The sequence below is a fragment of the Entelurus aequoreus genome, linkage group LG20 (assembly GCF_033978785.1).
Source record: "Entelurus aequoreus isolate RoL-2023_Sb linkage group LG20, RoL_Eaeq_v1.1, whole genome shotgun sequence".
Lineage (NCBI taxonomy): Eukaryota > Metazoa > Chordata > Actinopteri > Syngnathiformes > Syngnathidae > Entelurus > Entelurus aequoreus.
Window position 1 is genome coordinate 22160422 of NC_084750.1, and position 72089 is coordinate 22232510.

General features: G+C 40.2%; 2 protein-coding genes across 3 annotated transcripts in view; both read left to right on the plus strand.

Annotated features, from left to right (window-relative positions):
• The first annotated feature begins 8864 nt into the window (after window positions 1-8864).
• Window positions 8865-42638, plus strand: adar (adenosine deaminase RNA specific). Of its 2 annotated transcripts, none has more exons than XM_062029633.1 (16): window positions 8865-9007; window positions 16268-17827; window positions 19297-19601; window positions 19693-19891; window positions 19992-20194; window positions 20529-20664; window positions 20777-21009; window positions 21102-21258; window positions 30112-30280; window positions 30364-30457; window positions 30521-30637; window positions 30747-30874; window positions 33256-33438; window positions 36049-36161; window positions 38439-38566; window positions 41010-42638. In XM_062029633.1, exons 2-16 carry the CDS (start codon window positions 16379-16381, stop codon window positions 41320-41322), a joined length of 3927 nt encoding a protein of 1308 aa, XP_061885617.1. In that variant the 5' UTR covers window positions 8865-9007; window positions 16268-16378; the 3' UTR covers window positions 41323-42638. The 2 variants fall into 2 exon arrangements, with proteins under 2 accessions (XP_061885617.1, XP_061885618.1); XM_062029634.1 differs by lacking the exon at window positions 8865-9007 and adding an exon at window positions 9782-10133.
• Window positions 42639-71312: 28674 nt separating this feature from the next.
• The window catches only part of kcnn3 (potassium intermediate/small conductance calcium-activated channel, subfamily N, member 3), a 267632-nt gene continuing 266855 nt past the window's right edge, over window positions 71313-72089 (plus strand). Inside the window, 2 exon segments of the mRNA XM_062029641.1 lie at window positions 71313-71416; window positions 71418-72089. The exon segment at window positions 71418-72089 is cut by the window's right edge and continues 283 nt beyond it. Coding sequence (XP_061885625.1) covers window positions 71313-71416; window positions 71418-72089 — 776 coding nt within the window.

Sequence of the window (72089 nt, forward strand, 5' to 3'; positions counted from 1 at the left end):
TGCCAGCAACACGTGACAAAGAAGTTGGGAAAGGTGGCAATAAATACTGATACAGTTGAGGAATGCTCATCAAACACTTATTTGGAACATCCCACAGGTGAACAGGCAAATTGGGAACAGGTGGGTGCCATGATTGGGTATAAAAGTAGATTCCATGAAATGCTCAGTCATTCACAAACAAGGATGGGGCGAGGGTCACCACTTTGTCAACAAATGCGTGAGCAAATGGTTGAACAGTTTAAGAAAAACCTTTCTCAACCAGCTATTGCAAGGAATTTAGGGATTTCACCATCTGCGGTCCGTAATATCATCAAAGGGTTCATAGAATCTGGAAAAATCACTGCACGTAAGCAGCTTCGATCCCTCAGGCTGTACTGCATCAACAAGCGACATTAGTGTGTAAAGGATATCACCACATGGGCTCAGGAACACTTCAGAAACCCACTGTCAGTAACTACAGTTGGTCGCTACGTCTGTAAGTGCAAGTTAAAACTCTTCTATGCAAGGCGAAAACCGTTTATCAACAACACCCAGAAACGCCGTCGGCTTCGCTGGGCCTGAGCTCATCTAAGATAGACTGATACAAAGTGGAAAATTGTTCTGTGGTCTGACGAGTCCACATTTCAAATTGTTTTTGGAAACTGTGGACGTCGTGTCCTCCGGACCAAAGAGGAAAATAACCATCCGGATTGTTCTAGGCGCAAAGTTGAAAAGCCAGCATCTGTGATGGTATGGGGGTGTATTAGTGCCCAAGACATGGGTAACTTACACATCTGTGAAGGCACCATTAATGCTGAAAGGTACATACAGGTTTTGGAGCAACATATGTTGCCATCCAAGCAACGTTATCATGGACGCCCCTGCTTATTACAGAAAGACAATGCCAAGCCACGTGTTACAACAGCGTGGCTTTGTAGTAAAAGAGTACGGGTACTAGACTGGCCTGCCTGTAGTCCAGACCTGTCTCCCATTGAAAATGTGTGGCGCATTATGAAGCTTAAAATACCACAACGGAGACCCCGGACTGTTGAACAACTTAAGCTGTACATCAAGCAAGAATGGGAAAGAATTCCACCTGAAAAGCCTCAAAAATGTGTCTCCTCAGTTCCCAAACGTTTACTGAGTGTTGTTAAAAGGAAAGGCCATGTAACACAGTGGTGAACATGCCCTTTCCCAACTACTTTGGCACGTGTTGCAGCCATGAAATTCTAAGTTAATTATTATTTGCAAAAAAAAAAAAAAAGTTTATGAGTTTGAACATCAAATATATTGTCTTTGTAGTGCATTCAATTGAATATGGGTTGAAAAGGATTTGCAAATCATTGTATTCCGTTTATATTTACATCTAAAACTATTTCCCAACTCATATGGAAACGGGGTTTGTATATATATATATACATACCAAAGTGCAAGGCCATAGGCTCACACAAGTTCAGTAAATAATTTAAATTTGGAACACAGCATCATCGTTTTCACAGCTTTTTGGTTGTTAGAGGTAGAGAGTGTTTTAACATAGACTTCTAATTCTTTTTTAAAAGCACAAAAAACAGGTCCGCTTCATTCTAACTTTCTTCCTCCATCCGTGCTCGTTAACGTCATTACCGGAAATGCTTTTATTTCACTGCCGAAAAGCTTTTAAACTGAAATGTATATGGTGCTAAAAAGGAAACAAAAAGTGTACACAGTGTCGTTTTTTTTAAGGGTTAGATTGATTGAAACTTTTATTAGTAGATTGCACAGTACAGTACTTATTCCGTACAATTGACCAATAAATGGTAACACCCCAATAAGTTTTTCAACTTGTTTAAGTCGGGCGGGGTCCACAACAATTCGCATTAAGTCTATTTGAGTCTTTTTGTTGTTGTTTTTTTCTATGGCAAGGCATCTGTCGCTTCATCCTGGACAATATTCATGACAAATGTGTGCTTTGTTTTAAAAAGATGTGCTATTTGGATTTACACTGACAAGCGGAGAAAAATGGATGGATGGATGGATGAAAAAAAATGTTTAAAGGAATTTTACCTTTGCAACCTCTTTATAATATTGGCTAAGTTGTATATTCATAAATGTAAGTTTCTCAATACCCGACCAGTTTTCTGTGCCTTTAAAAAAGAATTAGAACTCTATGTTAAAACCTTCTCTACCTCTAACAATCACAAAGCTGTGAAAACGATGATGCTGTGTTCCAAATTTAAATTATTTACTGAACTTGTGTGAGCCTATGGCTTTGCACTTTGTTGTATATATATATATATATATATATTTTTTTTTTTTTTATAATATTTTTTTTATATATATATATATATATATATTACACCTCTACCTCAAAGAACTACTCACCCCCAAATCCTCCACACGACACCTCCGCTCCCGACAGGCTAGCCTCCTCCAACCTCCAAGGACAAAGCTACGAAAAATGGGAGACCGGGCTTTCTGCTCCGCCGCTCCTAGTCTGTAGAACACTCTCCCTGACCACCTGAGGGCACCACAGACTGTGGATGCTTTTAAAAAAGGCTTAAAAACCCTTCTTTTTTAAAAAGCCTTCTTTTTTTTTAGATATATGCATACTAGTTTTAGCTATTTGGCTGTTCTAGTTTTTATTTTTGTATTTTATTTTATTTTATTTTATTTTTTTAATACACTAGCACTTTGAAGTTGTTTACTCAATGTAAAGTGCTTTTTACAAATAAAATATATTATTATTACTATATATATAAATATATATGTATATATATATATATATATATATATATATATATATATATATATATATATATATATATATATATATATATATATATATATATATAGCATTCTATTTTAGTTACTTTGAGTTTACAACCCCCTGGCGCTGTACTTATTTTGATTATTATTAATTCTCGATTGTTTGTAAATGTTGCAATTTATAAATAAAGGTTTATAAAATTTAAAAAAAAAAAGTTTTTGTTTTTTTTAGCCTCTGCGGTCTTCTTCTTTAGTGCAGTCATAGAGTAATGTCGACACCTACTGGATGTAATGTGAAGTGTTACACATTAGTACAAAGGTGTCAAACTCAGTTTTATTCAGGGACACATTGCAACTATGGCTGCCCGAAGAGGTCCACATACACTATATTGCCAAAAGTATTTGGCCACCCATCCAAATGATCAGAATCAGGTGTCCTAATCACTTGGCCCCTAAAAGGCGTACCCCATGGAGACTGTTTCTACAAACATTTGTGAAAGAATGGGCCGCTCTCAGTGATTTCCAGCGTGGAACTGTCATAGGATGCCACCTGTGCAACAAATCCAGTCGTGAAATGTCCTCGCTCCTAAATATTCCAAAGTCAACAGTCGGCTTTATTATAAGACAATGGAAGAGTTTGGGAACAACAGCAACTCAGCCTCCAAATGTAGGCCACGTAAACTGACAGAGAGGGGTCAGCGGAGAACGGTGCATTGTGCCGAGTGTGAAATTTGGTGGAGGAGGAATTATGGTGTGGGGTTGTTTTTCAAAAGTTGGGCTTGGCCCCTTAGTTCCAGTGAAATAAACTTTGAATGCTCCAGGATACCAAAACATTTTGGACAATTCCATGCTCCCAACCTTGTGGGAACAGTTTGGAGCGGGCCCCTTCCTCTTCCAACATGACTGTGGACCAGTGCACAAAGCAAGGTCCATAAAGACATGGATGACAGAGTCTGGTGTGGATGAACTTGACTGGCCTGCACAGAGTCCTGACCTGAACCCGATAGAACACCTTTTGGGATTAATTAGAACGGAGACTGAGAGCCAGGCCTTCTCGACCAACATCAGTGTGTGACCTCACCAATGCACTTTTGGAAGAATGTTGGAAAATTCCTATAAACACACTCCGCAACCTTGTGGACAGCCTTCCCAGAAGAGTTGAGGCTGTAATAGCTGCAAAAGGTGGACCCACATCATATTGAACCCTATGGGTTAGGAATGGGATGGCACTTCAAGTTCATATGTGAGCCAAGGCAGGTGGCCAAATACTTTTGGCAATATAGTGTATAACATATTTATATGAGTATAAACACATAATAGCCTTGTTGCGCAATTTGCAAATGCAGCAGATTTGGATTTTTATATTTTTGTACAGATTGATGGACAACTTTCCATGAGATCGTAAGTCAAGATAACAAGCAGATTGGGAAGACTATGTCTCCCGGCTGACCTGGGAACGCCTCGGGATCCCCCGGGAGGAGCTGGACAAAATGGCTGTTGAGAGGGAAGTCTGGGCTTCCCTGCTTACGCTGCTGCCCCTTGACCCGACCTCGGATAAGCGGAAGAAGATGGTTGGATGGAATTTTATAAACCTTTATTTATAAATTGCAACATTTACAAACAATTGAGAAATAATAATAATAATCAAAATAAGTACAAAAACAGTACAAAACAGCGCCAGGGGGTTGTAAACTCAATAAAGTAACTAAAATAGAATGCAATATATATATATATATATATATATATATATATATATATATATATATATATATATATATATATATAACAAAGTGCAAAGCCATAGGCTCACACAAGTTCAGTAAATAATTTAAATTTGGAACACAGCGTCATTGTTTTCACAGCTTTTTGATTGCTAGAGGTAGAGAGTGTTTTAACATAAAACTTAGCCAATAGTATAATGAGGTTGCAAAGGTAAAATTGAGAGATTTCCTTTTGATTTTTTTCAAAACCTTTATTATAACATTCAACACTTAGATACAATTTAAAAAAAATAAAAACAAGTCTTCCAAGCCTTACAAGATTGCTTTGAGACTACAGACTGGGAAATACTCTGTAAGCCTCACGGGACAGATATTGACAACATCACAGACTGCATCACTGACTACATCAATTTCTGTGAGGACTCCATCATCCCTACAAAAACTGTCCACTGTTACCCAAATAACAAGCCCTGGATCACCAGCCAGCTAAAGGTGCTGCTGAATAAAAAGAAGCTAGCCTTCAGATCCGGTGATCGGGACGAGTTGAAGAGGATTCAGTGGCAGCTTAAAGGCCTACTGAAAGCCACTACTACCGACCACACAGTCTGATAGTTTATTTATCAATGATGAAATCTTAACATTGCAACACATGCCAATACAGCCGGGTTAGATTAGTAAAGTGCAATTTTAAATTTCCCGCGAAATATCCTGCTGAAAACGTCTCGGTATGATGACGCCTGCGTGTGACGTCATGGATTGTAAAGGACATTTTGGGACAGCATTGTGGCCAGCTATTAAGTCGTCTGTTTTCATCGCAAAATTCCACAGTATTCTGGACATCTGTGTTGGTGAATCTTTTGCAATTGGTTTAATGAACAATGAAGACAGCAAAGAAGAAAGCTGTAGGTGGGAAGCAGTGTATTAGCGGCTGGCTGCAGTAACACAACCAGGAGGACTTTGAGTTGGATAGCAGACGCGCTACCGTGAGTACGCAGCTTTGGCTTCCAAACATTTGATCGCTTGCCCGTACGTGCGTGCCGCTATGTGCATGTCACGTACATAACTTTGGGGAAATATATGTGCTGTATGAACTTTACGGAGGTGAACGGTACTTTGGGCTGTGGGATTAAGTGTGTTGTGCGGGTGTTTGAGTTGTATTGGTGGGTTATATGGACGGGAGGGGGGAGGTGTTTGTTATGCGGAATTAATTTGTGGCATATCTCTCTCTCTCTCTCTCTCTCTCTCTCTCTATGTCCACTACTTGATGTCCATATCCTACCCCCACCCCCACCCCTCCACACCCCTGATTGTAAATAATGTAAATAATTCAATGTGATTATCTTGTGTGATGACTGTATTATGATGATAGTGTATATGATAGTATATATCTGTATCATGAATCAATTTAAGTGGACCCCGACTTAAACAAGTTGAAAAACTTATTCGGGTGTTACCATTTAGTGGTCAATTGTACGGAATATGTACTTCACTGTGCAACCTACTAATGAAAGTCTCAATCAATCAATCAATCAATATTAAATATAAGCCTGGTTGTGTTGTGGCTAATAGAGTATATATATGTCTTGTGTTTATTTACTGTTTTAGTCATTCCCAGCTGAATATCAGGTCCCACCCGCCTCTCACAGCATCTTCCCTATCTGAATCGCTTCCACTGCCCTCTAGTCCTTCACTCTCACTTTCCTCATCCACGAATCTTTCATCCTCGCTCAAACTAATGGGGTAATCGTCGCTTTCTTGGTCTGAATCGCTCTCGCTGCTGGTGGGAATGATTGTAAACAATGTGCAGATGTGAGGAGCTCCACAACCGGCGACGTCACGCTACTTCCGGTACAGGCAAGGCTTTTTTATCAGCGACCAAAAGTTGCGAACTTTATCGTCTATGTTCTCTACTAAATCCTTTCAGCAAAAAAATGGCAATATCGCGAAATGATCAAGTATGACACATAGAATGGACCTGCTATCCCCGTTTAAATAAGAAAATTTCATTTCAGTAGGCCTTTAATGTAGAGTTCTAAATCTTTTTTAAAGGCACAAAAAACAGGTCGGGTATTGAGAAACTTACATTTATGAATATAAAACTTAGCCAATAGTATAACGAGGATGCAAAGGTAAAAAAAATTTTTTTTCATATAGTGTAAATCCAAATATCACATCTTTAAAACAAAGCACAAATTTGTCATGAATATTGTCCAGGATGAAGGAGATTGTTTAGTTTTTTTTTTTTTTTTTAAGTTTTATTTATACATTTCAACATTTAAACAATCAAATAAGTACAAAAGTAGTACAAAACAGTACAAAAAGAATACAAAGCAGTGCCAGGGGGTTATAAATTCAAAGTAACTAAAATAGAATGCAAAAAAACATATATAATATAAACAAAGTGCAAAGCCATAGGCTCACTCAATTTCAGTAAACAACTCAAATTTGGAACACAGCATAATCGTCTTCACAGCTTTCTGGTTGCTAGAGGTAGAGAGTGTCTTAATGTAGAGTTCTAACTCTTTTTTAAAGGCACAAAAGACAGGTCGGGTATTGAAAAACTTACATTTATGAATATAAAACTTAGCCAGTAGTATAATGAGGTTGCAAAGGTAAAATTCCTTTTCAAATTTGTTTTCATATAGTGTAAAACCAAATATCACATCTTTAAAACAAAGCACAAATTTGTCATGAATATTGTCCAGGATGAAGCGACAGATGCCCTGCCATAGTGATCGAGTGCTTTCACAAGTCCAAAACAGGTGGTAAACAGTCTTTGGATGCATGTTACATAAGGTGCAGGTAACATCAATGTCCTTCTTGTATCTAACCATCACAGTCTTTACAGGGTAATAACGATGAATGATTTTAAAAGATATCTCTTTGACTTTGTTGGTAAGTAAATACCTGTTAGGAAGGGACCATGTTTTGACCCAGCAGATGTCATTCACAATATTATTCCAGAGCGCAATTACATAGGAGACAGACACACAATCATTTTGGAATAAGCTGCGGATTTTTCTGTTATTTTTCTGATCAAAGCAAAGTTTCCCCACAGGAGTGTCAAGTGGATCATTCACAATTTTTACAGCAGAAAGAGGAGATGAGTAAGCCCTGTACAACATAACAACACCCGTTGGAATGGCATCAAATACAATGGCAAATTGTTTGGGAGTTACAGGGACCTTAAAGTGGTTGAGAAATTCTTGGTAATTAAAAAGTTGACCTTCCTTATTGAAAAGCTGACTCACTAAAATAATATCATTGTTGAACCAATTGTTGAGGAAAAGAGATTTCCTTTTGTAACATATATCTTTATTGTTCCAAATGAAGTATTTGGTAGGTGAGAAATGGTGCTTGTATATAAGAGACCATGCCAGAAGGGCTTGTTTGTGGAAGTTTGAAAGAGCAACAGGAATCCTATCAATGCTGTAGTTACACAATAGCAAAAATGTTAGGCCTCCAAGGTTAGAAAATACATGATGAGAAATTAAGTTCCAAATTGAGGTAGGGTCTTTCAAATAGTGTCTTATCCAATTAATCTTGAAGGTGTTGTTTAGTGTAGTGAAATCCAGAAAGTTTAGACCACCCTGATTATAATTGTTCATTATGACAGATTTCTTAATATAATGAATTTTGTTTTTCCAAACAAAGTCAACAAGTATTTTGTCAATAGTTTTACATATTTTTTGGTTAACATCTAAAGAAATAGCAGCATACGTAAGCCTGGAGATACCTTCTGCTTTGGAAAGCAAGGTTTTGCCTTTTAAGGATAAATCTCTCTGTAGCCATTGGTTAAATCTTTTCTTAGTTTTTTCTACAATTGGATTAAAGTTCAAGACCGATCTAGAACTCTGATTTTTAGTGATAAGTATTCCTAGGTAATTAATACTATCCTTAACTGGAATTTGACATATAGACATCATTTCACATCTCTTCACAGCCATTAGTTCACACTTATTCACATTCAGACGGAGACCAGAAGCCAAGGAAAAAACATGAATCACATCCAAGGCAAGAGGAATTTGAGAAGAGTCCTTCAAAAAGAGTGTTGTGTCATCAGCCAGTTGGCTGATAGTTATTTCTCTGTCTAATATAGAGATCCCCTTTAAACAGCTAGATTTTATATGAACCGATAGCAATTGGGTGGCTAACAAAAATAAATATGGAGAAATGGGACAATCTTGCCGTATCCCACGTTTTAATTCGAATCTTGGGGATGTACCAGATTTTAGCTTTATTGAACTATTGCCATTGCAGTACAAAGTCTTGATTGTTTTGCGGAAAAAATTGCCGAAGCCAAATTTGTCAAGTGTCCGGAAGATAAATTCATGTTCGATCGAGTCAAAAGCTTTGTAGAAGTCCAGGAAAAGCAGGAAGCGGAGATTGTTTACTTTTAAACGGCGCCAAGTAGTTTCTGTCGTCATCAACATGCGACACGCTACCACTTCAAATCGCAGGGTGATCGCGTCACATTTCACTTCCTTTTGGAGATTGTTTCCCTTCTCCGCAATACGTTGTTCCCGTTGGTCCCGCGCAGACAATAACCACCGCGAGCCAAGGTGAGTGATTAAACCGCTTAACGTCTTTTTTAATCATTAAAGGGAGTGTTTTTAAGTATAATTTGTGTAATGTAGTCAATTATTGGGTTGTGTGCTAGTGGGAAATGGTGCAGTGGCGGTGCGGTCTTCGACCACCCGGAAAAAAAAAGATGCTAGCAATGCTAGCTAACGTTAGCTGCAAAGATGAACTATGAACGTTTCGCACTTTTATTTTGCTTTTTAAAAACTTCAAACCCGCTATATTACTCATTGGGTGTAAGTGCGTTTTCTTAACAGTAATATAAATCCTCGTTTTGGTGATTTAAGACGGTAACGCTGTGCCCCTTTGTTTCTCATTCAAAAGTGGACGTCGAATAAAGAACACTATTTGGTCGGACCATTTTTTGGTGCTATATCAAATTTGTTCAGTTTATATCATGTTTTTGAATACATATACAGTAAATAAAAGCAGCATATGAAACAATAGCATGAGATCGCGTCGGCTGTCTTGAGTTAGCATAGTTAGCATTTTTAGGACTCAAGTGTGCTTTTTTTTAATTGCGTGGTGAATGTTGAGAGCGTTCAACTTTCCAGACCTCAATGGACTTAGTTTTACATTAACTCATTACAACTCGAAAAATGCCTAATGTTTTTATTGGCGTCATTTTAGCGTTAGTAAATGAACAATCTAAATAACAGCGGCTGGTGTTTCCGCAGGGATTATTTGCAGCCCGTCTTCCGGTCACGTGACACAGAACCGAAACCTAACTTCTTGAAACAAAATCGAAACTTTCCCTATCTCGAGGACATTTTGGGTTACGTCGTTCCTTTTGAATGTGTGTGTTTCTCCTCAGCAAAAGCATTTTTTTCCCAGTTCGATTGTCGAAAGTGCGGCTCTTTATCGCTCGTGTTTGTGTTCGATTGTCGAAAGTGCGGCGCTTTATCGCTTTTTGTGCTTGGTGGAACATGATGTTGACTCAACGCTGTTAAAGCAAGGAAAAAGCAGCTTTGCGTTAGCGATTTAAAAAAACAAAAAAACAAGTTCTATTGTCTGCGAGGATATTTATCTGTCATTTTCCACTCAACGACTTCAATCTGCACTCTTTTAAGCCGTTTAAATCTCCATCACAGCCTTCTTCAACATAAGGTGAGGTACACACTCTTCCTGATCAAAAATAATGTGCAAAACAAATGGGTTTGAAGCTAAACTTAGGGGCGTTTTGATTGCAAGTAAACAAAAAATACAATATTGTAAATAGTTTACTGTGTACGTAACTATTTTAGATGACTGTTTCTTTTATTAGGAAAAGGACATTTATGTCACACCAGAGTCAAAGGCCTTGTTTACACTGAAGGCTAGTTAAATCTGATTTTTTTCACTATTATGTTAGATCCTCTATGGACTGAACATTAACAATATTATGCTAGACCAGGGGTCGGCAACCCAAAACGTTGAAAGAGCCATATTGGACCAAAAATACAAAAACAAATCTGTCTGGAGCCACAAAAAATTAAAAGCCATATTACATACAGATAGTGTGTCATGAGATATCAATTGAATTAAGAAGACTTAAAGGAAACTAAATGGCCTCAAATATACTTACAAATGAGGCATAATGATGCAATATGTACATATAGCTAACCTAAATAGCATTTTAGCATCAATTAGCTTTCAGTTACCAAATATGTCTGATTAGCACTCCACACAAGTCAATAACATTAACAAAACTTACCTTTGTGCGTTCATGCACAACGTTAAAAGTTTGGTGGACAAAATGAGACAGAAAAAGAAGTGGCATAAAACACGTCGGAGAAAGTTATACATGTAAACAAACTACGGTGAGTTAAGGACTGCCAAAATTAGTAGGACAAAACGTTGCTCGCCAAATACTCGAATCAGTGAAGCATGTTTAATATAAACAGTGTGCTTTATAACAATTAGGGAGGTTTGTGTCATGTTTGTCCTCCAACAGAAACCAAATTAACACAAAAAATGTATTTTTTTCCCTTCATCTTTTTCCATTTTTCATACATTTTTGAAAAAGCCCCAGAGAGCCACTAGGGCGGCGCTAAAGAGCCGCGGGTTGCCGACCCCCGTGCTAGACCCACTCAATGTCCGTTGCACCGGTCTCCCCTAGAAGGGGGGGGGGGGGATCACCCACATATGCGGTCCCCTCCAAGGTTTCTCATTGTCATCCCACTGGGTTGAGTTTTTCCTTGCCCTGATGTGGGCTCTGAACCGAGGATGTCGTTGTGGCATGTGCAGCCCTTTGAGACACTTGTGATTTAGGGCTATATAAATAAACGATTGATTGATTGATGTCATCGAAAACAATACAATTTAGAATCTTTTTGAAATCCGGCCCGGGGCTTATTTGTATGTGGATATTAGGGCTGGGCGATATGTAAGAAAAACTATATCTCAATATATTTTTACTTAAATTCCATATATATCTCAATATATTTTTTGGTGAAAGTATACATATAAAGATATTAATTTTTGAGCGATATTTAATAAAATTCAAGTGAATGACCACTGTTCTGTAAACAGTCAGTGGCACTGTTATAAACCCAGTTAAATAAGATGGGTATTAACAGCACAGAAAATAAACTGTTTAAATAGTACATAATTGCATAAATAAAATAGAAAAATCTTCTTTCTACGTAAAATAAATAACATAGCTGTGCAAATAATACAAAATGTATCAAACTCAGATGAAAAAAATACATTTGCAGACAGGCACTGTGTGATTTCCCTTCCTGGTTCGATGACCTGCCCTATCTTGCCTCTGATTGGCCTGTCCCTAACCAATCGTAACTCAGAAAATAAACTGTTTAAATAGTACATAATTGCATAAATAAAATAGAAAAATCTTCTTTCTACGTAAAATAAATAACATAGCTGTGCAAATAATACAAAATGTATCAAACTCAGATGAAAAAAATACATTTGCAGACAGGCACTGTGTGATTTCCCTTCCTGGTTCGATGACCTGCCCTATCTTGCCTCTGATTGGCCTGTCCCTAACCAATCGTAACTCATCATAGTAAACAACCAACCAATCATGGATGTTCTTATATGTGCAAGCACGTCTTGGAAGGAGGAATGGGAGGGGTTTATTAGCCCGTGGAGGAGGAGCGGGGGAGAACAAGGAACACAACAAATAAGCGGCGTTTGGTCATCCATCCATCCATTTTCTACCGTTTGTCCCTTTCGGGGTCGCGGGGAGTGCTGGAGCCTATCTCAGCTGCATTCGTCAGTGTTCCACCACTCATGTCTCCGACTGCTCGCCCACACGCTCTTCGGCGCAGACGCCGAAGCAAAAGTCTCACAAACTGCGAGAGTCAAAATGCTTGCCCTCATCATTGTTAATCTTCTATGTGCGATAATTTGGTTCAGAAAATTATGACTTTAATTGCACTACATCCTTGAAATTTCCACAAATGCGCCAGGACCGAGACCTACCCTTAATTCCCGACTGTAAACTGCTACTTTTTTCCTCCGCTTTGAACCGTGCGGCTTTTAAAACGGTGTAGATATTTAATGGAATTTTCTTTGCCAGCGGCCATAATGTTTTGTGTTGAACAGTTTTTATTAAACCTAAGCAGAGACACAAAAAAGGTGTTTTATCGTTTGTGTTATGGTGCCATATTTTGAACGAGTTCAGGTTGTAAATGTACTTCCTTTTTTAATGACTTGAACTGGAAATAAAACCATCCCAGCGCTTCTGCTCAAAATTAATCTTCATTCATCACTCCAAGCAATGTTTGTAAGTTTTACAATATAACTAAAGCAGTTTATACTTACTAAACCGTCCTGTGTGTGATGTTTGTAGTAGTATTTTCATGCATATTTGTACGTGCTAGCGCCGTTAGCATTAACTAATATGCTAACACATTTATGATTGTTTGTGTAAGTATTATTAACTTAAAATGGCATTTTTTTTGCTTTGTTTCAGTTTCACAAATTCCTCAGTAAGTTCACTAAAATGTCACCATGGAGTTACTGAGTCTGTTAAGCTGATTGGAGATTGAGCTTCCGTGGCGATGACTTCTGTTTTGTTTGATAAGCCGTTTTACTGTCGTGTTTGGAAACAGTTAGGGTATGAAAATAAACATTTACGAACTCTTTCTGTGTAAATAACTCAACATACAGTATATATATCTGCGGCTTATAGTACGATGTGGCTAATAAAGGGAAAACTGTATTTTTAAATTTAGTGGGTGGGGCTTATATACTGGTGCGCTCTATAGTCTGGAAAATACAGTACTGGAATTGAAGCTATGTTTACTTCTGTAAGCACTGCAGCACGGGTGACATCATGGCGTCCAAAAAAAAATCCGAATTGTACAGTCTATCCTGCAACGTGAACATAGCCAAATTTGCACGCAAACACGTTTCTCGTCACTTCAATGCTAATCACCAGTCAGCCAAACTATTTGTGTACTTGTGTGGGGAATTAAGTTATTTGTTTGATGTTTTTAGATTAAAATAAAAAGGGAACAGCCCATAACATTTCACAGTGGCACAAAAGTCATTGTCTGATTCAACAAGCTGCACCTGTCACCCACAAATCAAAACATGTGTTGTATTCATTTTATGGATTTAATAGGAGTTTTGTACATTCGCATATCACAATAGCATTAGTTTACTTTAACATCTGCCTAATGAGGCTGATAGCGTTTTTTTCACATTGTGGTCAAGACATGCTCACATCTTTTTTTAATATGATAGGACTTCATGATACGTATCACACCACAGTAGATTTTTTTTTTTTTTCATTACAGCACATCCCCTAAACGCTAAAATACAATCGACATACATGAGCACAGCATCGAGCTGTAGAAACCCTGGACTTATTTATTATGATGTTTGTATCTTTTTAATTGTTGAAACTAAATCCTGAAGAAAGACTGACTTGTTGATTTGGTAGCAGCTTAATTAGCATGTTGTGATACTGTGTACAGGTGATAATGTCTGCGCTGAGTTGATGGTTAGAGGGTTGAAACAAAATGTCTGGGGCCGTACTTATCAAGCTTCTCAGAATTACTCCTAAGAAGTCTGCTAAGAGTTGACTTAAGAGTAAATAAATTATTCGCTGAAAGCTGCACTTAAAAGTTAGTTATCACGCGTCTTACTCACACTTTCAGCGAAGTGTAGGACTGAATCTTAAGTGTCACACTCAGAGCTGAATTACGACATTACTATGTGCCGTAAATGGAATTTTAGGTGACGTCATTTCTGTGTCCATAGAAATGACCAATCACGAAAGGGAATCCGTTGTCTAAGAATAAAGAAATATCTTGGAAATATTTAAGTGGACAATGGGAGTGTATATTTTGACAATAAACAACAAAATAATACAAAACAAACTAGTCCCCGCCGGCACTCAGGCTACCACTCCCTCTCTTCTGTCGCCCACACACTCACTGACGTCACTCACCTCACGGCCACACACATACGCTACTGTCATAACATTTTCTTTCCAATTCATTAATTAGGCAACTAATTTGAAACTGGTGTGGGTGGCTCTATATATACTAGCCCACTGCAGCCACATGCAGAAATCAACATTGAATCGAAAAGTATTAAATCTGTGACAAAAATAATACCCGCTCTGTCTAAACGATACCGTTTGATCTGCTCGTCATCAAACAAATCCAGAACATCGTTCCGCTCCCTGAATGTTCGCGCACGTCTCTCTCGCCTCAGTGCCATCCCCTGCTGGCAACTCCTAACCACTTAAGACACCTCTGAAGGTCTCTTAAATATCGTGGAGAGTAGGAGTGATTCTTAGACTTAAGAACGTTGATAAAAAGCTTTTATTCTTAAGTTTGAGAGTAGGACTAAATTTCGCACATTCTCAGGACTTAAGTGTAAAATGGCACTCTAAGAAGCTTGATAAGTACGGCCCCTGGTCTGCTGACAGCAATATACAAGGGCTGCAACTAAGGACTATTTTGATTGTCGGCTTGTCATTGACTTTCTTAACGATTAATCCATTATGAAGTATACGCCCATTCAGTGGCTCTTAATTTAGCCATCAACTTTTAACTTCAGCTTGAGATATTTTTAGGCATGTGCTAACAACAAAGTAAAACAACATGCACATTAGGCTGTTACAAAAATAACTATAAATCCTTGTCCATTTTAAAGCAAGGGCAGGCAAAGTGCTGATAAAAACAAAGAGTTCTTTTCATGTAAACAAGTACAGTCAAAATAGCAGCAACTGACGTCTCGGCTATTATCGACATATTCATGTGACAAATTTGTATAATTTTTCATGGGGAAATGGGGAGAGTGGGTGTACTGCGTCCTTTCAGATCGTAATGCTTAACCCTTGTGTAATGTTCATATTGTTGTTACTCAGCCAGCGTTTGTGGGTCTGATGGACCCGTTGCATTTTGTGGCTTTTAATGTCTCACAAAGAAACACTTTTATGTTAAAATACTGAACAGATGTTTACCATATCCCAATAAACATCTGTTCAGTATTTTAACATAAAAGTGTGCTTGTCAGTCCCTAAAGTTACACCAAATTCCCTGCTAATTTGGCTTTAAGACGTTTTTGTAAAACATTAAACTGACTTATGGAGTCAAACTTTGGGGTTTAGAACCAGCGCCACCACCCGGTGTATTTGTTAAGGGAAAAAAGCACATGTATCATGTAAAAGTTGCTTGCGTTGACAACTGTTTTACCTTTTTGTGTGTGCAGAGGTTCAGGAGTGGAATAGAATATTTACAGTCATGACTGAATATTTACAGTCATGACTGAACTTGTGCTGCATGTGAAGTTGTCCAAATGCCACTGGCATTGGTTTTTTTAAGCCTTTTCATAGACCAGTGTCCTTTTTTGTCTGCAACGCCATCTCATTTTACTGCGTCAGATTCACATCCATCAAAAAAAAATGTAAGGCTCAAAATAAAACGGAATAGTCACTATAAGATCCTAAATTATTCATCAGTGTCCTTTTACCCTGGGATTCAGTTTCAGTGCGACTCAGACTGGAGACAGTATGTCACCTTGCAATATACGTGTTGAATGACACGACAATAATTCTAAAGAAAGTTTCCTTGATGTTGTTTCATCTTTACCCCTATTGTCCTGATAGAAGTTTATAGATAACAGGGTAGGAATTTGTGTTTGTAAAGGAACGCTCTATGAAGTCATATTGATGTTATATTCAGTTCATGAGACACTTGATCATTTCATGTTACTTGTACATATTTTTTTTAACAGTTGTGTCTAATGATCTACTGCTATATTTCTTTGTATTCCAGGTGCTCTGTCCTTGTCTGACCTGATATCAGGCTTTGCTGTTGGTGGGCCCAGGTTCAGAAAGAAGCTGCATAACCAGCTGTCCGAAACCCTTCTTTCTCAGCCCCTGCGCTATGAGCAGAGGTAGAGAAGGGTCTTACAAAGAACGATACCACCCGCACCCACCACTCCTCCAGCAAAGAGAGTATTACGAACGGCCTGGCCCGTCCGCCGGCATTCCGAGAAGTGACCCTCATCCCCAGGAGTCATTTTCAAATCACTACAGTGGACCTGTCCGTGCTGTAGCCTCCACTCCACCGTCGGCTCCTCTTATCCCCTCTGTTCTGCCCATACCAAGTCCCACAAAAAAGTTTCCTGCTACCTTAACTTCACATCCTTCGGGGTATGATCCCCATCCAGTGTCCAGTTCTTTTCGCGACCTGCAGGTCCAGTTTCTGAGAGGACAGAGAGTTGAGGCGCCGCGATTCAAAGCAGATTTCTCCTACCAGCAGCTGTCATCAGGTTACAGTAGACATCCAAAGACAAACAACGGGAGAGAATGTTATAGCCAGGACCCATCTCTCGCCTGGCTACCAAATGACAGACACCTACCAACCCAACGCTTGACCCAAAACCTGTTGCAAACCACATACCGCAGCTCCAGCTGTGAATTGAACATACAAGATAACAATTTTTGCGAAAGTTTTAGCAGCTTGTCACTCTACCACACTAGGACCAACAGCGAAGACTTCACGCCACGCTTCCATAAAAGTAACATCCTTGCCACTCCAGAAATCCAAGACCAGGTGTACCTGGCTTTGGCTGCTCTAAAACCAAGCGAGCGTATCTCTGCTAGGTTGCTGGGCAAAAAACTACGTCTTCCCAAAAAGATAGTCAACCAGGTTCTGTATGATTTAGAAAGTTCACAGAAAGCCTTCAAGCAAGGACTCTCCCCTCCAGAGTGGGCTTTATACAAAGAACCGGTCGGTGTTGAGGAACAGCAAAAGCCCCAACTACCTAAAGTTAAACTAGAAATCAAAACAGAAACATTATACGAGGGACAACAGGTAGAAAAAGACAATTCTGACCTAGAAATAAGGCCTTTCTTCTCTTCTTCTGAGTCTTCTCTTTCGGAAGCATCTCACTCACCAGAAAAAATCCGTCCGCAAGAGAAACAGCGCCCTAAAACCAACACATCTCCTGATCCATCCAAACCTTCCACCATGGCAGATCAGAAGGAGGCCATTCTGCAGCACCTCCTGAATTTAGGAGAGGTGACTTCGCTCGTCCTGGCCAAAAATATGGGTCTGAGGACTTCCAAGCAGGTCAATTCCACCCTCTATGACCTGAATAAAAAAGGTGAAGTCGTGAAGAATAGCCAAGTCAATCCCCCCACATGGGAGCTCTCCACCCACCGCAGAGAGAAGATGATGAGGAGCCTCAAAGCCACCAGGAGCAGTCAGGTGGACGAAGTTGCTTCTGAGGTGAAGGCAGAGGAGTCTCTCTTACTGCATAAACCAATAAAAGCAGACCCTGAGCCACTGCCAATTAACGAAAATTGGATACCAACGCAGACTGAAACGGTATGTACCAAATCACTTCTTTTTGTTTACCTTTTGAATTGTCCGAATATACGTAGAATGAGTTTCAAATGTTGTATTTCGAGCAACTACATTATTGAAGTTGTTTTTCTACCATTTTAATTGTCAGAGTTTCCACAATAGTTTAGTGAATGTGTTTTGGCCAAAACACAATTTAGTATTGAGTAGGTTTGATGCTTCCTGGGTTCGAGCCCCGCTTGGGGTCTTTCTGTGTGGAGTTTGCATGTTCTACCCGTGACTGCGTGGGTTCCCTCCGGGTACTCCGGCTTCCTCTCACCTCCAAAGACATGCACCTGGGGATAGGTTGATTGGCAACATTAAATTGGCCCTAGTTTGTGAATGTGAGTGCGAATGTTGTCTGTCTGTGTTGGCCCTGCGATGAGGTGGCGACTTGTCCAGGGTGTATCCCGCCTTCCGCCTGAATGCAGCTGAGACAGGCTCCAGCTCCCCCCGCCACACCGAGAGGGACAAGCAGTAGAAAATGGATGGGTGGATAGCTTTGATGCTAATGCAGTGTTTCCCACACATTCATTTATTTGTGGCGGGCCGCCACGAAAGAATTACGTCCGCCACGACTCGGATTTTCTTAATTTTTATTTTCGGGATTGGAATGCATTTATTTTGAAAGGACAGCTGGAGAGAGACGGGGAGGGGGGAGAGAGGGTGAAAGGGGGGATTGACGCGGAGCAAAGCGACTGTCAGGTGTGATCGAACTGGGTCGCCGCAGCGGGTGCTCTACCAGGTGAGATAGGTTATAGCTGCATCGCTCGTCATTTATTTAACGTTAATCCGCGATTTCACCGAGCGTTTCACTGACGGTGAGCAGCCTGACGCTGCTTCATTAACCGCTGTTTGACTCGGGGGCCGAGGCAGACGTACGCAGTAACAGTCACCTGTTACCATACCGACGAGCTAACGTGTCCAGGTTATAACCATGTTGTCAATAAACACACGTGGAGACGGTGCTTCAGATACTAATACTAATTTGATACTGTAGTAGTTATCTTTTGTGTATTCATAATGTAAAATGGATGGATGGATGGATGGGTGGATGGACGTTTAAAACAAAACTGTTATTAATTAGTAAGTATACATTTTTGAGCCTTTTTAGAGAAAATCATATCATTGTAGTAAATTATGCAAATTACTCTGTCATAGTGACCACGCCCATAGCCACGCCCCCACCGCCACAGGTATCTTGCAGTTTATGGGAAACACTGTAATGAGTTGTGATTATTCATCTGTCTCTGACAGACTGTCTGAAAAGGGCTATTTTGCACGTTACCCCCTTTTTACAAATAATCCTACACTATAACTCAGTCTCTTTTGCAGAATAGAGAACATTGTAAATGCTAAACCCATTTTTGTTGAGTGTTTTTTTTTTGTATTCAAATGCTCCCGAATTGTAATATCCCTTCTGGTTTATGGTCACTTGTCCTGCCACCATCCAGTCCCCCTCTTTAAATGCAAATCAGGGGACAGAGACCAGCGAGGGACAGTGGGCATCTGATGATATACCAGAATTCCTGAATGCAATTCGCAAGCAGACAGACTCGAATAAAGCGGCAGATATGGCCAACCCCGTGGGAACTGTCGCTGTGTCTTTGGCTGCCCCGCCGGCACAGAACCTATGGGCAAAATTGCAAGAGGTTCGGCTGAAGAATCCCGTGAGCGGCCTGATGGAGTACGCGCAATTTCTGGGCCACAGCTGTGAGTTCCTACTACTGGACCAGTCAGGACCGTCCCATGACCCAAGGTTTGTCTCTTAATTTGGTATGGTGAGGCTGCATTTGGTGGCAGATTATTTTATCTCAGAAGTCTTCAATAAAATTGCTTTCCTCTGCTAGATTCCGCATGCAGGTGATGCTGAACGAGAGACTGTTTCCAGTAGCGGAAGCGTCCACAAAGAAGGTTGCGAAAAAAGACGCAGCTGCTGCCACATTGCTGATTCTCTTCGGAGAAATGCAGGGAGGGACAAGTACTGGAAGTGAAGGGAGTACTGCAGGGATAGACCAGGATAAAATGGACATACTCCCTGAATCTAGTGTAAGTGTGTACTTCAATGTATAAAGATGATGTAGTATGTTGTCTTCTTTTCAAAAAATTACATGAAATTAATCAAAAAGAGTTTTGTCCTCAACACCAGACTCCCAATGAAGGCTCAGGGGATATTTTTGGGGCTGGGAGTGTGGAAGTGATGGGGATGGCCGAGGGATCCCGCCAACCTCTGTCACGCTCTCTGCCTGGGGGGAAGAATCCGGTGTCTGTCCTGATGGAATACAGCCAACGCAGCGGCAACCCCATTGAATTTATCATCACTGGCCAAGTTGGCCCACCACATGACCCACGGTACGGACTGTATACCCTTTGTGTACTTATAGTTATATTTTAATTTTCCTGAAGGAATCAAAGTACTATCTATCTAGTCAATGCCTTTCCACAGTTAGCTGACAAGTACCCACTTGTCCAAACCATCGATTCATCTGTCTTGTTTGGACCGCCAACTCCCTCATTTTAGTAATAATCCTAATTGTATACTTTAAGACACTTTAAGGAGTAGTTTCACTTGATGAAGGAATACAGCAAGGATCCAGTGCAGTCAAGGAAGCATCGTGTTTGACGTCAGACACAAAACTAGAGCCTCCGGTCTCTCTTTTCTAACTCTTGACGTGTGTGTTGTCAGGTTCATGTACAAAGTCAAAGTTGGAGAGTCTTTGTTTGCTGAGGCCTCAGCTCCGAGCAAAAAGGCAGCGCGCCAGCTGGCAGCAGAGGAGGCCGTCAAAGAATTAATGGCTGACGGGAGGCTGCAGCTCAACAAGGTGAGGAGCTACAAAATGAGCATAAGAGATATGTTCTCAGTTAGGCTGTAACTAAACATTTTATTCCCTCCTTGTTCAAATGTTTTTATATCCTTTGCCATCTCCTGTCCAGCCCCAGTTGCCTCTTGGCTCCAACAGCGATAGCGATAACTGTGGGACGACTTGCCCTTCTTTGCCACCCCTGACGGCCGATGAGCTGCGAGCAGCCCACGAGGCGGGTGTTGGCGACCTCATCAACCACCTAAACAATAATGCAGTGTCAGGCCTTTTGGAATACGCCCGGGCCAGAGGATTTGCTGCGGAGATCCGCCTGGTGGGGCAATCCGGGTCTGCACACGAGCCTAAGTATGTTTCAGCGGCCATGGAAGACGTCTTCTCTACAGTCTTCTGAAGTCTAAAATGCTGACATGGAAGTCCTGATTGCATTTCTTGCTCAGGTTCACATACCAGGCCAAACTTGGTGGACGCTGGTTCCCTCCGGTGTGTGCGTCCAACAAAAAGCAGGGCAAACAGGAAGCCGCCGACGCTGCTCTCCGCGTTCTGATTGGAGAGGCAGAGAGGGCTGCCCGGACTGGGGAGCTGATCCCTGCTGAGGTATGAACCCTTTTTTTCTGTAGACCTACAGATTAGTCTTGCTGAATAACACAGGGGTTAATGCAACATATAGTACCACATAAAATACTGAATTGTCTTGCTTTAACTGAAGCTGCACCTCAAATAATTGCTGTTTGGATTGCTAATGGTCAAATTCAGATAATGCCATTTGAGGGAACATCTCAAATGTTTACTACGATAACTTTATGTGTGCCAGTGACACCATAACCACAACACACAGACGCAGCATATGTAAAGTTGGGATTTGCAGTGAAATTTAAAGGCCTACTGAAATGAATTTTTTTTATTTAAACGGGGATAGCAGATCTATTCTATGTGTCATACTTGATCATTTCGCGATATTGCCATATTTTTGCTGAAAGGATTTAGTATAGAACGACGACGATAAAGATTGCAACTTTTGGTATCTGATAAAAAAAAGGCTTGCCCCTACCGGAAGTAGCGTGACGTAGTCAGTTGAACATATACGCAAAGTTCCCTATTGTTTACAATGATGGCCGCATGAAGTGAGAGAGATTCGGACCGAGAAAGCGACAATTTCCCCATTAATTTGAGCGAGGATGAAAGATTTGTGGATGAGTAAAGTGCAAGTGAAGGACTAGTTGGGAGTTGAAGCTATTCAGATAGGGAAGATGCTGTGAGAGCCGGGGGTGACCTGATATTCAGCTGGGAATGACTACAACAGTAAATAAACACAAGACATATATATACTCTTATTAGCCACAACACAACCAGGCTTATATTTAATATGCCACAAATTAATCCTGCATAAAAACACCTATGTGTTTGTTATGCTAGCTCCTAGCTCCTCTGCTAGCTCCTAGCTCCATAGAACACGCCAATACAATTCAAACACCCTGTATCAAAATCAACTCAGCCTCAAAAGACCGTTCACCTAACCCAAGGTTAAAGCTTATATATTAAATGTTCAATTAGCGCAGCCAAGGCTGCATACTCACTGGTACCTGATATTCTGACTACACAGTAACTACAACACGAAGACATATATATACTGTATTGCCACGTACACTAACCAAGGTTCATAAAGCTCATATATTTTAAAAGTTAAGTGCTGACGACGTCGGTCAAGTCTAGCACAGGCTGATACGTCTGCGTAATGGCTATTAGCAGGGACAGACGTAGTCTTTTATTGGGTTCTATATTAGATAACAGTAAATAACTAAGACATATATTTACATCTATTAGCACAACACAACCTGGCTTATATTTATATGACACAAATTAATCCTGCATAAAAACACCTACGTCTTTGTTATGCTAACTCCTAGCTCCTATGCTAGCTCCTAGCTCCATAGAACACGCCAATACAATTCAAACACCTGATCAACACACACAATCACTCAGCCCAAAAGACTGTTCACCTAACCCAAGGTTCATAAAGCTTATATATTTTAAAAAAGTTACGTACATACGCAAAAAAAAGTTGCGCACATACGGTCAAGCGATCAAATGTTTAGAAGCCAAAGCTGCATACTCACAGTAGCACGTCTGCGTCTTTGTCATCCAAATCAAAGTAATCCTGGTAAGAGTCTGTGTTGTCCCAGTTCTCTACAGGCGTCTGTGTATCGAAGTCAAAAGTCCTCCTGGTTAGAGTCTCTGTTATCCGAGTTCTTCCATCTTGACTGCATCTTTCGGGAATGTAAACAAAGAAGCGCCGGCTGTGTACTGTTGTTGCTGACTACGTTCGAAAAATACGTCCATTTCGCACCGACAACTTTCTTCTTTGCTTGCTCAGCTTCCTTCTCCATAATGCAATGAACATGATTGCAACAGATTCACGAACACAGATGTCCAGAATACTGTGGAATTATGAAATGAAAACAGAGCTTTTTCGTATTGGCTTCAATGTGGAAGGCATACCCGTGTTCCCCGGGCTACGTCACGCGCATACGTCATCCTCAGAGGCGTTTCGAACCGGAAGTTTAGCGGCAAATTTAAAATGTCACTTTATAAGTTAACCCGGCCGTATTGGCATGTGTTATAATGTTAAGATTTCATCATTGATATATAAACTATCAGACTGCGTGGTCGGTAGTAGTGGCTTTCAGTAGGCCTTTAACGTTTTCTCATCTCATTCAAGTGGCTGAATATTTTGAAATTGACCCTCTTTCTCTCAGCACCCGTAGAAAAAAGAGCTAAAAACTGTTTAATGACAAAAAATGTAGTTTGTAATTTCATTCTGCAGAAGGAGACAGTTGACAGATCACAGAGCAGTATGATACAAGTGTCCCGCAGTAGAACGAGACCGATGCATAGTTGCTATAGTTAATTTATCAGGACATAAACACAGGTGCAAGGAGGTGGTGTGTTTTCTCAGAGCTCATAGACGTGGGAAAGTGCATGAGAGATTTGTTTTGGAGGTTGAAGGCCCCTTAGCCTTGGCCATTTAATCATAATATAGCAGTTACTCCGCGCAAGCTGGTGAAGACACAATCGTGTATGCATTACCACAATTAGCAGAAGCACAAATGCACCAGTGACGTGCGGCGAGGTTCATTCCAGGTGTGGCACTGATGCCTTTTAGAGTTTTGTGTAAACTTTAAATTAATATGCTGTTATTGAATGTTCCCTATTAACATAACAAGCAAATTAAAGTAATTAATTTTCAGTAAAATGTTATCAAGTACTTAGTCCCATCCCAATTTTTTACTTTTACAAAATAAATAAACATTTCTCTTCCCTTTTTATCTCATCAGGAGTACTTGCACCTATCCTTCTCTAGGAAAATGTACTTTGTTTTAAAAGTATGGTCACCTTCTGTTTTGTCTGAAAGTCCAGTTGAGACATTTTTCATATTGGCAGCTATGTTAATTTATTTATTTAGCAGAGCATTAAAATATCTTTCTTTCATCATTGTTGCAAAAAAAAAAACTGTCTTTCTCTCTAAAAAGAGATGGTAGCTACAAGCACCTGCTAGCTCACATACACCTCCCTTACACAGCGTTAGTACTACAGCGCCTCTCCATATATTTTTCTGTAGTTCTAGTCCGTTTTGCAAAAATAATGTCACACTTACATTGAATACATTACACAGAATGTCGATTCTACAATGTAGAACGTCATGATGTAAAAATGTTTCTGCCAGCATTATATTGGTGACATGCTGACTAACAGAAATAGCTACGCTGAGGGATCCAGATACCGGTACTTCTTCGCTGGCTTGCACACTAAAGCAGAGAAGAAATATTTGCCTCTGCCTCATCTGGTTTCTACCTTGTATTTGGACTAGCCTAAGTCTAAGCGCAGCGCACAAAAACTGGTAAGTTCACTTGCGTACTAAACAGCTCGCCAAGCCTGGTGGCAGCCTCATATCAAGATTCTTCACTGTATTTGATCAGGAAATGTGCGTATTTGGTGGTTTTCACAATATGGTATTTTTAATCTACATTTTAAACACTTTCTTGTGGTTTGCAATACTTACAATGGTGTTTTTTGGTCAACATTTTGTATATATGTTCAAGCCGCTTTCTGTGTCTCCTCAGTGTGCTCCGTTTTGCGGAAATAATTTTTAAAATTTTTTTTTGGAAAGATGGCACCTGATGGCCATGAGACGTAACTGCACTTTTTGTCCATATCGATAAAAATAGTGTTCATGTATGAGATCTAGGGCTGCCAATTATGGGCAAAGTGATAATTAGATTATTTTTTATCAATATTGAAATCATGATTACTGATTGTTAGGTAAAGCAGTGTTGGGGTGTGAACATAATAACATCATGTAATTTGTAATGTCTAATAAAAAGGCTATAGATAAACGTTATCCATATATCTAAAGACAAGATCTTGTGAGCTGCTTGACCATCGTATAATAATAATGGATTCTATTTATATAGCGCTTTTCTAGACACTCAAAGCGCTTCACAGAGAAGTGAGAACCCATCATTCATTTTTGTGTAAGTTAAAACGCGAAGAAGAAAAACTGATGTGACATCATATGCAACCCTCCTTTAAAGAGAAATAATCAAAAAGCTGATTTTTACTAATGTATATTTACTGGTCACTAGGTGTCAGTAACGTCACATGGATGTGCTCTAACACTTGTATACATGAATAGTTCCAAATTAATTGAAGGTACAAATATATTACAGTCTTGCATTTAAGTGAACAAAACAAACATCTAATTTGCGCCTTTTCCAACTTTTAAAAAAAGGCTCTGACGCAGCACCAAGAGGGCATCAAACTTGACAAAATAGAGGAAGTAAAATTAAACCAGCAGGTGGATAATTATGTTTTTCAAGAGGAGATTTTGCACCTCTGGGGCGAGGTGGTGTGTCCAATTTCCGGCGATCCAAATGATTTCAAAGACATGACGTCACACCAGTAAGCATCAACTGCTCTCAGGAGGTCTGAAGTGACAGCCGAAATTAAGATTGATATCCTATTCTCTAAAGACCATTTGTCCGCTATAATAATATTTTACTATTATTTAAAGAAGACCCGATGATGAACCCAATCTATCCTCCAAACACACCTTCTACACGCGGCTGTCCCAGCTGGTATTAACTTGCCTCCCTCCAATGGAGGAAGGAGTAAATATTAATATCACAAGGTTTGACTGTAAGGTTGATATAGTGAATCAGTCTCCTATATCCAATCACCACTCAATACATTCATAACAGTTTAATGGACAAATATTTGTTTTGTTATTATTGTTCGTGTTTTAATTTTTCATCATGACAGGTGAGGCTCAGCCTCTGCTGACTGCACGTCCCTGATTTGCACATATTATAATGACAATAACTAATACTGATAAAATACTAAACTGACACATCCGGAACCAGGGTGCCGCCCAGTGGTTGTGCAGTTGTCGAGTATGTATAAGTTACACGATCAAAGGGAAAACCTTCGAAAGCTATAAGAATAACAACAAATAGACATGTTTTTTATACATTTTGTAAATAGCTGTGTAGCCAGTGGTGTTTGACCCTGTTCCCCTCACAATACTGCTTCCTCCTTGGGAGTGTAGTGAGCAGAGCAGAATGCCTGCGTGTGACGTTATGTAAATGCCTATCCATTTTGGAAATAATACAAATATAGAAATAATATAAATACACAAATACATACATTTTGCTCTGGAGTAGGGCTGGTGATATGGCTGAAAACTGTCACAATATAAGAGTTTTATATATATATATATATATATATATATATATATATGCCAATATTGATAATTATTGATGTTTTTTATGACCTACTAAAAAAAGGACCAGGAGCAAAATATATTAAATGTAAACTTTTTTTTTTTAAAGTAACCTTCTTCCCAATTATGATATAATCGGCTATCAAGGCAGAAAGGAAATGTCAACACAAGCATGGAAAACACTCAATGTTACATCATATTGAACATTCAACAATAACCTGTTAAAATGAAGGTTTAAAACTAAGGAATATTTAAGAAATGCTTAAAGTCTAACAAAATTGTGCAACGTGTGAAAATGGAAACAGTTATTCTCAGGTTACTCTTTTTTCTGCAGGTTTAGTGCTAAGAAGTTACAGCTGTGCTCTCCAAGGTGGTGTGATTTATTTTAATTTTTTTTATCCACAATGTCTTTTGCTCTTTGCAGCACTCATTTTTAGTTTTTCTTCTCACTCCATGCAAAGAATAAACTGCGAGACAACAAGATGGCGCAACCAAACTTGATAGTTGATACTGTTACATGACTGGCAGTTGGTGTGTTACTCCCACGGATCAGTGATCACTTCCTGCGTTGCTTAGTTAGCGAGTGCCATGGTTTATACAACCAACCTTGCTTCGAAACTTGCTGTTTCTTCCGACAAAGAAAAAAAAAAAATATCGACCATTATTTCAAACGCATTTTTTAATATTGATTATCAGAATCAGAATAGTTTTATTGCCATTGTTTGAGAACGGGTTCACAAACTAGGAATTTTTCTTGGTGCAAACGTGCGACATAAAAACATATAACACATATTTGGTAATAAAAAGAGCTGTAACTGAGCTATCAGATAGACTTAGAAGGAATTCAAGGAGCTGAATTCAAGGAGCTGCTGTTAGGAGTTATTGTTCATTTGCCTGATGGCCGAGGGGAAAAAACTGTTCAGGTGGCGGGAGGTGTGGGTCTGGATGGAGCGTAGTCTCCTGCCTGAGGGGAGAGGGGAGAATAGCGTGTGTCCAGGGTGAGAAGAGTCAGCTGTGATCCGACCCACACGCCTCCTGGTCCTGGAGGAGAACAAGTCCTGGAGGGATGGGAGCTTGCAGCCAATCACCTTCTCAGCAGCACGTACGATGCGCTGCAGTCTATTCTTATCCTGGACTGTGGCGCCGGGGAACCACACTGTGATGGAGGAGGTCAGGATGGACTCTATGATGGCTGAGTAAAACTGCACCAGCATCTCTGTCGGCACCTTAAGTTTCCTCAGCTGCCGCAGGAAGTACATCCTCTGCTGGGCCTTCTTGATGAGGGAGCTGATGGTCAGCTCCCACTTGAGGTCCTGGGTGATGGTGGTGCCCAAGAAATGGAAGGAGTCCACAATGGGGATGGGGGTGGGAGAGTCAATCAGGGTGAGGGGGGATGGTGGGGCTGTGACTTTCCTGAAGTCCATGATCATCTCCACTGTTTTCTGGGCGTTCAGCTCCAGGTTGTTGAGGCTGCACCAGGACGTCAGCCGGTCCACCTCTCTCCTGTAGGCGGACTCATCGCCATTCGAGATGAGCCCGATGAGGGTGGTGTCATCCGCAAACTTAAACAGTTTTACGGATTGGTGACTGGAGGTGCAGCAGTTTGTATACAGGGAGAAGAGCCAGGGGGAGAGTACACAGCCCTGAGGAGTACCAGTGTTTGTGGTTCGACTGTCCGAGACAATCTTCCCCAGCCGTACGTGCTGTCTTCGGTCTGTCAGGAAGTCATTAATCCAACTGCAGAGGGAGTCGGGCACGCTGAGCTGGTAGAGCTTGTCTCGTAGCAGTCCAGGGAGGATGGTGTTGGTAGGTTCCTGGGGAGTCCAGAGGCTCCAGGATGAAGTGGAGGGCCAGGTTCACTGCATCATCCACAGACCTGTTGGCTCTGTAGGCGAACTGCAGTGGGTCCAGGAGGGGGGCGGTGATGGCCTTGAGGTGGGGCAGGACCAAGCGCTCAAAGGACTTCATGACCACAGACGTCAGCGCGACCGGCCTGTAGTCATTTAGTCCTGTGATCCGTGCTTTCTTGGGGACAGGGACAATGGTAGAGGTCTTAAAGCAGGACGGCACGCGGCATAGCTCCAGAGAGGTGTTAAAAATGTCAGATTACGTATCTATCGCGGCATAAACTGATTATCGTTTATCATCCAGCCCTACTCAGATGTCACAATGGGGTGAATGTTATCTTATTCATAATCTTACAATATTATTAATCTTATAAGAACCTTTTTTTCCCCTGTAAAACCAAATCTGAAAATGCATTTGCATGAATAAAGGTCTCCTTTCTGGTAAAGACAATACATCCATTTAGTACATTTCTTCCAGCCATGTATGGAGTTTTTATGAAAGCAAATTAAGATCAACCAATTACAGCGGATCCGGACAGTATTTACATCGCTTTATTTTTACCACATTTTGTTATGTTACAGCCTTATTCCAAAGTGGAATACATTAATTTCTGTCCTAAAAATTCTACACATTATATATACCCAATAATGAAAATGTGAAGTTTATTTATTTTTTTTACATTTAGCAAATTTGATAAAAATAAAACTAGCACATACTGTAAATATTCAGACCCTCTGCTCAATACTTTGTTGATGCACCTTTGGCAGCAATTACAGCCTGAAGTATTTTTTGAATACGATGCCACAAGCTTGGCACACCTGTTTTTGGGCAGTTTCACCCATTCCTCTTTGCAGCACCTCTCAAGCTCCATCAGGTTGGATGGGAAGTGTTGGTTTTCATCCAGGATGTCATTGCTTAGTCTTGTCATGAAGGTGTCTGAGCTACAGCATTCCTCTGTGGTAAGAGAAAATAACTTCTAGGAGGACAACCATCTCTGCAGAAAATCCACCAATTAGGACTGTATGGTAGTGGCCAGACAGAAGCCATTTCTTCGTAAAAAGTTTGCCAAAATGCACCTAAAAGACTCTCAGACCATGAGAAACAAAATGATCTGGTCTGATGAGACAAAGATTGAACTCTGGCGTGAATGCCAGGCATCATGTTTGGAGGAAACCAGGCACCGCTCATCGCCAGGCCAATACCATCCCTACAGTGAAGCATGGTGGGGGCAGCATCATGCTGTGGGGATGTTTTTCAGCAGGAACTGGGAGACTAGTCAGGCTGAGGGAAAGATGAATGCACCAATGCACAGAGACATCCTCGATTAAAAAAACAACGCTTCCCATTCAACCTGATGGAGCTTGAGCAGTTCTGCAAAGAGGAATGGGAAAAACTGCCCAAAGATGGATGTGCCAAGCTTGTGGCATCGTGTTAAAAATACTTGAGGCTGTAATTACTGCCAAAGGTGCATCAACGAATTGAGCAAAGGCCGTGACTACTTATGTACATGTGTTTTTTTTTTTTTTTAAGTTTTAAATTCGTTAAGTTTTAATTCGCAAATGTTTTTGGAAAAAAAAGTTAATACTTTGCCGGTGCACTGTAGGTAGGTTACTACTACATCCAAGAAAATATATTCTCTCTTCATGTCTGATGTTTTTATTTTTTCAAATATTTATACGAACTTCATAATAAACAACAAAGAAGTGATTCATTCATCAACCGAATTGCCCAGTGGCCCTAAAATGACAACGATACTATTGTAAACATCTTGTATGGACCGAAGTATACAAACTAATCCTTTTTTACGCACCCTCTTTGCTTAGCTTCCTGTGAGTGGCAGTACTTTACACGACCAGATCGCCATGCTGAGCCACCAGCGCTTCAACGCCTTGACCACACGCATCCAGCACAGCCTCCTGGGACGCAAGATCCTGGCCACCATCGTCATGAGGAGGGGAGAAGGCCTGGGGACTGTAGTCAGCTTGGGAACTGGTGTGTGTTTGATGGACATTTGACCTCTTGCACTGTCACAGCATATTGTGTGGCTGGCCTTCCATTTCATTCCTGAATTCCAGGTAACCGCTGTGTTAAGGGGGAGGAGCTGAGCCTAAAAGGGGACACTGTCAATGACGGCCACGCTGAAATCGTCTCCAGAAGAGGATTTATTAGGTAAAACTTGATTACTTTGGTTTACGTCCTATTTGTGATACTCAAACCTTTTGTTCCTCTTAGGTTTCTGTACAGTGAGTTGATGAAGCACTGTGATGGCACAGAGAACAGTATATTTGAGGAAGCGGAGGACAACAAACTGCGGGTCAAATCGGACATCACCTTTCACCTCTACATTAGGTGGGAATGATGTTTCCCCTCTACTGCTTCCATCCTGTCTGATGCTTCAATGATCATTGTGTCGCCTTGTCAAAATCTCAACTGTCTTTTCTTTTTGCCCCGTCTGAAGCACGGCGCCATGCGGGGATGGCGCTCTGTTTGACAAGTCGTGCAGCGAGACGGGGGATGAGGCGTCGGGTCATCAGCCTCTGTTTGAGAATGCCAAACAGGGCAAGCTGCGCACCAAGGTGGAGAACGGTAAGAATCAAAAAACACATGAGTATGTGATTTCAATGCACCTACTGTAGGGCTGGGCGATATATCGAATATACTCGATATATCGAGGGTTTGTCTCTGTGCGATGTAGAAAATGACTATATCGTGAGTATTCGAGGATATGTTCTCACGCAGTTGCTTTTAGCTGCGGGCATTAGACTACAGGCTTTTCTCACTCTTTCTTGTCTCTCCTTCTCACAGACATAAAACAAGCGCGCCTTGTTACATACGTCACATATGAGCAGAGAGGTAGCGGCATGGGTAAAGTTAGCTGTGGCAGGTGGTGTTAGCAGAGCGTTGCGAGTGGTAATACGAGAGAGAGATGGTGTGAATCTGGTAACAAATGGAGGAAGAATTAATTCTCAAGAAAAACAGCATGGCGGTGGTTTGGCTTCAAGCGGGAAGATGTTGAACAAACAACCGTAATATGTCAAGTACCGTATTTTCCGCACCATAAGCCGCCCCGTGTTGTAAGCCGCACCTTCAAGGAATGGCATATTTCAAAACTTTGTTTACCTATTAGCCGCCCCGTGTTATTAGCCGCACCTATGCTACGCTAAAGGGAATGTCAAAAAAACAGTCAGATAGGTCAGTCAAACTTTAATAATATATTACAAACCAGCATTCTAACAACTCTGTTCACTCCCAAAATGTAATGTGCAAATGTGCAATCACAAAAATAGTAACACTCAAAATAGTGCAGAGCAATAGCAACATCAATAACTCAACGTTGCTCATACGTTAGTGTCACACAACACACAAAATAAACATTTAAAGCTCACTTTCTGAAGTTATTACTCATCCACAAATCCCTCGAATTATTCTTCTTCGGTGTGCTTCACTTGTTTTTTGACACCATCTGTGATGTGGACGCGCATGCAGTCATAGATCAACAGGGACGGAGCTGCGTGAAAAAAGTCACCCGGTCTCTTCGCTCATTTTTTCTTCATCCATCCATCCCTTCGAGTTAGCATTTATGATGACGCCGGCTGGAAAGTTCTCTTTTGGCAAGGTCTTCCTTTTGAATATCACCGTGGGTGGAAGTTTCTGGCCGTTAGCATGGCAAGCTAGAACCACGGTGAAGGACGACTTCTCATTCCCTGTGGTGCGAATATTCACCGTACCTGTTCCCGTTGTATCCACAGTGCGGTTCACATGAATATCAAAAGTCAGAGGAACCTTGTACGCGTGTCTCTTAGTAGGAGACATTTTGTGGTCTTTACAGAAACACACAAATGAAATGAAACGTAATATCCGCGCGCTTCTTCTACGGGGGCGGGTGCTCACCTTGGCGGTTGCTTACAGTAGAAGAAGAAGCGCTTCCTCTTCTATGGGGGCGGTTGCTTACCGTAGAAGAAGAAGCGCTTCCTCTTCTACGGGGAAAAAAGATGGCGGCTGTTTACCGTAGTTGCGAGACCTAACCTTTATGAAAATAAATATTAATATTAATCCATATATAAGGCGCACCGGGTTATTAGCCGCGCTGTCAGCTTTTGAGAAAAATTGTGGTTTTGAGGTGCGGCTTATGGTGCGGAAAATACGGTATGCGGCAAAAGTGTTGCTACAAAAAGTAACAGCACTACTAATTTTCAGCATCATTTGAAAAGTCACCCGCTAGAGAGTAAGGGGTGCTTGAAACTCCGCATGTCAAGATCTCAGCCGGTGCCACAACCAACAAAATGCTGAAACAACAAGCACTGACCCAATTGAGACTGACGTCTTCCATTTCCAGATCGAGACAGTATGAAAAAAATAGTCAAAAAGAGAAGGAGATAACGTCCGCATAGCGAAGGACATGCACTATTTGATTTCCTATTATGCAGCTAATTTTTATTTTACACTTTTTGAAATATCTTGTATGACGTCATGCACAAAAGTGCACTTTATTAGTTTTAAAATATTGTAATGGCGTTCTGTACAAAGTGCACTTTTATTTAGTGTTGTTTTGATATGTCATCTTAGTGACATCATGCACAAAAGTGCACTAATAGCTTGTTTTAAAATGTCTCTGACAATCTTGCACTTTCTGTTTTGAAATGACATGAATGTTTGTGCCACTGCTTAATAACTGTTTAATAAATAGTTTTGGTCAATTTACTTAGTTGTGATTTCCCTTTGCATGAAAGTTTAAAATGAGCATATATTAATGCAGTATGAACAAGAATGTTTTAATGTAGACACATAGAATCATCATACTGCTGTGATTGTATGCATCAAGTGTTCATTCAAGGCTAAGGCAAAATATTGAGATATGTATCGTGACATAGCCTAAAAATATCGAGATATTAATAAAAGGCCATATCGCCCCGCCCTAACCTCCTGTCATCCTCTGTTTGTTTGTGTGTGTTTGTTGTGGTTACCAGGCGAAGGCACCATCCCAGTGGAATCCAGCGCCATTGTGCCCACCTGGGATGGCATCCAGCACGGGGAGAGACTACGCACCATGAGCTGCAGCGATAAGATCCTGCGCTGGAACGTGTTGGGCCTGCAGGGGGCGCTGCTCACTCACTTTCTGCATCCCATCTACCTGAAGTCCATCACACTTGGTAATGGAGAGGAAATTTATGACTCTTTGAAGCGAGCCCTTCCTGTGATAGAGCCGTTCAAAAAAAATGGCTTGTTCTTATAGTTCTTTTAAGCAAGTAAACAATCAATGGTAGCAGTTGTAAGATAATATGTGAATCAGAATAATTTAAATGTACACAATTATTAAACTGTTGCTGGGGATTACTGTAATCTGTAAAATTGGCTACAATTTTGTTGTATTTTATTGTAATTGTAATTTATTGTAGACATTTAATGGCCTACTGAAATGAATTTTTTTTATTTAAACGGGGATAGCAGATCCATTCTATGTGTCATACTTGATCATTTCGCGATATTGCCATATTTTTGCTGAAAGGATGTAGTAGAGAACATCGACGATAAAGTTTGCAACTTTTGGTCGCTGATAAAAAAGCCTTGCCTGTACCGGAAGTAGCGTGACGTCACAGGTTGAAAGGCTCCTCACATTTCCCCATTGTTTACACCAGCAGCGAGAGCGATTCGGACAGAGAAAGCGACGATTACCCCATTAATTTGAGCCAGGGTGAAAGATTTGTGGATGAGGAACGTGAGAGACTAGAGTGCAGTGCAGGACATATCTTTTTTCGCTCTGACCGTAACTTGGGTACAAGCTGGCTCGTTGGATTCCACACTCTCTCCTTTTTCTATTGTGGATCACAGATTTGTATTTTAAACCACCTCGGATACTATATCCTCTTGAAAATGAGAGTCGAACGCGAAATGGACATTCACAGTGACTTTTATCTCCACGACAATACATCGGCGAAGCACTTTAGCTACAAAGCTAACGTGATAGCATCGGGCTTAACTGCAGATAGAAACAAAAGAAATAAACCCCTTACTGGAAGGATGGACAGAAAATCAACAATACTATTAAACCATGGACATGTAACTACACGGTTAATGCTTTCCAGCCTGGCGAAGCTTAACAATGCTGTTGCTAACAACGCCATCGAAGCTAACTTAGCAACGGGACCTCACAGAGCTATGCTAAAAACATTAGCTATCCACCTATGCCAGCCAGCCCTCATCTGCTCAACACCCGTGCTCACCTGCGTTTCAGCGATCGACGGAGCGACGAAGGACTTCACCCGATCATCAATGCGGTCGGCGGCTAGCGTCGGATAGCGCGTCTGCTATCCCAGTCAAAGTCCTCCTGGTTGTGTTGCTGCAGCCAGCCGCTAATACACCGATCCCACCTAAAGCTTTCTTCTTTGCAGTCTTCATTGTTCATTAAACAAATTGCAAAAGATTCACCAACACAGATGTCTAGGATACTGTGGAATTTTGCAATGAAAACCAAGCTTTTTGTATTGGATACAATGTGTCCGAATACTTCCGTTTCAACGATTGACGTCACGCGCATACGTCATCATACATAGACGTTTTCAACCGGAAGTTTAGCGGGAAATTTAAAATTGCACTTTATAAGTTAACCCGGCCGTATTGGTATGTGTTGCAATGTTAAGATTTCATCATTGATATATAAACTATCAGACTGCGTGGTCGGTAGTAGTGGGTTTCAGTAGGCCTTTAATAAGGCGGTGCCATATCCCCATGCTTTGAGGGTGATGTCACTATTTCGAATTTTCCCTCACTTAAAAAACTTTGTAGGACAAGTGTTTTGACAATAGAGAGAAAAAAAACCAAATAACTAAGAATTAATTGTACTTATGGTTATTAAAGTATGGATATAACTGGAATAAATGCACAATTGTATGTGTGTACGCTTGAACTACTTCACATTAAATGAACCATAAAAGTGAATAAAAAAATTATATACTTGAATAAGTTAATCCAAATGCTATGTTTCCATTGACTACTATTCTAGTCCAGTTGCCAGTCAAGTGGGCAATGGCTGAAGCTGTACCTGCATGTGCATAAAAAACAGCTCCCAAACAAATGACTCCTAACTGCAAATCGGTTGTCATAGTCATCAAAACCCTTTAAAAGACTTGATTCATTCCCCAAAGTCACATCTCTACTTGGTAAATTGCTTGTTGCCTTCACCCCACTTACATAAAACAATTTGCAGGTTTTAAAACACTTATAACTCTGGTCCACAATATTAAGCACACATTTAATGCAATACAATAAAAGAGCTGCAGCAAAGAGTTTGCCATAACATAATTGGATAAGGCGCTTTTATGGATAGAACTCATTTGTTAACTTGGACCGGCTAGCAGACGTCAACGATGGACCAGGACTTAATGAGTTGGTCGACATTGTGTTGTCTATATAAGCGTGTTGCACTGTTCATAATGTTCTGTCATGTACACTCCAACTAGGCTGTCCTTGCGGTGCGTTGAGTGCTCTGGTGCTCAACCACGGCACACTTCCTGTCATAGAAGAGGCTGCATTATAAATCCAAATAGACCACAGGTTCATGAAGATTACAGGGATTCTGTGTTGTAAAATAGTGATAGCACACATAGTGTATTTGGGCAGAAGCCTGAATGCTGTAAGCAGTGTGAGTGCGAGCCAATTGGAAGGAAGACAAATGGTGTCCAAGTCCGGCATTGTTCAGATTCAGTATCCCAGTGAGAATGTTTCTCATATTGTAACCTTTCTTTTGGGCTGTGATCCATCAGGTTATCTGTACAGCCACGGTCACCTGACTCGAGCGGTGTGCTGCAGGCTGGCGAGAGATGGCCAGGCGTTCAACCAAAGTCTTCCCTCTCCCTTCCAGCTAAACCACCCTGAAGTAAGAGCAGTGTCATAAATCACTTTGTGGTTCTTTTGTTGATTGAAGCCCAGCGGCCCCCTTTTTTTTCTTTTTCTTTCTGTTTCACTGAAACAAGCTTATTGATCGGTGACCACCAAAAATGCAGGTTACTCCCTTTTTACTATGAGGTGAAATCTCAGCTACGGCTGGGCGATAAAACCATATCAGTAGATATTGTGATAGATACGTAACCGATATCGATAAAACGTTCGATCATTTGCTGGAAGAAACCGGAAATTGCGGCGTAGGTTTGGTTGCATGAACAAAGGCACTCGCTCTCTGGTAAGCAACAGAGGAAGTGATCACTGATCAGTGGAAGTGACACGCTGACAGCCATTTAGGTAACAGTATCAACTATCACGTATGGTTGCGCCATCTTGTTGTTTCGCAATTGATTCTTTGCATAGAGCAGTCCTTCTCAAATAGTGGGGCCCCCCTGTAGGGGCGTGGTGCGATGCCAGGAAACCTCGGGGAACATGCTTTTTTTTGCCATACCAGAATATGATGAAGCGTATGTAGTACTTGGCTTCACTGTAACTACAGTGGGAGACGAGGAAAGACTGGTGTTTTTCCTTTAATGTTAATCATCTTACAATGGTATGCAGAGGTACAGTATAGTCATAACAATTTTATAGACAAATGATACCGTATTTTACGGAGTATAAGTCACTCCGAAAATGCATAATAAAGAAGGAAAAAAACATATAAGTCGCACTGGAGTATAAGTCGTATTTTTTGGGGAAATTTATTTGATAAAACCCAACACCAAGAATAGACATTTTAAAGGCAATTTAAAATAAATAAAGAATAGTGAACAACAGGCTGAATACGGTAAGTGTACGTTATATGAGGCATAAATAACCAACTGAGAACGTGCCTGGTATGTTAACGTAACATATTATGGTAAGAGTCATTCAAATAACTATAACATATAGAACATGCTATACGTTTACCAAACAATCTGTCACTCCTAATCGCTAAATTCCATGAAATCTTACACGTCTAGTCTCTTACGTGAATGAGCTAAATAATATTATTTGATATTTTACGGTAATGTGTTTATAATTTCACACATAAGTTGCTCCTGAGTATAAGTCGTACCCCCGGCCAAACTATGAAAAAAAACTGCGACTTATAGTCCGAAAAATACGGTACTATATATATATATATATATAGTCACGGTGGAGAGTGGGGGGGGGGCGCAAAATATTTTCTTCTTCCTGTGGGGGCATAACAGAACATATTTGAGAAGCACTGGCGTAGAGTGAGAAGAGAAAGTAAAAATAAGTGCTGTAGAGAGCGAATAAATTGTGAATAAAACAGAATAAGTCACCTCAACAGTATGGCAGTATTTTTGGATTTTTTCAAACAGACCGTGGTCAGACCAATGTGATCTGTAAATAATGCAAGGCGCTTGTCCCCACCCAAGACCGGCAATACCACACCACCTTAGCTGCCCGCATCCTTTAGACCATACCCCTAACTTTCTGGCACTAAATCTGCAGAAATATTCCCACAACAGGACATTAGGCTTTCTAATAATTATTTTCCCCTGTACTGTGAGTGTGTTGTCGGCGCCCCGCTCTAGTTTCCGCCGAGACAAAAGATTGTTAACGACTGAAAAGAGGGGTCACTCAGTTCAGGTAATTTCATAAGACGTCCTTCTTCCTTCCTGTTTGAAGCGAGACGAACAAACGTGAGGCTCAACAATTCTGATTGGCGAACATGTCTGTCACTCAAATAAATAACTTCAGCCTCTTGCGGTTACTGCACTAAACCTCAATGTCGATTCGATTTAGATTAATCGTGCAGCCCTGCTTTGCACTGTTTTTTTACACTTTATTAAGCATCTCTTATGTATTCCCTATTTTTGCACCATCATTTTAAGAGGTTATCAAGTATTTAATGTGATTTTACAATTTTGTTTACATTGAGTGTTTTCCATGCTTGTGTTGACATTTTATTTTGTTTCTGCGTTGATAGTTTAGGGGATTATAATCAGAGGAAGGTTACATTTGAAGTAAAAATGTTTACATTTAATACCTTTTTCTCCTGGTCCTTATTTTCGACAGGTCATAAAAAATATCAACAATTATCGATATTGACGGATATGAAACACTTATATTGTGATACAATTTTCAGTTGTATCGCCCAGTCCTAATTTTTTCCACGGACATGTTAACTGACCGTGCACAGGATAATCTAATCCAACAACCTTCTCTCCCCCTTTTTTTTTTTTTTTTAACCCCACCATAGGTGGGCCGAGTCAGCGTGTACGACTCCACTCGCCACACAGGAAAAACTAAGGAGTCTAGTGTGAACTGGAGCCTTCCGGACCAGACATGTGTGGAGGTTCTGGATGGGACTAAAGGGAAACTAGACGGGTATGTCACACACTGAAATGCTGCTACTGTTGATCATAACTATAATCTATATGATCAATTATCTTTTAATTTTTTGCCATATTGATTATTTTCACTCTCTAGCCACACTTCTCCCGGTAGTCTCGTGCATGGAGTGTGGCTATGCTAACATTAGATGCAAACATCAAGCACTCCAGGACAAAACAAAAGAAAGTGAGGGACTTACAAACATTACATTATCTAATTTTCCGTGGACCATGAAGATACAAACAGTAAGGGAAGCCATTTGAACTGTTTTTGGCAAAAATGTATGTACTACCATACTGAGGTATGATCATGCACCATAAACATCTGACAGAATCTGTTATTTTTATTGATTATATTTGTAACTAAAGGTCTTCTAAGATCACCGCAGAAGAAATTACGGCAGGTACTTTTGTTTACATATTCATCTCCCACACAGTGTCAAGTGCGCCAGAAAATCCAAGTGCACACACCTTGACAATACAATTGCTGTGCAATACATCATGTCTGACTGCCCACAAAATAAGACTCACAAAAAATAGCTTACATATCATTTACTGTTATTATTTTGCACTTGAAGAATCAATACCTTGGTACGATTTACAGTGATGGAATGTTGCAAAAACAATTACACTGTCCCTTGCAAGTCCTTTATTTAAAAATTGCACTTCTGAGTCTTAGGGAAGTTTGAACTGTTTATTTTGTTATAATGACGAAAACTACAGAGAAAATTTGTATTTTGTAACAAACTTGAGACATTTTCAATATTTAACTGTAGAGCAAATCGAATCGCGATTGATCCATTTAGAACCTTGTGAATTGATTTGAGAAATTGGTCATAAAACCCAGCCCTATTCATAACAGCTTTTTTATTATTATAATAAATGCAGGATCCCCATGGGTCATTATAACGTTTATATACAACTTTGGATTTTTAAGGCCTTAACAAGTCTTATATAGTCTGTCTGGAATGTCTAAAATTCCCGAAAGAGATGTATTCAATTTCATATAGGATCGAGCCAGTAAAATATCTTCTCCTTTTTCGAGTATTTTGAACACAATTATATGAGTTATAGAGTATATTAGCACAACAAAGACCACTGTGAATAACGTCTGGCTGGAAACGGCACACTATGACTCTAAAAAGAACCCTGAGAGCCCATTAGCTGCTCAGTCAGGTGCCTGATGCAAAAACATTCAACGTAATAGTTTCTGCACTAAAACAGTAATACTAGGGAATTTACAACAGGCATTTTTGAGAAGCAATTATTCAAGAACTATAAGATTACTGGCGGAGATGTGGCACTTTCAGAGTTAGAAAGAGATACATTAAAAGTGAACTTGATAGATATCACTTGTAATCAAACTATTAGCAGTTTTACTTTACTATAGTTTTATTATACAGCAGCTAACTTAAAGTACCAGTAGAGTGGGAAAACAAGTTGACTTTATATGTACCGGTAATGTATTGTTTGACCTTAGAGGTTCTTATAGACAGTATTGCTGAAAACACCACAGGCACAAGTTGAGGAAAAATTCAAGCCTCAACTGACAGGAAATAACTACAAAAGTACACTTCATTCATTAACAGTGTTACAAAAAAGATCAGTTAGAATAATACATAATGTTGGATGTAGAGAACATACAAACCCTTTATTCATTGAATCAAAAATACTGAAATTCCACGACATAGTGAATTTGCAAACAGCTAAAATTATACACAAAGCAAACTATAATCTGCTACCCAAGAATATACAACAATTTTCTCAACAAAAGAGGAGAAATATCATCTTAGAGAAAAATGTAATTTAAAACATTTGTACGTACGTACAACACTTGATTGATTGATTGAGACTTTTTTTAGTAGATTGCACAGTACAGTACATATTCCGTACAATTGACCACTAAATGGTAACACCCCAATACGTTTTTCAACTTGTCGGGGTCCATGTTAATCAATTCATGGTAAAGAGTTAAGACCTTCAGTATATCAGTGTGTGGAATTAAATTATGGAATGGATTAAGCAAAGAAATCAAACAATGTACTAATATGATCCACTTCAAGAAAGTCTTGAAACTTAAAGTGTTTACAAAGTGCAAAGAAGAAGAACCATGATAAAAATTCTGAATTTATTTAATCCATCCGTTCATTTTCAAGATAATTTTACTCATCTCACCATATGAAATATAACTTACTTCACCAATTATTTATTTTTATTATTACTTATGGAGTATATTGTGAATAAATTGACAACAGGAAGTGAACAAAAGTTTTAGCAACTGCTACGTAAAGGAAAAGGGGTGGGATTAAATAAGCTCTGCTCCTTCCTACTCCTTTTCGAACATGTTGAATAGGGAAACTGGAAATTGTGATGTGTCATGTTGTATGCATGCATGTTCCAAATAAACTCAAACTGAGCTCCAAATGTCCTCCCTGCAGGAACAAGCTGGCCGTGTCCCGCGTGTCCAAGTCCACCCTGTTCTGCATGTTCCGCACGCTTTGCCAGCGGTGCAACCGTATGGACCTCTTCTCCATGGTATCATACTCCCAGGCCAAGCTGGCGGCCACCTCCTTCCAGCTGGCCAAGCAGCAGTTCTTCCGAGCGCTCAGCGACCACGGCTACGGAGCGTGGATCGGCAAACCCATGGAGGAAAAAAGCTTCGAGGCGGCGGAGTGGACGAGCGGCGGCGGCAGCGGCGGCCCGGTCAGCAGGAACGGTGGAGCCATGGAATACAACCAGGTGGAGGCGTAGCGCGAAGGCGGTAGGAAACATGGGCGCGAGGCGGCTTGAAAAGGATGGGAGGTGGACGTCAAAGAAAATCGAGAAAAAAGGACAATCAAATAACACTTGGCCGCCAGCGTGTCATCTTATGTGGTTAAAGGCTAAGAAGAGAGTGATGGGAGCGGACGGAGGAGGAAGACGAGAGGGCTTGAAAATAGCAAGAGTCGGCTTGCGTTCGCTTGTACAGACACCCGCTTTTTCTCCTCCCGCTCACAATGTCAGATCACATGATGAAATATTAATATGATTAAGTATCATGTGACCTGCCATTTGGGGCAGTGCTCCTGAGACGGAGGAGAATAACCGGGGCCAAAGGCGGGTCACGTGACTTGCTGTCACGTGACCCGCCATTGGGGCGGTGTTTCTGCTACCAAGCTTTATTTTATACATGTCGTGAGGAAAACCCGCGTCTATGTCTAACACCTCTTTTCTGATTATAAACCAGCTACGTGCAAACGTACAAGCATCCATCATACACACGTGGTTGCCGTGGTTACCATTAGCACAGCGTAGGTCCTTGCACCGCTTTTGTTTCGCTTTTATATAAACATACATACAAGAAAGATGATGTCATGGCCTCCGGGCCGCACAAAAGAAGTCGACGAGGTCGCCGCGCCCTTATATGGTCATTCCACGGTTGTTGTTCTTTTTTTTCTTTTTTTTCTTTTTTTGATGATGACGATGCTATATGCAAGTGATACAAGCAGTTCATGCAAATGCACAAGTTTGAGTGGGAACCAGTCTCATGAAAAGTAGTCCAAATATTCCACAATTCCATCTAGAAGAATTAATAACCTTATTGTGTCGGCACTTGTAGACAACCAACTTTTTATTTTCTTTTATTTGTGCTTGTTTTTATGGCTTTCAGCTCCCACGCGGCCACTTGAAGCCTCCAAAAAGCTCTCAAAAATCCGGCCTACATTTATTTCATTTATTATGAATTGATTTTTAAGTTACGGCTCAACAAAGTGAATCACACCCATAAACATGTTTTGGTTTTTTTATTGTACGCTTGCATCCTTTTTAAAGGTTGCAACCTGCTGATTCATGCAAGTGTGACATTTTTTTCTCTCCCCCAAATCGACATATACTTTTTGTTTTAAAGAGGGCTGCGGTTTTATTTGAAAAGATCTCTGGATGCCTCTGTTAGCAATATGTTAGACACCCTTTGTGTGTGTGTGTGTGTGGGTTATTGTATAGAACTGTAGTGAAATGTTCATTGTTTTTTGTTTTTTTTTACAAAATTGGAGGTTCAAAAAGAATAAATGAGGTATGTTCCAGTGAAATGTTTACTCTCATCGGTCATACAGAATTCATGCATCATCTGCTTCTGCGCCCCGAAGGGAGCCCGGGGGGTGGGGGTGCTGGGCAGAATAATAACGGATGGTCGGGTGGGGTCTTTGCTACCTTCAGGGGTTGCACATATTTATTGTGTCAAAGTTTCTCTATCCTTGAGCGTCATCGCTTCCCAGCAGAAACATGACCAGCTTAAAAATGGGGTCAGAAAACATGCAAAGACCTTGTGAAATCACGATGCATTCAAGTTGTACTCACATTTTTATTGTAGGTGTATATGTACTTTTTATATCCATTATTGTGTGAATGCTCCAAAGCATGGTTTTCTGCACCAAAATTAGTCTATTATTATTATTCTCCAGATTTTGGCGCGCTCTACCTTCCACATTTTTCACCCGATTCAAACCACTCCAACTTCAAACTGTTCAGCCTATTCGGGTATCGCGGGCTTTCCCTTGACCAATTCCAAAAATTCCCAGAATTCCAGGTTTTCCAGGCCATTTTTCCCATTTGAAATGAATTGGCCATTTCTTAAACTTCCACCATTTCCACATTTTTCAACCTATTCAAACCATTCCACCATCCTGGAAATTCAAACTATTCTTTTTCCAAGTTCAAAAAAATTCCAGGATTTTCCAGAATTCCTGCTTTTCCAAAGCCCTATTTCCACCCTTTTTTCTGGCGACTACTCCTTCCACATTTTTCAACACATTTCAACAGTCAAAACATTCTTCTTAATCAGGAAAAAAACCAGTTGTGTTTTGAACTGGAAAAACTGGAAATTCCGTAATACCATTTCCCAATTCAACATGTTACTTCTTCAACATTTCTCCACCGATTTGAAAAATTTCAACACCAACCATTTCAACTCATTCAGACTAAGTTTTTTTTTTTATAACCATTTTCAAATGAATTCCCAAATTTTTGGGAAATTCCCATTGAAATCAATGGGACATTTTTCAAAGCTCTTGACCGATTTCAACGATTCCAACACCAACCCATTCAGGACATTCATGCTCCGAGTAATTTTTTTAAAAATCCCGCTTTTCCCAAAATTTCCAGGAAATTCCCATTGAAATTAATGGGACACGTTTTCAAGTTGCACAATTCCCACATTTTTCAACCTATTCAAACCATTCCAACAACACATTCCTCTTATCCTGGATGTTACTCCCTCCGAGGTCTTGATCAAGGCTCAAGTTGTTCCTTTTTCTCACGCAGACATTTATTTCAGCTACGCCTTCTTCTCGTTAACAACGATGCCAAAATAATGCAGTCACTAGATTTCCCAGAATTCCAGGTTTTCCAGGACATTTTTCCCAATATAAAATGAATTGGACATTTTTCAAACTTCCACCATTTCCACATTTTTCAACCTATTTAAATCATTCCGCCTTCAACATATTCCACCATTCTGGAAATTTAAACTTCCCTTTTTCCACGTTAAAAAAATTCCAGGATTTTCCAGAATTCCTGCTTTTCCAAAGCCGTATTTCCACCCTTTTTTCGGGCGACTACTCCTTCCACATTTTTCAACCGTTCCACCGTCAAAACATTCCTCTTAATCCGTACAAAAAAGAAAGTTGTTTTTTGAACTGGAAAATTTCCTGAAATTCCAGGAATTCCTTAATACCTTTTCTCAATTCAACATGTTACCGCTTCAACATTTCTCGATCGATTTGAAACATTCCAACACCAACCATTTCAACTCATTCAGACCATTCAAGTTTTTTACTATTTTCAAAAAAATTCCCGCTTTTCCCGAAATTCCCAAATTTTGGGGAAATTCCCATTGAAATCAGTGGGACATTCTTCAAAGTTCCACACCTCCCACATTTTTCATCGGATTCAAACTGTTCCAACTTCAAAATATTCAGTCTGTTTGGGAATTGTGTGCTCGACTTCAACAATTCTAAAAAAAAAAATTCCAGGATTTCAGTTAAATTTCAGCATTGGAGCATTCACACGCAATTCCTTCAGGAATTGCCTCATCCAGTTGCGTTTTAATTTCAAATTATTTGTGTATATTCTTCTATATTGTTAAAATGCTACACATTTTTTTAGGTGGAGGGAAATTTCAACTAGTGATGTCACTGCCCAAGCATGGAAATATGGCATGGCCTTATAGAATGTTATTAATGAAAACGCAACAAAAAATCTAATTATAGCCAATTTTCCAGAATAATTCCCACCAATTGAGTATTATTTGTGTAAATTAAATTTATATAAAGGGACAAGCGGTAGAAAATGGATGGATGGATATATAAAAAAACAGTAAAAAAAAAAATACAGCTATAATAACAAGCGAGTCTTTTGAACGACTCTTTAAAAGGAACAGCTCCTGAAGATCCTTTCAAAGAGCCATAAATCCCACCTCTAGTAGAGCATGCACAATTACACTATATTGCCAAAAGTATTTGGCCACCCATCCAAATGATCAGAATCAGGTGTCCCAATCACTTGGCCCGGCCACAGGTGTATAAAATCAAGCACTTAGGCATGGAGACTGTTTCTACCAACATTTGTGAAAGAATGGGCCGCTCTCAGTGATTTCCAGCGTGGAACTGTCATAAGATGCCACCTGTGCAACAAATCCAGTCGTGAAATGTCCTCGCTCCTAAATATTCCAAAGTCGACTGTTGGCTTTATTATAAGAAAATGGAAGAGTTTGGGAACAACAGCAACTCAGCCACCAAGTGGTAGGCCACGTAAACTGACAGTCAGTTGCTACAGAGCTCCAAACTTCATGTGACCTTCCAATTAGCCCACGTACATTACGCAGAGAGCTTCATAGAATGGGTTTCCATGGCCGAGCAGCTGCATCTAAGCCATACATCACCGAGTCCACTGCAAAGTGTCGGATGCAGTGGTGTAAAGCACGTCGCCACTGGACTCTAGAACAGTGGAGACGCCTTCTCTGGAGTGATGAATCACATTTTTCCATCTGGCAATCTGATGGACCAGTCTGAGTTTGGAGGTTGCCAGGAGAACGCTACGTTTCGGTGTGAAATTTGGTGCGAGGAGGAATTATGGTGTGGAGTTGCTTTTCAGGCTTTGGTCTTTAGTTCCAGTGAAAGGGACTTTGAATGCTCCAAGATACCAAAACATTTTTGGACAATTCCATGCTCCCAACCTTGTGGGAACAGTTTGGAGTGGGCCCCTACCTCTTCCAACATGACTGCGCAAACCATGGTCCATAAAGACATGGATCACAGAGTCTGGTATGGATGAACTTGACTGGCCTGCACAGAGTCCTGACCTGAACCCGATAGAACACCTTTGGGATGAATTAGAACGAAGACTGAGAGCCAGGCCTTCTCGACCTCATTGTGTGACCTCATTAATGCACTTTTGGAAGAATGGTGGAAAATTCCTATGAACACACTCCGCAACCTTGTGGACAGCCTTCCCAGAAGAGTTGAAGCTGTAATAGCTGCAAAAGGTGGACCGACATCAAATTGAACCCTATGGGTTAGGAATGGGATGGCACTTCAAGTTCATATGTGAGTCAAGGCAGGTGGCCGAATACTTTTGGCAATAGCGTAGCTGCTTTATACCGATAGGTGGCTACCAAACGAGCCGGAGTCTCACCCTTGTTGTGGACCGTCCACGTTAAGCTTTGTCCTATTATTACCTAACTAAAGGATAATGTTATATTGTACAGTAATAGCAGTGTTTGGATTCAGCAAACATTTATTCCTTTTGAAAGAGTCGGTTCTTTTTGATGACTCAAATGAAAAGGCTCTTTTAATTACAAGAACGCACATTGGGGCTAAAGAACAGCTAAGGTAATAAATAATACGTAATATTTGGGGTTCTCTTGTGTTGGTAAATGGAGAGAGAAAAATACGGGACAAATTGACTCAATCTTTACTGTGAACTACAGGAAGTAGAAGTAATTCTCTGGTGGGGAATCTGCGAAAACCAAGGCACATTTGAACGCACTACTACAATGGAGTATTGGCTATTTCTAGGAAATGACACACTTTCCCCCCCCCCCAGAGGAGACCTAAGACAGCGGCCACAAAGTAAAGAGGGTCAACAGATAAAACACCAACAAGGTAAGATTATTTAGGGGCGCACATAAAAATGTATTCATGTGTGAATCGCGATTGTTTTTCATCCCGATTCTTTAAGTGTCTAGAAAAGTGCTAGCCATTGTTATTTTAAATGGTTTCTTAATTTTCAAAAACCGATAAAATAATGTTTTTAATAATACATTTATACGTAAGTTTTTAGGTCATCTCCATGCAACAAGAAGCTTTTGTAGTTTTATAACCTGTTTTGAAAAAGTGTATTATAATTATTATACCTATTAATACATTGCAAGAATTAGTTTGAATCCAGACTTGTGTTGTATCAAAAATAGATTTTTTTTCAGACGTTACGGCAATGTTACCAGATGGGAAATGACAAATTATTGTACCAGAAACTTAAAATGTGCGTATTTTGGCGAAAATTAACGGTACACACCTGACCATCTACGACAGCCAATCGGGCTCATTCTATAGCTTTTACAGCCGTTGGCTAAACATCTCATCTGTCTGTGTATTAAAGGGCTCAAATGATTCTGTAATCGTGGGAATTTCGAAATGATTTATCATACAGAAAGGAAATTATTTTACAAATTGATGTGTTGCACTATAGTTACAGATAGTACATTGCATTTCCTGCTTGTACCACTAGGGGTGGGCAGTTCTGCAAATGGTATCAATCAGAACAAGTAAACGCAAGACAAATAATGTGGATACATATATTTCACCTATGTGGTGTATATACAGTACAGAATATGTGTGTGTGTGTGTGTGTGTATATATATGTATGTATGTATGTGTATATACGTACATATGTATATATACACGTGTATTAAGTGTGTGTGTGTATATATACACTATGTATATGTGTGTATATACGTACATATGTATATATACACGTGTATTAAGTGTGTGTGTATATATACACTATGTATATGTGTATATATATATACATGTGTATATATATACAAGTATGTGTGTGTGTGTATATATGTATATAATATATATATGTATGTATGTATGTATATATACATACATATATGTATGTATGTGTATATATATATATATATACACATACATATATGTATGTATGTATATACACATACATATATGTATATATATATATATATGTATGTATGTGTGTATATAAATGATAAATGGGTTATACTTGTATAGCGCTTTTCTACCTTCAAGGTACTCAAAGCGCTTTGACAGTCTTTCCACATTCACCCATTCACACACACATTCACACACTGATGGAGGGAGCTGCCATGCAAGGCGCTAACCAGCACCCATCAGGAGCAAGGGTGAAGTGTCTTGCCCAAGGACACAACGGACGTGACTAGGATGGTAGAAGGTGGGGTATATATATACTATTTAGTCAGCCACCCATTGATTGTCAATGGGCGGCCGACTAAATACTTTTTTGCCCCACTGTGTATATATGTATATATATATATTTATGTATGTATATATAGATGTATGTATATATATATGTATGTGTGTATATATATATATATATTTTAATATGTATGTATGTATATATATATATGTATGTGTATATATATATACAGTGGGGCAAAAAAGTATTTAGTCAGCCACCCATTGACAATCAATGGGTGGCTGACTAAATACTTTTTTGCCCCACAGTATGTATGTATGTATGTGTATATATAGATGTATATATATATATGTATGTGTATATAAATATATTTATGTATGTATGTATGTATGTGTACACTACCGTTCAAAAGTTTGGGGTCACATTGAAATGTCCTTATTTTTGAAGGAAAAGCACTGTACTTTTCAATGAAGATAACTTTAAACTAGTCTTAACTTTAAAGAAATACACTCTATACATTGCTAATGTGGTAAATGACTATTCTAGCTGCAAATGTCTGTTTTTTGGTGCAATATCTACATTGGTGTAAAGAGGCCCATTTCCAGCAACTATCACTCCAGTGTTCTAATGGTACAATGTGTTTGCTCATTGGCTCAGAAGGCTAATTGATGATTAGAAAACCCTTGTGCAAATATTAGTCCGGACCTAGGGCTGGGCGATATGGTTAAACTGTATCACGACCAGTGTTTTATACCGGTCAATATCGATCAGTTTTGATATTTTTTTTATGACCCAAGGAAAATAAGGAGCGAAGCTATCAAGGCAGAAAGGAAAGGAAATGTCAACACAAGCATGGAAAATAATGTAAACAAAATGGTCAAATCTAGAGATGTATCTATAGATAAATGCTTTAAATTGTAATATCGGAAATTATCGGTATCTGTTTCAAAAAGTAAAATGTATGACTTTTTAAAACGCCGCTGTGTACACGGACGTAGGGAGAAGTACAGAGCGCCAATAAACCTTAAAGGCACTGCCTTTGCGTGCCGGCCCAGTCACATAATATCTACGGTTTTTCCCACACACAAGTGAATGCAAGGCATACTTGGTCAACAGCCATACAGGTCACACTGAGGGTGGCCGTATAAACAACTTCAACACTGTTACAAATATGCGCCACACTGTGAACCCACACCAAACAAGAATGACAAACACATTTCGGGAGAACATCCGCACCGTAACACAACATAAACACAACAGAACAAATACCCAGAACCCCTTGCAGCACTAACTCTTCCGGGACGCTACAATATACACCCCCCCACCCCTACCTCAACCCCGCCCACCTCAACCTCCTCATGCTCTCTCAGGGAAAGCATGTCCCAAATTCCAAGCTGCTGTTTTGAGGCATGTTAAAAAAAATAATGCACTTTGTGACTTCAATAATAAATATGGCAGTGCCGTGTTGGCATTTTTTTCCATAACTTGAGTTGATTTATTTTGTAAAACCTTGTTACATTGTTTAATGCATCCAGCGGGGCATCACAACATTAGGCATAATAAATAATGTGTTAATTCCACGACTGTATATATCGGTATCGGTTGATATCGGAATCGGTAATTAAGAGTTGGACAATATCGCAATATCGGATATCGGCAAAAAAAAGCCATTATCGGACATCTCTAGTTCGGACCTAGGGCTGGGTTGAAAACTGTATCACGACCAGTGTTTTATATCGGTCAATATCGATAATTTTTGATATTTTCTTTTATGACCTATGGAAAATAAGGAGAGAAGCTATCAATGCAGAAAGGAAATGAAATGTCAACAAAAGCATGGAAAACAATGTAAACAAAATGGTCAAATCACATTGAAAACTTAATAACTTCTTAAAATGAAGGTGCAAAAATAAGGAATATGTTAGAAATGCCTAATAAAGTAAAATTGGTAAAATTGCAAACAGCTAAAATGATGTACCAAGCAAACTGTAACCTGCTACCAAATAAAGTACAACAATTCTTCTCAACTAAAGAATAGAAATATAACCTTAGAGGAAAATCTCATTTAAAACATTGTAATGTCATTTTACTATAAAAAGGTCAGTAAATAAATGTATATATTTGTAAACGCTCTGAAGTGGGAAAGGGGTTCACTGCAAAAAGTCAGTGTTCAGAAACAAGAAAAAAAAATACAAAAATGAGGGGTATTTTATTTGAACTAAGCAAAATTATCTGCCAATAGAACAAGAAAATTTGGCTTGTCAAGACTTTCCAAAACAAGTAAAATTAGCTAACCTCAATGAACCCAAAAATACCTTAAAATTAGTATATTCTCACTAATAACAACTGTACTACTATACGAGTACATATTTTCTATTGTTTCATTGAAAATAAAACAGCAAAGTCCATTTGGCTGTCATCTGTTTTAATTATGAGACACAATTGTGTCAAAGTCATGATTTTACATGCTTGAAGTAAGAAATGATTACTTTAAAAAAGTAGTTTTATACTTGTGAGTGTTGATGACACAGCTTTGCAACAGTTGATATTCTAGTTCCAAGCATGTTTTACTCAATATAGGTCATCAAATCTCAGCAACAAGCTGTAATATCTAACTGAGATCATTTAGGACCAAAGCACTTAAAACAAGTAAAACACTCTAACATAAAATCTGCTTAGTGAGAAGAATTATCTTATCAGACAGAAAATAAGCAAATATCACCCTTATTTGAGGTATTTAATCTTACTTAGATTTCAGTTTTTGCAGTGTAGGATTAAATAAGATTTGCTTCTTCCTACTCCTTTTCGGACCTGATGTAAACAGAAATGATATGAAATTGTGTGATGTATTATGCTGTAAGTGTGTTCATGTTTGAAATAAACTAAAAGAAAGAAAGAAAGTTTAACAAAGTAGTGTGAAAATGTAAACCTAGAGAAACCTGAGAAGAACTATTTTCTGCAGGTTTAGTGCCAGGAAGTTTCAGCTGTGCTCTAAAGGGTGAGCGCGGATAAGATGGCGGTGACGAGCTCCTTGCATCATTTACAGACTACATTGGTCTGACTACGGTCTGTTTTAAAAAAAAAAATTTAAACTGGCATATTGTCGAGTTGACTTTTCCTGTTTTATCCACAATTTCTTCTTTTTTACTTTCTGTTCTCATTCCATGCAAAAAAAAAATAAACCGCGAGACAACAAGGTGGCGCCACCCAACACCATAGTTGAACCTGATTGGCTGTTAGCGTGTCACGCCCACTGATCAGTGATCACTTCCTTAACAGTGGCTTTGTTCATGCAACCAACCTTGCTATGCAACTTCCACTTTCTTCCAGCAAAGAAGTAAAACATTATACATTTTTGTTTTCAAACACATTTTTTATTGATATCGATCTCGTGTCTATTGCCATACATGCTGATATCGTTTTATCGCCCAGAAGGAAGCAGTAATTTACAGTGATGGGCAGTAGCTTAACTATATTTTCCAGTTGCTTGGCGATAGATTAGCTCCTTTTTTTTAACATTTAGCTTCCCCTGTAGCTTAGCTACATTTAATTGAGAGTAACTTGTAACTGAGCTTACTACATTTCCCAAGTAGCTTGCCCATCATGGTAACACAAAACCCAAAACCAGTGAAGTTGGCACGTTGTGTAAATGGTAAATAAAAACAGAATACAATGATTTGCAAATCCTTTTCAACTTATATTCAATTGAATAGACGGCAAAGACAAGATATTTAATGTTGTTTTGCAAATAATCATTAACTTAGAATTTAATGGCAGCAACACATTGCAAAAAAGTTGGCATTTTTACCACGGTGTTACATGGCCTTTCCTTTTAACAACACTCAGTAAACGTTTGGGAACTGAGGAGACCAATTTTTGAATTTTTTCAGGTGGAATTATTTCCCATTCTTGCTTGATGTACAGCTTAAGTTGTTCAACAGTCCGGGGTCTCCATTGTGGTATTTTAGGCTTCATATTGGGCCACACCAAGCCGGCGGTGTTTCTGGGTGTTGTTGATAAACGTTTCGGCTTTGCGTAGTAGAGTTTTAACTTGCACTGACAGATGTAGCGGCCAACTGTAGTTACTGACAGTGGTTTTCTGAAATGTTCCTGAGCCCATGCGGTGATATCCTTTACTTTTTGACGCAGTACCGCCCGAGGGATGGAAGGTCCGTAATGTCCTCGCTTACGTGCAGTGATTCTCTGAACCTTTTGATAGATATTACGGACCGTAGATGGTGAATGTGGAAGCTCCCTTCCCGTGGGTCCTCCTGACCACCAAGGATTTCTAGGCGAGCCCGTTTCATTGTTTACAAGACAGTTCTATTCTTCAGAACAAGTCTTTGGTGCTTTTCAGCAGTTGTCTTTTGCGTCAACGTTCGTTGTGCTCTCTCCTCCCGGTTTGCTGCTTATACAGAGCGACGGGTGATTAAATGTCAAGGCCCAGACGGGGCCATCTACGCACATGTCGCTGACTTCGAGGCCGGTCCTGGCACACCTCGCCTCGCTGCAGGCCCGCGGGCCACGCCCCCCTCCACAGTGAAACCCTTAAATTCCTTGCAATAGCTCGTTGAGAAATTTTGTTCTTGAACTGTTGAGCATTCCTCGACTTTCTCAGTCTTTTTTGCCACTGGTGCCAGCTTTTTTGAAACAGGTTGCAGGCATCAAATTCCAAATGAGCTAATATTTGCAAAAAATAACATAACAATATCTTGTCTTTGCAGTCTATTCAATTGAATATAAGTTGAAAAGGATTTGCAAATCATTGTATTCTGTTTTTATTTACCATTTACACAACTTGCCAACTTCACTGGTTTTGGATTTTTTTTAGGTAAAGCAATAGAATATTTCATTGCAGCATATGCGGCTGTCATAGAGGCAGAGATCCATGTTGCACCAAGTCAGCCGGTGGACTTGGGGTCCGCCCAAGCAGTCCCCATCATGTAATATGAGCCATGAATACACATGCCACAGAGCAAGTGTTTAGGGGCCACAGTTAGAAGTCCATTAGTGTCACGATACACGACTGTACTTCTCACACACGGGGTCAACAGGTGCGGAGAATAATCTGTTTTCACGTTTTCAGCATCTGTCACTCTTCAGGGGACCGCAATGTCCTTCCTTACATATGATGTCATCACAGAATCCCACCACAGACCCTAGGAGTTTGGCCTTCTTTATTCTTTAACAAGTTGTACCTCGGTTTTCCTGATCTGTTCCATGAAGGTTCAATTATTTTCTGTTACGCACCGCCCCCCCACCCCCTTTTTGCGCTCCACCGCCCCATCATTTGTCTATGAACTAGTTATAAGTACACCTCTGCATAGCATTGTATCCTTATTAACATTAAAGACAACAAACAAATATAGATTAATTTACAACAAAAAGTAACTTTATTCGCATTAATCCGTCTGAAATCGGGGGGGGTTGGGCTCGTGGGGGCCCGGTCGCTGGTGGGACGGGGACTGTTAACGTTTTTTTGACTGACTTAAATCACAAAACCCAAAACCAGTGAAGTTGGCACGTTGTGTAAATGGTACATAAAAACAGAATACAATGATTTGCAAATCCTTTTCAACTTATATTCAATTGAATAGACTGCAAAGACAAGATATTTAATGTTCCAACTGGAAAACGTTGTTATTTTTTGCAAGTATCAGCTCATTTGGAATTTGATGCCTGCAACATGTTTCAAAAAAGCTGGCACAAGTGGCAAAAAAGACTGAGAAAGTTGAGGAATGCTCATCAAAGACTTATTTGGAACATCCCACAGGTGAACAGGCTAATTGGGAACAGGTGGGTGCCATGATTGGGTATAACAGCAGCTTCCATGAAATGCTCAGTCATTCACAAACAAGGACGGGGCGAGGGTCACCACTTTGTCAACAAATGCGTGAGAAAATTGTTTAAGAACAACATTTCTCAACCAGCTACTGCAAGGAAATAAGGATTTCACCATCTACGGTCCGTAATATCATCAAAATGTTCAAAGAATCTGGAGAAATCACTGCATGTAAGCGATGATATTATGGACCTTCCATCCCTCAGGCGGTACCGTATCAAAAAGCGACATCGGTGTGTAAAGGATATCACCACATGGGCTCAGGAACACTTCAGAAAACCACTGTCAGTAACTACAGTTGGTCGCTACATCTGTAAGTGCAAGTTAAAACTCTCCTATACAAAGCCAAAGCCATTTATCAACAACACCCAGAAACGCCGCCGGCTTCGCTGGGCCCGAGCTCATCTAAAATGGACTGATGCAAAGTGGAAAAGTGTTCTGTGGTCTGATGAGTCCACATTTCAAATTTTTGGAAACTGTGGAAGTCGTGTCCCCCGGACCAAAGAGGAAAAGAACCATCCGGATTGTTATAGGCGCAAAGTTGAAAAGCCAGCATCTGTGATGGTATGGGGGCGTATTAGTGCCCAAGACATGGGTAACTTACACATCTGTAAATGCACCATTAATGCTGAAAGGTACATACAGGTTTTGGAGCAACATATGTTGTCATCCAAGCAACGTTACCATGGACGCCCCTGCTTATTTCAGCAAGACAATGCCATCCAAGCACAGGCGCCGCTCTGGTATAGCAATACTTGTTTCTTCTCAATGGGGTTTAAGTCAGAACATCACATGGACAAAGATAAGACCTTCTGGAGGAAAGTTCTGTGGTCAGATGAAACAAAAATTGAGCTGTTTGGCCACAATACCCAGCAATATGTTTGGAGGGGAAAAGGTGAGGCCATTAATCCCAGGAACACCATTCCTACCGTCAAGCATGGTGGTGGTTTTATTATGCTCTGGGCCTGTTTTGCTGCCAATGGAACTGGTGCTTTACAGAGAGTAAATGGGACAATGAAAAAGGAGGATTACCTCCAAATTCTTCAGGACAACCTAAAATCATCAGCCCGGTTGTTGGGTCTTGGGCGCAGGTGGGTGTTCCAACAGGACAATGACCCCAAACACACGTCAAATGTGGTAAAGGAATGGCTAAATCAGGCTAGAATGAAGGTTTTAGAATGGCCTTCCCAAAGTCCTGACTTAAACGTGTGGGGGCGGTATAGCTCGGTTGGTAGAGCGGCCGTGCCAGCGACTTGAGGGTTCCAGGTTCGATCCCCGCTTCCGCCATCCTTGTCACTGCCGTTGTGTCCTTGGGCAAGACACTATACCCAGTGCCACCCACACTGGTTTAAAGGCCTACTGAAAGCCACTACTACCGACCACGCAGTCTGATAGTTTATATATCAATGATGAAATCTTAACATTGCAACACATGCCAATATGGCCGGGTTAACTTATAAAGTGCAATTTTTAATTTCCCGGGAAACTTCCGGCTGAAAACATTTGCATGTGACGTCAAGGGTTGAAGCGGAAGTATTAGGACACCATTGTATCCCAATACAAAAAGCTCTGTTTTCATCGTAAAATTCCACAGTATTCTGGACATCTGTGTTGGACTGCAAAGAAGAAAGCTGTAGGTGGGTTCGGTGTATTAGCGGCTGGCTGCAGCAACACAACCAGGAGGACTTTGAGTTGGATAGCAGACGCGCTACCGTGAGTACGCAGCTTTCTTCCAAACATTTGATCGCTTGCCCGTCCGTGCGTGGCGCTATGTGCATGTCACATACGTAACTTTGGGGAAATATATGTTTCTTGCCGACTCTGATGGCGGCCGGGGTGTCGTTGTCCTCACCTTGACTTCCTCCGTCTTTGGGCCGCCGACTGCATCGATGATCGGGTGAAGTCCTTCGATCGCTGGAACGCAGGTGAGCACGGGTGTTGATGAGGGCTGGCTGGCGTAGGTGGATAGCTAATGTTTTTATCATAGCTCTGACGAGGTCCTGTAGCTAAGTTAGCTTCAATGGCGTCGTTAGCAACAGCATTGCTAGGCTTCGCCAGGCGGTACAGCATTAACCGTGTGGTTACAGGTCCAGAGTTTGGTAGTATTGTTCATCTTCTGTCTATCCTTCCAGTCAGGGGCTTATTTTTTTGTTTCTATCTGCATTTAAGCCCGATGCTATAACGTTAGCTCCGTAGCTAAAGTGCTTCGCCGATGTATTGTCGTGGAGATAAAAGTCACTGTGAATGTCCATTTCGCGTTCTCGACTCTCATTTTCAAGAGGATATAGTATCCGAGGTGGTTCAAAATACAAATCCGTGATCCACAATAGAAAAAGGAGAGCGTGTGGAATCCAATGAGCCAGCTTGTACCTAAGTTACGGTCAGAGCGAAAAAAGATACGTCCTGCACTGCACTCTAATCCTTCACTCTCACGTTCCTCATCCACAAATCTTTCATCCTGGCTCAAATTAATGAGGTAATCGTCGCTTTCTCGGTCCGAATCGCTCTCGCTGCTGGTGTAAACAATGGGGAAATGTGAGGAGCCTTTCAACCTGCGACGTCACGCTACTTCCGGTACAGGCAAGGCTTTTTTGTTTATCAGCGACCAAAACTTTATCGTCCATGTTCTCTACTAAATCCTTTCAGCAAAAATATGGCAATATCGTGAAATGATCAAGTATGACACAGAAAACCAACAAATTTAGCTGAACTGCACCAATTCTGTCAAGAGGAGTGGTCAAAAATTCAACCAGAAGCTTGTGGATGGCTACTAAAAGCGCATTATTGCAGTGAAACTTGCTAAATATTAACATTGCTGTATGTATACTTTTGACCCAGCAGATTTGCTCACATTTTCAGTAGACCCATAATAAATTCATAAAAGAACCAAACTTCATGAATGTTTTTTTGTGTCCAACAAGTATGTGCTCCAATCACTCTATCACAAAAAATAAGAGTTGTAGAAATGATTGTAAACTCAAGACAGCCATGACATTATGTCCTTCACAAGTGTATGTAAACTTTCGACCACGACCGTACCTTTTTTTGTCTGCTCCCACCTGTGCAACGTGCTCGTCTTTTGAGTGGAACTACGAGGGCAGCGAAAGGAGGAGTGAGAGGAGATCGGGGTTGAGGCTCGTTTGTGTACTCCAGAGTCGCCATGGCAACTAGCTGGCCCACTTGATCGTCTGCTCATTGTTTTCCATTATTCCCTTTCTTGTTCACGTAGTTCTCCCACACGCGTGCGGCTGACATAGTGGATGCGTGCGGGCGTGGGCGCGTGCTTTACCAGGACCGTGGTCTTCCCCTCTTATTGAGTCGCGCCATCTGCCAGGATGCATCAGTTCTTATCTTTGTTTGTCCTTGGGAGTCTCATGCCCTACTATTATGTTTGAACCACTGAAAGAAAGAAAACAACAACAACGTCAAGTGCAGAGAATAAAGTTCTAGTTGTCCTTTATCGCTGTTAATTGGTTCCGGACCACCAATCAAATATTGTCATAGCTGGATAATTAAAAACCTGCGTACAACATTTGAATTACAATTTTCATCGAGAGCCCGCTTGACATGAAATTACACCATTACATCACCGTTACACTCGTTTGATTCAATGCAATGTGGTAATGTTGCCTGCGGCTCAGCCAATCAGTGCCCACTATGCTGAACAGGGATAAGTGGTAGAAAAATGGATGGATGGCCACTTCCTGTTTAGCATTCTCATGTGGCCAGGTGACCATAGAAAATGTTTGGAGAAGCAACCGAGTGCTACCTCAAACTGCCGCGTTGGTGAAACCTGCAACTGCCGCAACACATTAATTTAGCATCATTCCATTATTACAATTATGATGTAATCAAAACAATTGTCCAAAATGACACCTTGAAAGTCAAATTAAAGGTAACACAACTACAAACGTAACCAATGTAAACATGGTAGATATAAGCATCAAATAAAATAGAACATACAACAAACGTGGTTAGAGTGTCCGCCCTGAGATCGGTAGGCCGTGAGTTCAAACCCCGGCCGAGTCATACCAAAGACTATAAAAAATGGGACCCATTACCTCCCTGCTTGGCACTCAGCATCAAGGGTTGGAATTGAGGCTTTCTGCTCCGCAGCTCCCAATCTGTGGAACGCTCTCCCTGACCACCTGAGGGCACCACAGACTGTGGATGCTTTTAAAAAAGGCTTAAAAACCCTTCTTTTCAAAAAAGCCTTTTTTTTTGTTTTGATATATGCATACCAGTTCTAGCTATTAGGCTGTTCTAGTTTTTATTTTTATTTATTATTATTATTTTTTTAATACACTGTTGCACTTTGAGGTTGTTTGCTCAATGTAAAGTGCTTTTTACAAATAAAATATATTATTATTATTATTATTAAATCACCAAAATGATTCCCAAGCATGGCCACCACTGCTGCTCACTGCTCCCCTCACCTCCCAGTGAATGGAACAAGGGGATGGGTCAAATGCAGAGAGTAATTTCACCACACCTAGTGTTTGTGACTATCAGTGGTACTTCAACTTTAACTTTTAAATGTAGAAATACACATTTTTACAATGGAGTTCAGGGTGCACATCGTGCCGTCAAAAAATTGGGAGCGCTGCACAGAATTCTAACTGCAAAGATGATGGCCATATTGACTTAAGTGTTTGCATCATACAGTTTAGTTTCTTTTATCTGTTGAGTGGATGATTTACAATACAAGAGGGTATTCTGCGTCATTAATCTGCCGGCAGCCACAACAGGAACAGTTAATTGCTTGCACCTGCGCTGATTGGAGTAGTCAGCTGACACGTCATCTTTAAACAGTGTCATGTGTGACGTGGGTTACACTGGAATTGGTATTGCGACATCCAGTGGATACATTCAGAACAGCAGTTTCTTTCATCAAAAAAATTGCAGCTAATTACTCATTTTTGCGTGCCGCGGGTCGGATTAAACCATACGTTTGACACCCCTGATTTAGACGTTCATTCGGACATTTTTATGCTTGGAAAAATGCTTAATTTAGGGACTAAAATAGCCACGTGGTGAGGCCGCAATATTTGAAACAGGATGTGGTGAAGGACGACTTGTGCAAGAAAAACCCCATGTTAGGAGAATTGTTGAGTACTATTATGTGAAAAATGTGTCCAAATGTTCGAAAAAATATTGTATTGACACTATAAAGTTTCGAATTCCCACATGAACGTAAAAGCAAAAGCCTCAGACAAAAATATGTTCATAACATTGCTTTTTTGACAGTTTTATTTTAACACACACATATACACATACACATACATATACCCATCCCTTTCCCCACCCACATACATATATAGTATATACATATACACATACATGTATATAAATACTAATATATGTATGTATGATTCATATTGTATTATTTTTTTTTACATATATTAAGCGTTATTTGCATAGGTAATTAGCATTATATAAGTTGAGCTTGTCGGGACATTAATCGTTGGTCACTATTGATGATTCCTTCCTTGCGGAGCTCAAGTAGCTAATTACTTTGAGGACGCCGTCTGCTCCACCTTACTTGTAAGAGTTTTTGCTGTGTTCCAGCATTTTGTTTCGTTTCCCTCAGTCTGTCCGTTCAGAGCACTTCCCTGTTGCTCTAGCGGCAGGGGATACATCGAATTGCTATTGTGACATCTAGTGGGCACACTTAGAACATTTAATTAAAAAACTACAGCTAATTTTTTTGCCTAGCGGGCCAGAAAACACCCGTACGTTTGACACCCATGTTGTAGAGCCATCGTTTGTCATCATTGTGGCTCTTATTTGTCGCTACCTTTGCCTAATTGTCGATATCACAGCTTTTATTGGCGCGGTACAGCCTTTACCTTCGACCTGTGAGCGCCCCTTCTCACCGTAGCCTCGTTATGAATCCACCCATGCAGTGTTGAATGCACCTAATCTCGATATCCTCCCACCTGAGCCAACAAACGATGCATGCGTGACATTCAAAACCAGCGAAAGTGACTCATTTTTGATGAACCGCTGCGTTTTAGTTGCTGGTGTGACTAACAACTCTAAATGTGCGGGTATACTTACCAGTATTGTTGCATCATCTTACAGGAGAGGCTGACCTGGGAGCTGTGCTTGAATCTGCTCCCACACCACTTGGAGTTTGAGCCCAACCAATGAAGGTGCACATTATGTTCATATTTAAACGGTAAAGCCGGATATAATGTTGTAATTAGGCGGGATTATGTTAAATACACTCCATAGACATGGACTTATAAATCCATTTCATTTGCACAGTTGGACATAATTCATGTCAGATGTTACCATCTTATAGTATGTGGTTGAATATATGCCTGTTGTTATATGCCAGGGCCAAATGTGGCCAACCGACGTCTTCAATTTGGCCCTAGAAACATCATGATCTTATTAAAGAATCTTGCCCTCAGGAATATCGCATTCATTTTGAAAAACTGACTTTGTTGTTGTCATTTGGCCGCCATCAAGCATCCAGTGTGGGTAATTTAGATCCATGATCTTTAATTATGCTCAGAATGGCGTGATTCGCAGTATTTAGTTATGACCCAATGCGGACAACCTTCCCTAGTCATGGTGCCACAGAAAAAAAATCCAACCAACACAAAATGTCAACACACATGGTCACATAACACAAACTGCACCATAAAAAAAATCAAATTTACACACATTTAAATCCATTACAAAGCATGATGGGAAAATTCTAAACACTCTCTACACTTATCCATGTTAGGAACATTTTAGTTGCTTGATATTTATGATTGATTACAAAACTTTGAGGTCGTCACGGAAGTAAACAAGGTAGGAGTCAAACTTTCACATACTCTTATTATCCAACTGTATAGATTAAAAAAAAACAAAAAAAAAAACAAACAAACAAAAAAAACTGTATAAATTAATTATCCATCCATCCATTTTCTACCGCTTGTCCCTTTTTGGGGTGGCGGGGGGTGCTGGAGCCTAATTATATAACCATTATATTAATATAATATGTACACAAACATTTATAGGCTATAATATAATATATATGAATATATCTGTATGTGTGTATGTATGTACTATATGTATATGTATATATATACATGTAAATGTGTATATTTACACATGTAAATGTTATGAATGACTTGAAATGGTTGGTGTTGGAATTTTTCAAATTGGTCGAGAAATGTTGAATTAGTAAACTTTTTAATTGATGATAATAATAATAATTCCTGGAATTTCGGGAAAACCGGGAATTTTTGTAGTTCGAAAAACAACTTTGTTTTTTGTCCTGATTAAGAGGAATGTTTTGACGGTGGAACGGTTGAAATGGGTTGAAAAATGTAGAAAGAGTAGTCGCCAGAAAAAAGGATCAAAAAACGGCTAGAAAAAAATTGAATTCTGGGAATTCCTGGAAAAAAAAAATCAACTTGTAAAAATGATAGTTTCAATATCCAGGATGAGTGGAACATGTTAAAGGTGGAACGGTTTGAGTGGGAGTTGTGGAACTTTGAAAAATGTCCCATCCTTTTCAATGGGAATGTCCTGGAAATTTGGGGATTTCGGGAAAAGAGGGAATTTTTGGGAAAATGCAAACAAATGTAAAATGTTCTGAGTGACTTGAAATGGTTGGTGTTGGAATTTTTCAAATTGGTCGATAAAATGTTGATGTAGTATCATTTTTAGTTGAGAAATGGTATTAAGGAATTTCGGGAAAACCGGGAATTTTTCTAGTTGGAAAAACAACTTTGTTTTTTGTCCTGATTAAGAGGAATGTTTTGACAGTGGAACGGTTGAAATGGGTTGAAAAATGTGGGAGGAGTAGTTGCCAGAAAAAATGGTCAAAAAAGGGGTTGAAAAAACTGGAATTCTGGGAATTCCTGGAATTTTTTTTCAACTTGGAAAAAAATGATAGTTTCAACGTCCAGGATGAGTGGAACATGTTGAAGGTGGAGCGGTTTGAGTGGGAGTTGTGGAACTTTGAAAAATGTCCCATTCTTTTCAAAGGGAATTTCCTGGAAATTTGGGGATTTCGGGAAAAGCGGGAATTTTGGGGAAAATGCAAACAAATTTAAAATGTTCTGAATGACTTGAAATAGTTGGTGTAGGAATTTTTCAAATTGGTCGAGAAATGTTGATGTAGTGTCATTTTTATTTGAGAAATGGTATTAAGGAATTTCGGGAAGACCGGGAATTTTTGTAGTTGGAAAAACAACTTCGTTTTTTGTCCTGATTAAGAGGAATGTTTTGACGGTGGAATGGTTGAAATGGGTTGAAAAATGTGGGAGGAGTAGTCGCCAGAATAAAGGGCCAAAAAAGGGGTTGAAAAAACTGGAATTCCGGGAATTCCTGGAATTTTTTTTCAACTTGAAAAAATGATAGTTCCAATGTCCAGGATGAGTGGAACATGTTAAAGGTGGAGCGGTTTGAGTGGGAGTTGTGGAACTTTGGAAAATGTCCCATTCTTTTCAATGGGAATTTCCTGGAAATTTGGGGATTTTGGGAAAAGAGGGAATTTTGGGGAAAATGCAAACAAATTTAAAATGTTCTGCATGACTTGAAATGGTTGTTGTTGGAGTTTTTGGTTGAGAAATGTTGAAGTAGTAACGTTTTTATTTGAGAAATTGTACTAAGGAATTTCGGGAAAACCGGGAATTTTTCTCGTTGGAAAAACAACTTCGTTTTTTGTCCTGATTGAGAGGAATTTTTTGACGGTGGAACGGTTGAAATGGGTTGAAAAATGTGGGAGGAGTAGTTGCCAGAAAAAAGGGTCAAAAAAGGGCTAGAAAAAAATGGAATTCTGAGAATTACTGCAAATTTTTTTCAACTTGAAAAAATGATAGTTCCAATTTCCAGGATGAGTGGAACATGTTAAAGGTAGAACGGTTTGAGTGGGAGTTGCGGAACTTTGAAAAATGTCCCATTCTTTTCAATGGGAATTTCCTGGAAATTTGGGGATTTCGAGAAAAGAGGGAATTTTGGGGAAAATGCAAACAAATTTAAATGTTCTGAATGACTTGCAATGGTTGGTGTTGGAATTTTTCAAATTGGTCGAGAAATGTTGATGTAGGATCATTTTTAGTTGAGAAATGGTATTAAGGAATTTCAGGAAAACCGGGAATTTTTGTAGTTGGAAAAACAACTTTGTTTTTTGTCCTGATTAAGAGGAATGTTTTGACGGTGGAACGGTTGAAATGGGTTGAAAAATGTGGGAGTAGTCGCCAGAATAAAGGGTCAAAAAAGGGGTTGAAAAAACTGGAATTCCGGGAATTCCTGGAATATTTTTTCAACTTGAAAAAATGATAGTTCCAATGTCCAGGATGAGTGGAACATGTTAAAGGTGGAGCGGTTTGAGTGGGAGTTGTGGAACTTTGAAAAATGTCCCATTCTTTTCAATGGGAATTTCCTGAAATTTGGGGATTTCGGGAAAAGCGGGAATTTTTGGGAAAATGCAAACAAATTTAAAATGTTCTGAATGACTTGAAATGGTTGGTGTTGGAATTTTTCAAATTGGTCGATAAAATGTTGATGTAGTATAATTTTTACTTGAGAAATGGTATTAAGGAATTTCGGGAAAACCGGGAATTTTTCTAGTTGGAAAAACAACTTTGTTTTTTGTCCTGATTAAGAGGAATGTTTTGACGGTGGAACGGTTGAAATGGGTTGAAAAATGTGGGAGTATTCGCCAGAATAAAGGGTCAAAAAAGGGGTTGAAAAAACTGGAATTCCGGGAATTCCTGGAATTTTTTTTCAACTTGAAAAAAAAATGATAGTTTCAACGTCCAGGATGAGTGGAACATGTTGAAGGTGGAGCGGTTTGAGTGGGAGTTGTGGAACTTTGAAAAATGTCCCATTCTTTTCAATGGGAATTTCCTGGAAATTTGGGGATTTCGGGAAAAGCGGGAATTTTTGGGAAAATGCAAACAAATTTAAAATGTTCTGAATGACTTGAAATGGTTGATGTTGGAGTTTTTGGTTGAGAAATGTTGAAGTAGTAACGTTTTTATTTGAGAAATTGTACTAAGGAATTTCGGGAAAACCGGGAATTTTTCTCGTTGGAAAAACAACTTTGTTTTTGTCCTGATTGAGAGGAATTTTTTGACGGTGGAACGGTTGAAATGGGTTGAAAAATGTGAAAGGAGTAGTTGCCAGAAAAAAGGGTCAAAAAAGGGCTAGAAAAAAATGGAATTCTGAGAATTACTGCAAATTTTTTTCAAGTTGAAAAAATGATAGTTCCAATGTCCAGGATGAGTGGAACATGTTAAAGGTGGAGCGGGTTGAGTGGGAGTTGTGGAACTTTGAAAAATGTCCCATCCTTTTCGATGGGAATTTCCTGGAAATTTGGGGATTTCGAGAAAAGCAGGAATTTTGGGGAAAATGCAAACAAATTTAAATGTTCTGAATGACTTGAAATGGTTGGTGTTGGAATTTTTCAAATTGGTCGAGAAATGTTGATGTAGGATAATTTTTAGTTGAGAAATGGTATTAAGGAATTTCAGGAAAACCGGGAATTTTTCTAGTTGGAAAAACAACTTCGTTTTTTGTCCTGATTAAGAGGAATGTTTTGACGGTGGAACGGTTGAAATGGGTTGAAAAATGTGGGAGGAGTAGTCGCCAGAATAAAGGGTCAAAAAAGGGGTTGAAAAAACTGGAATTCCGGGAATTCCTGGAATATTTTTTCAACTTGAAAAAATGATAGTTCCAATGTCCAGGATGAGTGGAACATGTTAAAGGTGGAGCGGTTTGAGTGGGAGTTGTGGAACTTTGAAAAATGTCCCATTCTTTTCAGTGGGAATTTCCTGGAAATTTGGGGATTTCGGGAAAAGCGGGAATTTTTGGGAAAATGCAAACAAATTTAAAATGTTCTGAATTACTTGAAATGGTTGGTGTTGGAATTTTTCAAATTGGTCGATAAAATGTTGATGTAGTATAATTTTTACTTGAGAAATGGTATTAAGGAATTTCGTGAAAACCGGGAATTTTTGTATTTGGAAAAACAACTTCGTTTTTTTGTCCTGATTAAGAGGAATGTTTTGACGGTGGAACGGTTGAAATGGGTTGAAAAATGTGGGAGTAGTCGCCAGAATAAAGGGTCAAAAAAGGGGTTGAAAAAACTGGAATTCCGGGAATTCCTGGAATTTTTTTTCAACTTGAAAAAAAAAAAGATAGTTTCAACGTCCAGGATGAGTGGAACATGTTGAAGGTGGAGCGATTTGAGTGGGAGTTGTGGAACTTTGAAAAATGTCCCATTCTTTTCAATGGGAATTTCCTGAAATTTGGGGATTTCGGGAAAAGCGGGAATTTTGGGGAAAATGCAAACAAATTTAAAATGTTCTGAATGACTTGAAATGGTTGGTGTTATAATTTTTCAAATTGGTCGATAAAATGTTGATGTAGTATCATTTTTAGTTGAGAAATGGTATTAAGGAATTTCGGGAAAACCGGGAATTTTTCTAGTTGGAAAAACAACTTTGTTTTTTGTCCTGATTAAGAGGAATGTTTTGACAGCGGAACGGTTGAAATGGGTTGAAAAATGTGGGAGGAGTAGTTGCCAGAAAAAATGGTCAAAAAAGGGGTTGAAAAAACTGGAATTCCGGGAATTCCTGGAATTTTTTTTTAACTTGGAAAAAAATGATAGTTTCAATGTCCAGGATGAGTGGAACATGTTGAAGGTGGAGCGGTTTGAGTGGGAGTTGTGGAACTTTTAAAAATGTCCCATTCTTTTCAATGGGAATTTCCTGGAAATTTGGGGATTTTGGGAAAAGAGGGAATTTTGGGGAAAATGCAAACAAATTTAAAATGTTCTGAATGACTTGAAATGGTTGGTGTTGGAGTTTTTGGTTGAGAAATGTTGAAGTAGTAACGTTTTTATTTGAGAAATTGTACTAAGGAATTTCGGGAAAACCGGGAATTTTTCTCGTTGGAAAAACAACTTAGTTTTTTGTCCCGATTGAGAGGAATGTTTTGACGGTGGAACAGTTGAAATGGGTTGAAAAATGTGGGAGGAGTAGTCGCCAGAATAAAGGGTCAAAAAAGGGGTTGAAAAAACTGGGATTCCGGGAATTCCTGGAATATTTTTTCAACTTGAAAAAATGATAGTTCCAATGTCCAGGATGAGTGGAACATGTTAAAGGTGGAGCGGTTTGAGTGGGAGTTGTGGAACTTTGAAAAATGTCCCATTCTTTTCAGTGGGAATTTCCTGGAAATTTGGGGATTTCGGGAAAAGCGGGAATTTTTGGGAAAATGCAAACAAATTTAAAATGTTCTGAATTACTTGAAATGGTTGGTGTTGGAATTTTTCAAATTGGTCGATAAAATGTTGATGTAGTATAATTTTTAGTTGAGAAATGGTATTAAGGAATTTCGGGAAAACCGGGAATTTTTCTATTTGGAAAAACAACTTCGTTTTTTGTCCTGATTAAGAGGAATGTTTTGACTGTGGAACGGTTGAAATGGGTTGAAAAATGTGGGAGTAGTCGCCAGAATAAAGGGTCAAAAAAGGGGTTGAAAAAACTGGAATTCCGGGAATTCCTGGAATTTTTTTTCAACTTGAAAAAATGATAGTTCCAATGTCCAGGATGAGTGGAACATGTTAAAGGTGGAGCGGTTTGAGTGGGAGGTGTGGAACTTTGAAAAATGTCCCATTCTTTTCAATGGGAATTTCCTGGAAATTTGGGGATTTCGGGAAAAGAGGGAATTTTGGGGAAAATGCAAACAAATTTAAAATATTCCGAATGACTTGAAATGGTTGGTGTTGGAGTTTTTGGTTGAGAAATGTTGAAGTAGTAACGTTTTTATTTGAGGAATTGTACTAAGGAATTTCGGGAAAACCGTGAATTTTTCTCGTTGGAAAAACAACTTTGTTTTTTGTCCTGATTGAGAGGAATTTTTTGACGGTGGAACGGTTGAAATGGGTTGAAAAATGTGAAAGGAGTAGTTGCCAGAAAAAAGGGTCAAAAAAGGGCTAGAAAAAAATGGAATTCTGAGAATTACTGCAAATTTTTTTCAACTTGAAAAAATGATAGTTCCAATGTCCAGGATGAGTGGAACATGTTAAAGGTAGAACGGTTTGAGTGGGAGTTGCGGAACTTTGAAAAATGTCCCATTCTTTTCAATGGGAATTTCCTGGAAATTTGGGGATTTCGGGAAAAGCGGGAATTTTGGGGAAAATACAAAAAAATTTAAAATGTTCTGAATGACTTCAAATGGTTGGTGTTGGAATTTTTCAAATTGGTCGATAAAATGTTGATGTAGTATAATTTTTAGTTGAGAAATGGTATTAAGGAATTTCGGGAAAACCGGGAATTTTTCTAGTTGGAAAAACAACTTTGTTTTTTGTCCTGATTAAGAGGAATGTTTTGACAGCGGAACGGTTGAAATGGGTTGAAAAATGTGGGAGGAGTAGTTGCCAGAAAAAATGGTCAAAAAAGGGGTTGAAAAAACTGGAATTCCGGGAATTCCTGGAATTTTTTTTCAACTTGAAAAAAAATGATAGTTTCAACGTCCAGGATGAGTGGAACATGTTGAAGGTGGAGCGGTTTGAGTGGGAGTTGTGGAACTTTGAAAAATGTCCCATTCTTTTCAATGGGAATTTCCTGGAAATTCGGGGATTTCGGGAAAAGAGGGAATTTTGGGGAAAATGCAAACAAATTTAAAATGTTCTGAATGACTTGAAATGGTTGATGTTGGAGTTTTTGGTTGAGAAATGTTGAAGTAGTAACGTTTTTATTTGAGAAATTGTACTAAGGAATTTCGGGAAAACCGGGAATTTTTCTCGTTGGAAAAACAACTTCGTTTTTTGTCCTGATTGAGAGGAATGTTTTGACGGTGGAACGGTTGAAATGGGTTGAAAAATGTGGGAGGAGTAGTTGCCAGAAAAAATGGTGAAAAAAGGGGTTGAAAAAACTGGAATTCTGGGAATTCCCGGAATTTTTTTTCAACTTGAAAAAAAAATGATAGTTTCAACGTCCAGGATGAGTGGAACATGTTGAAGGTGGAGCGGTTTGAGTGGGAGTTGTGGAACTTTGAAAAATGTCCCATTCTTTTCAATGGGAATTTCCTGGAAATCTAAGGAATTTCGGGAAAAGCGGGAATTTTTGGGAAAATGCAAACAAATTTAAAATGTTCTGAATGACTTGAAATGGTTGTTGTTGGAGTTTTTGGTTGAGAAATGTTGAAGTAGTAACGTTTTTATTTGAGAAATTGTACTAAGGAATTTCGGGAAAACCGGGAATTTTTCTCGTTGGAAAAACAACTTTGTTTTTTGTCCTGATTGAGAGGAATGTTTTGACGGTGGAACGGTTGAAATGGGTTGAAAAATGTGGGAGGAGTAGTCGCCAGAATAAAGGGTCAAAAAAGGGGTTGAAATAACTGGAATTTTGGGAATTCCTGGAATATTTTTTCAACTTGAAAAAATGATAGTTCCAATCTCCAGGATGAGTGGAACATGTTAAAAGTGTAGCGGTTTGAGTGGGAGTTGTGGAACTTTGAAAAATGTCCGATTCTTTTCAATGAGAATTTCCTGGAAATTTGGGGATTTTGGGAAAAGAGGGAATTTTGGGGAAAATGCAAACAAATTTAAAATGTTCTGAATGACTTGAAATGGTTGATGTTGGAGTTTTTGGTTGAGAAATGTTGAAGTAGTAACGTTTTTATTTGAGAAATTGTACTAAGGAATTTCGGGAAAACCGGGAATTTTTGTAGTTGGAAAAACAACTTCGTTTTTTGTCCTGATTGAGAGGAATGTTTTGACGGTGGAACGGTTGAAATGGGTTGAAAAATGTGGGAGGAGTAGTCGCCAGAATAAAGGGTCAAAAAAGGGGTTGAAAAAACTGGAATTCCGGGAATTCCTGGACTATTTTTTCAACTTGAAAAAATGATAGTTCCAATGTCCAGGATGAGTGGAACATGTTAAAGGTGGAGCGGTTTGAGTGGGAGTTGTGGAACTTTGAAAAATGTCCCATTCTTTTCAATGGGAATTTCCTGGAAATTTGGGGATTTCGGGAAAAGCGGGAATTTTTGGGAAAATGCAAACAAATTTAAAATGTTCTGAATGACTTCAAATGGTTGGTGTTGGAATTTTTCAAATTGGTCGATAAAATGTTGATGTAGTATAATTTTTAGTTGAGGAATGGTATTAAGGAATTTCGGGAAAACCGGGAATTTTTCTAGTTGGAAAAACAACTTTGTTTTTTATCCTGATTAAGAGGAATGTTTTGACGGCGGAACGGTTGAAATGGGTTGAAAAATGTGGGAGGAGTAGTTGCCAGAAAAAATGGTCAAAAAAGGGGTTGAAAAAACTGGAATTCCGGGAATTCCTGGAATATTTTTTCAACTTGAAAAAAATGATAGTTCCAATGTCCAGGATGAGTGGAACATGTTAAAGGTGGAACGGTTTGAGTGGGAGTTGTGGAACTTTGAAAAATGTCAGATTCTTTTCAATGGGAATTTCCTGGAAATTTGGGGATTTCGGGAAAAGCGGGAATTTTTGGGAGAATGCAAACAAATTTAAATGTTCTGAATGACTTGAAATGGTTGGTGTTGGAATTTTTCAAATTGGTCGATAAAATGTTGATGTAGTATAATTTTTAGTTGAGAAATGGTATTAAGGAATTTCGGGAAAACCGGGAATTTTTCTAGTTGGAAAAACAACTTTGTTTTTTGTCCTGATTAAGAGGAATGTTTTGACAGCGGAACGGTTGAAATGGGTTGAAAAATGTGGGAGGAGTAGTTGCCAGAAAAAATGGTCAAAAAAGGGGTTGAAAAAACTGGAATTCCGGGAATTCCTGGAATATTTTTTCAACTTGAAAAAATGATAGTTCCAATGTCCAGGATGAGTGGAACATGTTGAAGGTGGAGCGATTTGAGTGGGAGTTGTGGAACTTTGAAAAATGTCCCATTCTTTTCAATGGGAATTTCCTGGAAATTTAAGGAATTTCGGGAAAAGCGGGAATTTTTGGGAAAATGCAAACAAATTTAAAATGTTCTGAATGACTTGAAATGGTTGATGTTGGAGTTTTTGGTTGAGAAATGTTGAAGTAGTAACGTTTTTATTTGAGAAATTGTACTAAGGAATTTCGGGAAAACCGGGAATTTTTCTCGTTGGAAAAACAACTTTGTTTTTTGTCCCGATTGAGAGGAATGTTTTGACGGTGGAACGGTAGAAATGTGTTGAAAAATGCGGAAATGGTGGAAGTTTGAAAAAAATGGCCAATTTATTTTGAATGGGGAAAAATGTCCCGGAAAACCTGGAATTCTGGGAAATCTGAGAATGGATGAAAAAAAGTGCAAGGTAGAGCGCGCCAAAATCTGGGAAGAAGAAGAAGAAGAAGAAGAAGAAGAAGAAGTTGAATAAAAATAGATACATTTTGGTGGAGAAAAAATGATTGTTTCTGTGCGGCCCGGTAACAAATGCGTCACGCACCGGTATCGGGTCCACGCACCGGTATCGGTCCCCGGACCGGTGGTTGGGGACCACTCGACATAATTGACCCCGTTACACTTATACACTTAACGGCATTGGACCATCAATAAATGACGATTCCTGATATCATTCGTGATACATGTGTTTGCCTAACACACACGGATAGATATCGGCCACCTGTTTTCAGCGCGTCCCCGCCTCCATCCAATGGGAGCGCGCGGCACCGCGGGGGCGGGGTGAGGAGGGAGAGAAGTTGGAGGAGAGTGAGAGACGCGCATCCACGCAGCTGTGATTGAGTGGACGCGCACACGTTCAATCTTCACGGTGCGCGGTTTTTTGTTTGTTTGTTGCGTGGGTTCTCTCTTTTTTCCCACTGGACGCGAGGGGAGGGGAGGAGGGGGGGGGAACGCGCGGCCACGTATAGCCACAGGACCTCGACCATGGCTCCTCATCCGCCACCGACCGTGTCCGGCGGCGGCGGCGGCGACGTCGCCAACGTGGGCCCCGTGGACGGCTCGCCCAGCATGGGGAAGGACGCGAAGTGAGCACGTCGAGTGAAGAGGAGGAGGAGGAGGAGGAGGAGGAGGAGGAGGAGGAGGCGGTGTTGGGAGCGTCGGGACGCCGTGCGCAAAGCTCGAGAGGCGGGTTGGCGAGGAAGACCTGTGGAGGAAAGCCTCATGAACGCGAGGAGAGGGGGAGAAAGAGAGAGAGAGAGAGAAAGAGAGAGAGAAGGCATGGCTGTGACAACATGAAAAAGAAAAAAAGTCCTCATCCTGCAGCCAAGTGATCCAACACATTTGATCTGCAGGGGACGGAGAGACAAGCGGTAGGTGAAGTCTGGTTATGTCATCCTAAAAAGTAGGTTATTGTTTCCATTTTTGTCTCCCGGCTACCAAAACAAGCATCAAGCCTTTGCATGAGTGGCTAATTGAAACAAGTGCCCCCCCCACCCCCCTCCCAAATTGTCTCCTTGCACTGATTGCTTACTGCTTTGTTTCCCCGGTAATGGTTGTGTCGTCCCCAGACAGGTACGTGGCCATGGAGCCTCCCCCCTCTCTGAGCCTGGCTCTCCTCGGTGGGAGCGAGGACGAAGACCAGCGATTTCTCCTCCCGCTGGCCGGCATCCCCCACCCCGCCGCCCCCCGCCGCCCCGCCGGGGTCCAACCACTCCAACCACATGGCGGCGTCCAGCCTGAGCCGCCTCAACGGCACCAACCCGTCGCCGTCCCCGGCCGCCACGCCCTCGGCGTCCCTGCCCAAGTTGTCTTCGGCGGGGCCGCCGCCCGCGCCCAACGCCCTGCACCCCACCAGCACCCCGCTGTCCTCCTGCTTGGGCTCGCAGCACAGCTTGAGCGGGGACAACTCGCCCGTCTACAACGCCCTCTTTTACTCCTCCCACTCGCCCTCCATGGACCGGGAGAGGGAGCGGGGGTGCAAGCACAGGCAGGCCAGCCCCCTTGTCCACCGCAGGGACAGCAACCCCTTCACCGAGATCGCCATGAGTTCTTGTAAGTACACGGGCGGGGTCATGAAGCCCCTGAGCCGCCTCAGCGCCTCCCGGAGGAACCTCATCGAGTCGGACAGCAGCAGCGAGACCAAAGAGGGAGCCGTCTCCGCTGTTGCCGGGGCGACGGCGGCCGGGGGTCACGACCGGCAGCGAGAAGCCCCCCCTACCTCCTTGGGGACCCAGTCGTCCACGAATCAACCGCCCCTGCAGAGCCCCCCGGAGATCGTCATTTCATCCAGGGAAGACTCGCCGTACCCCAGAGCAGGATATGACATCAGCGACACCGCCTCCAACCAGATGTCCATCTA

What these genes read in the sequence shown, in the direction of transcription:
- adar (XM_062029633.1), top strand. Translation starts at nt 16,379, where the DNA reads ATGAGCAGAGGTAGAGAAGGGTCTTACAAAGAACGATACCACCCGCAC. An exon ending in TACCAACGCAGACTGAAACG is followed by an intron (nt 17,828 to 19,296) that starts GTATGTACCAAA and finishes GCCACCATCCAG; the next exon opens with TCCCCCTCTTTAAATGCAAA. An exon ending in GGCCCACCACATGACCCACG is followed by an intron (nt 20,195 to 20,528) that starts GTACGGACTGTA and finishes GTGTGTTGTCAG; the next exon opens with GTTCATGTACAAAGTCAAAG.